At 42.6% G+C, this 70,759-nt stretch overlaps 5 protein-coding genes across 5 annotated transcripts in view; 1 reads left to right on the top strand and 4 right to left on the bottom strand.

The window, feature by feature from the left end:
- Positions 1–2,666, bottom strand: part of rnf152 (ring finger protein 152) — a 30,042-nt gene extending 27,376 nt beyond the window's left edge. The window contains exon 1 of the mRNA XM_020927598.2: positions 2,437–2,666. The gene's annotated coding sequence lies outside the window, so the exon portion shown is untranslated. The remainder of the gene's footprint in view (positions 1–2,436) is intronic.
- An 11,991-nt stretch (positions 2,667–14,657) lies between these two features.
- Positions 14,658–20,887, bottom strand: LOC129408058 (uncharacterized). The gene is made up of 4 exons (XM_055150723.1): positions 20,518–20,887; positions 16,778–18,673; positions 16,150–16,257; positions 14,658–14,819 (listed from the first exon to the last, which is right to left on the bottom strand). Exons 1-4 carry the CDS (start codon positions 20,789–20,791, stop codon positions 14,791–14,793), a joined length of 2,307 nt encoding a protein of 768 aa, XP_055006698.1. The 5' UTR covers positions 20,792–20,887; the 3' UTR covers positions 14,658–14,790.
- Positions 20,888–22,298: 1,411 nt separating this feature from the next.
- On the bottom strand, positions 22,299–31,384 carry buc (bucky ball). Its single transcript, XM_055150726.1, has 8 exons — positions 31,171–31,384; positions 28,941–29,105; positions 26,724–27,876; positions 25,142–25,353; positions 24,555–24,647; positions 24,339–24,419; positions 23,036–23,092; positions 22,299–22,509 (listed from the first exon to the last, which is right to left on the bottom strand). The coding sequence occupies exons 1-7, from the start codon at positions 31,175–31,177 to the stop codon at positions 23,064–23,066; spliced, it is 1,740 nt and encodes a 579-aa protein (XP_055006701.1). The 5' UTR covers positions 31,178–31,384; the 3' UTR covers positions 22,299–22,509; positions 23,036–23,063.
- Positions 31,385–32,713: 1,329 nt separating this feature from the next.
- kbtbd2 (kelch repeat and BTB (POZ) domain containing 2) lies at positions 32,714–48,633 on the top strand. Its single transcript, XM_020927591.2, has 4 exons — positions 32,714–32,856; positions 38,624–39,148; positions 42,790–42,955; positions 44,479–48,633. Exons 2-4 carry the CDS (start codon positions 38,976–38,978, stop codon positions 46,042–46,044), a joined length of 1,905 nt encoding a protein of 634 aa, XP_020783250.1. The 5' UTR covers positions 32,714–32,856; positions 38,624–38,975; the 3' UTR covers positions 46,045–48,633.
- Positions 48,634–54,458: 5,825 nt separating this feature from the next.
- The window catches only part of avl9 (AVL9 homolog (S. cerevisiase)), a 35,394-nt gene continuing 19,093 nt past the window's right edge, over positions 54,459–70,759 (bottom strand). The window contains exons 10-17 of the mRNA XM_055150725.1: positions 70,149–70,409; positions 69,033–69,292; positions 67,099–67,233; positions 65,774–65,993; positions 64,370–64,487; positions 62,017–62,070; positions 59,046–59,134; positions 54,459–57,883 (exon numbers count right to left, since the gene is read on the bottom strand). Of these exons, the coding sequence (XP_055006700.1) occupies positions 57,741–57,883; positions 59,046–59,134; positions 62,017–62,070; positions 64,370–64,487; positions 65,774–65,993; positions 67,099–67,233; positions 69,033–69,292; positions 70,149–70,409 (1,280 nt within the window). The 3' untranslated portion in view covers positions 54,459–57,740. The remainder of the gene's footprint in view (positions 57,884–59,045; positions 59,135–62,016; positions 62,071–64,369; positions 64,488–65,773; positions 65,994–67,098; positions 67,234–69,032; positions 69,293–70,148; positions 70,410–70,759) is intronic.

Here is a 70,759-nt window from a genome sequence, read left to right as displayed (position 1 = left end):
GGACTATATAAATGGACTGAACCAGGACTAAAGTAGACCTAAAACTCGACCAAACCAGGACTAAAAGCAAAGATACACTGGCACTAAACCAGGATTAATTATGACTAAACCAGGACTAAACCAGAACTAAACCAGGTCTAAACCATGACTAAAAGAGGTCTAAACCCGTACTAAACCATAACTATACAAGGACTAAACTAGGACTAAACCAGGACTAAACCGGGACTATGTACATGGATTGAACCAGGACTAAAGCAGGACTAAACTAGAACTAAACCAGGATTAATTACGACAAAAATGGGACTAAACTAGAACTAATCCAGGTCTAAACAAAGACTAAAACAGGTCTAAACCAAGGACTAAACCAGGACTATGTACTTGGATTGAACCAGGACTAAACCTGGACCAAACCAGGACTATAAACAAAGATACACTGGGACACAACCAGCACTAAATCAGGACTAAACTGGGACTAAACCAGGGCTAAACCAAGACTAAAACTGGTCTAAACCCGTACTAAACCAGAACTATACAAGGACTAAATCAGGTCTATATCAGGACTGAACCAGAATTAAATCATGTCAAAACCAAGACCAAACTAGGAGTGCACCAGGACTAAACCAGAACTAAACCATGAATCAATCAGGGCTAAATCAGGACTAGACCAAACCATCAATCAGGGCTAAATCAGGACTAGACCAGGACTAAACCAGAACTAAACCATGAATCAATCAGGGCTAAATCAGGACTAGACCAGGACTAAACCATGAATCAATCAGGGCTAAATCAGGACTAGACCAGGACTAAACCATGAATCAATCAGGGCTAAATCAGGACTAGACCAGGACTAAACCATGAATCAATCAGGGCTAAATCAGGACTAGACCAGGACTAAACCAGAACTAAACAATGAATCAATCAGGGCTAAATCAGGACTAGACCAGGACTAAACCATGAATCAATCAGGGCTAAATCAGGACCAGACCAGGACTAAACCAGGACACACTTGACTGCAAAGGGGTTAAATGAGGATGAAAATAACAAAGGACTAAACTATGGCACTAAAATCAATTTTAATTAGAACAGGACAGAAACCAGGACTAAGACTATAGCAGGACTAAACCAGAACTAAACCAAGACTAAACCAGGTCTAAACTGGGACTAAACCAGGACAAGAATCAGGACCTGAAGAGACGTTTGTTCAACCACAAAACAGAAGAAAATCTCTGCACCCGACAGAACCAGGATGTAAACAAGAACGAGAGAAATGATAACAAAACAAACAGACTAAATATTAGTAGTAGTAGTAGTAGTAGTAGTAGTAGTAGTAGTAGTAGTAGTAGTAGTAGTAGTAGTAGTAGTATTAAGACTAAACCAAGACTATACCCAAACTAAAGCAGGACTTAATCAGACCAAAAACGGGGACAAAACCAGGACTAAACTATGATTAACCCAGTTCTAAACCAGGACTAAACCAGGACTATATGAGGACTTAACCAGGTCTAAACTGGGTATAAACTAGGACTAAACCCAAACTAAAGCATGACTGAAGCAGGACTGAACCAGGACTAATCACGACTAATCAAGACTAATCAGGTCAAAACACTGAAAACACTAAACCAGGTCTAAACCAGGTCTAAACCAGGTCTAAACCAGGTCTAAACCAGGACTGCTCTAGGATTACCCCAGTTCTAAATCCTTACTAAACCAAGACTAAACCAGGACTGAACCAGGACTAAACCAAGATTAAACCAGGACTAAACCAGGACTGAACCAGGACTAAACCAAAACTAATCAAGACTAATCAGGTCAAAAACAGGACTAAACTATGATTAACCCAGTTCTAAACCTGTACTAAACCTGGACTAAACCAGGACTGAACCAGGACTAAGCAAGGACTATATGAGGAGTAAACCAGGTCTAAACCAGGACTAAACCAGGACTGAATCAGGACTAAACCAAGACTAATCAAGACTAATCAGGTCAAAAACAGGACTAAACTATGATTAACCCAGTTCTAAACCTGTACTAAACCAAGACTAAACCAGGACTAAACCAGAACTGAACCAGAACTGAACCAGGACTGAAGCAGAACTAAACCAGGACTAAACCAGGTCTAATCAGGTCAAAACCAGCAGTGAACTAGGACTTCAACCTGAACTACAAACCAGAACGAAACCACCACGACTGTACCAAGTCTACGGCAGATCTAAACCAGGTCTAAACCGGGTCTAAACCGGGTCTAAACGAGGTCTACAGCAGAACTAAACCCGGTCTTGAGCGTGCCAGCGTCTGCACGATGCTTTAAAAGTGAACACAGCGAACCCAAACAAGAGCGGAGCGCGTGTGGGCTGCGTCTGTGCGCGGACCAGACAAAGAAATCCGACACGGTTCTGCAAGTTTGACGCAAAAACCCCGAGCGGCGGACGTGTTTACCTGGATCCGAGTCCGATTCTCCCCTTTTCTGGAAACAAAGAGTCCGTGTGAGAGCTGGATCCGGGTCGGTTCCGAGGTCTGTTTACGGCTCTGACAGCGGCGCCGCGGTGACGCCCTCCTCCTCCGCGCCCCGGGGATGGAGCGGGAGCGGCGGGGGCAGAGTCGCGCTGCGGCCGGGGGAGAGAGCGAGGGCAGAGCGGGCACACGGCGGGGGGCAGAGCGGCGGGCAGAGCGGCGGGCAGAGCGGGGGCGGGGACGCGGAGATGTGGACGCTCCGGTGGGTCCGTGCGCGCTGGACGCCGCTGCTCGGTACAGAGGAGGAAGAGGAGGAGGAGGAGGAGGAGGAGGAGGAGGAGCTGACCTGACAGGAACCGAGAGGAGCAGGATAATGACCATAAACCAGAGGTCTAAACCAGGTCTAAACCAGGACTAAACCAGGACTAAACCAGGTCTAAACCAGGGACTAAACCAGGACTAAACCAGGTCTAAACTAAGGCCAATCATGGACTAAACCAGGACTAAACCAGGTCTAAACCAGGACTAAACCAGGTCTAAACTAAGGCCAATCATGGACTAAACCAGGACTAAACCAGGTCTAAACCAGGACTAAACCAGGACTAAACCAGGTCTAAACTAAGGCCAATCATGGACTAAACCAGGACTAAACCAGGACTAAACCAGGTCTAAACCAGGACTAAACCAGGTCTAAACCAGGACTAAACCAGGTCTAAACTAAGGCCAATCATGGACTAAACCAGGACTAAACCAGGTCTAAACCAGGACTAAACCAGGTCTAAACCAGGTCTAAATTAGGTTTAAACAAGGATTAAACCAGGTCTATATTAGGACTAAACTAGGTCTAAACCAGGTCTAAACTAAGGCCAATCATGGACTAAACCAGAGCTACACTAAGACTAAAACAGGATAAGAATCAGGAAGAAGAAACGTTTGTTCCGCTGTGTCTGGTGATTTATTTATGTTCATATTTAAAGAGCTCAGGTGACACAGTTGTAGGATTTTCTCTCTGATCTAATGTGGTTTCCTCATCACAAACAGAACTGGAGCTGTGTTCTGTTCTGTTGTGTTTTGTTCTGTTGTGTTTGTGTTTTGTTGTGTTGTGTTTTGTTTCTTTCACACATGTTTAACACACAAACCATTTGCACATTTAGGGTAAGTTCTTCCCATAAACTGGAAACACTCTGTCCTACTTTGTGACGTCATGATGTCAGCAGGGATCTCCAGCCTTGTATTTTCCCCCAGTGAGCTCCTTTATAAAAAGAAAATGCCAAAGAGCAGCCACAGACGGTCACAAGAAACTGAGCACATAAAGCCTGAGATGGGAACAGTTAGATGCCCATAAAAAACAAACCTTTATCCATGTATTAGTGCACAAAGAGGAAGCTGAGCTCAAAGACAAAGATCTCGATTTACCAAGTCTCTGTTCCTCCTCTCACCTCTGGTCATGAGCTCTGGTCATGATCCAAAGGACCAGATCCACGATACAAGTGACACAAATGAGTTTCCTCCACAGAGTGTCTGGGCGTCTCCCTTAGAGACAGAGTGAGGAGCTCAGTCACACGGGAGGAGCTCGGAGTAGAGCCGCTGCTCCTCCACGTGGAGAGGAGCAGCTGAGGGGAGGACGTCTGTTCTGATGTCTCCTGGACGTCTCCCTCAGGAGGAAGTCCCGGGGAAGACCCAGGACACACTGGAGGGAGTCTGTCTCTGGACTGGGAACACCTTGGACTTCTGGAACAGGTGAAGGAAATTCAGAAATGATTTGACGAGCTGTTTGGAAGGAGGTGGAGCCACTGGAAGATCCAGAGCTACAGGTTGGAGATCACTGATGATGGGGGGGGTAAAAAACTGTTGTGTCCTTAGGCAAGACACTTCACTCACATTGCCTAGTATGAAAGTGGAGTGTGTTTGAGTCAAACTCAAACTCACAGAGGCCGAAATAAAAAACTAAAAATATGGATATACTATATATATATATATATATATATATATATATATAAATATATACGTATATATATGTGATATATATATATATGTATATATATATATATATATATATATATATATATATATATATATATATTAGGCAAGGCAAGTTTATTTGTACAGCACAATTCGTACACAAAGTAATTCAAAGTGCTTTACAGAATAAGAAATACATTAAAATCATATTAAAAACAACAAATCTACAATATAATCTAATATATAATATAAACAAATATAATTATATCATGGGCCAAATTTGGCCCCCGGGCCTGAGTTTGACGTGTCTGGCGTGAGTGTTGGTGTTGGTGGGAGGGACACTTCTGTCAGTCTGCCCCAGGGCAGCTGTGGCTACAATAGTAGTTTACACCACAGAGTGAATGAACAATGAACTGTCAAGTGCTGTGGGCGTCTTGAAAGGAGCTGTATTAATGCAATGATTAATGAATTGATTAATGAATTGATAAACGGTTGCTCAAGTCAAAGTCAAAGTGAACTTTATTTTCAATCAAACCATGTAACAGACTTTACACGGGAGGATTGAAATTATATTTCAAACTTCAAATGTGCAAATTAAAAACTAAAACACACACATCAGTACACGGAACGTGAAATATACACAGACCTCAATAATAAATGAAATAAACATTAAAATATACAGACAGACAAAAAATATTTATATTTTCAACCAGAAGAGAAATTAGGCAAATATTTTTTAAGTAATTAAGGTGCAATATGTAAAGTACAGAGAGCTGAAATAGCAGCAGTTAAACATGTGTGAATGAAAACACAACACAAAACACAAAACACAAAACTCCAGGTCTGTTTTTGAGGAGGTAACAACATTATAACACGACTTCACAAGAGTCAGTTTTGTGTGATATAGGACCTTTAGAAACACGGAAGAGCAGCACCTCATGACATCAGCAGGTGGAAGCAGGAAGAAACCAAACTGTTACAGTAACAGTGACACGTGTTGTGGTTTCAGACGATAACAAACGTCTAATGACCTGAAGTCGTCTCCCGTCTCTTTCTCCATCACCTCTCCGTCTCGCTCCGAGCAGATCCAGCCACATGTTCCTCATTCCTGGGTGTTTTCCCGACTTTCCCACAGAGAGGCCGTGTCCTGATCGGAGTTACGTCAAACATTTCCCACACAGTAATTAGCCTGTGTTTACTGGGGAACGGCAACTTTCCAGCAAAAACTTTCTCCCTCCTCCACGGAGTAAACAAACAATCAAACAATCAAACCAAAACTCATCTCTGCTTCACATTTAAACATTTAAAGATACAACAGGGAATATTTCCAAACAAAGACATGACTGAACCAGGACTGTATCAGGTCTAAACCAGGTCTAAACCAGGTCTAAACCAGGTCTAAACCAGGTCTAAACAGGGTCTAAACCAGGTCTAAACCAGGTCTAAACCAGGTCTAAACCAGGTCTAAACAGGGACTGAAACCAGGACTGAACCAGGACTGAACCAGGTCTAAAACCAGGTCTAAACAGGGACTGAACCAGGACTGTATCAGGTCTAAACCAGGTCTAAACCAGGAAACCAGGTCTAAACCAGGTCTTAACCAGGACTGAGGACTGACAGGGGAACAGGACTGAACCAGGACTGTATCAGGTCTAAACCAGGTCTAAACCAGGGCTTAACCAGGACTGAGACAGGACTGAACCAGGACTGTATCAGGTCTAAACCAGGACTAGATCAGGTGTATTGTGACCTCTGCACATACAAGGACTGGATGGAATATTTAAAAGTGTCTCCACACGTCTCCAACTCTCTGGACCACGAGGAAATGAGGTTCTATGTCCAAAATTCCAGACTGTCCCTTTAAGGCCAGGATCAGTCTCCATAGAAATGAATGAAAGTCAATGTAACGTCTCCAAGAAGCACGGAAATGTCTGTGTGTGTGTGTGTGTGTGTGTGTGTGTGTGTGTGTGTGTGTGTGTGTGTGTGTGTGTGTTGTGTGTGTGTGTGTGTGTGTGTGTGTGTGTGTGTGTGTGTGTGTGTGTGTGTGTGTGTGTGTGTGTTGTGTGTGTGTGTGTGTGTGTGTGTGTGTGTGTGTGTGTGTGTGTGTGTGTGTGTGTGTGTGTGTGTGTGTGTGTGTGTGTGTGTGTGTGTGTGTGTGTGTGTGTGTGTGTGTGTGTGTGTGTGTGTGTGTGTGTGTGTGTGTGTGTGTGTGTGTGTGTGTGTGTGTAGTGTGTGTGTGTGTGTGTGTGTGTGTGTGTGTGTGTGTGTGTGTGTGTGTGTGTGTGTGTGTGTGTGTGTGTGTGTGTGTGTGTGTGTGTGTGTGTGTGTGTGTGTGTGTGTGTGTGTGTGTGTGTGTGTGTGTGTGTGTGTGTGTGTGTGTGTGTGTGTGTGTGTGTGTGTGTGTGTGTGTGTGTGTGTGTGTGTGTGTGTGTGTGTGTGTGTGTGTGTGTGTGTGTGTGTGTGTGTGTGTGTGTGTGTGTAGTGTGTGTGTGTGTGTGTGTGTGTGTGTGTGTGTGTGTGTGTGTGTGTGTGTGTGTGTGTGTGTGTGTGTGTGTGTGTGTGTGTGTGTGTGTGTGTGTGTGTGTGTGTGTGTGTGTGTGTGTGAAGATCATCTCTCTGTTATAGAAAAGGTCTTGGGTTTAAAGTGGATTTGAGCTCCATTTTCTCCCCACAGACGAGAATCTGATCGAGTTACACACACACACACACACACACACACACACACACACACACACACACACACACACACACACACACACACACACACAGATCTGCAGCACAGGGACAGGGGCGGCAGGTGCGGCAGGGGCGGCAGGTGCAGCTGGGTCTGGACGGACGGGTTTATATTAGAAACACAGAGATTCTCAAACTGCGGAACGTTTGAAGATCGTCTGAAAACTTGAGAAAAAAACAGACCTGGAGCTGTGTTTTCTGTTTTGTTTTCATTCACAAATGTTTGAGTAACTCTTTATTATTCGTCTGTCTACATCTCCAAAGCTCAAAACACTCTGCTGCACCTCGTGATGTCATGAAGTGGTAGTTTTCAAGTCCACAGCTCATTTTTTTTTTACCTTTAGTTGAGTAGAGATCGGCAATTCCAGGTCTGAAAAGATCCAAATGATTCTAGTGAAGGTGTGTGGAGTTTAAAAACGCAAAGGAGCACTTTATGTATCACCACATGACATCACAAGGTGGAACAGCGTGTTTTGAGTTTGAGAGAAGAATTCTGAACCCTAAATGTGCAGGTCTGTGAGTTAAATATGTGTGAATGAAACAAAAAAAAACACAACTCCAGGTCTGTTTGTGATGTTTGTTTGTGGGACTTTAATTTAAACTTTAACCTGTTTTAATCCAGATCTGCAAAACAAAAAACAAAATCTAGTCAAGTTAAAATGACTTGAATTAAGAAAGTTTTATCATTATTTAAGTAAAATTCTCACTCACTCTGCCAATGTAACAAGACTTTTTGTACTTAAAATATGAAAATACAACTTCAAATAAGAAAAACAACAAATTTTTGCATTTAAAATAAGAAAGAAAATCGAATGTTGCTTGAATTAAGAAAAACAAACTTGTTCCATTGGTCGATCATTCCACTGTCAAGTTGAATCGACGCAAATAAAGTCAAATGTTCTTAATTTAAATCATTTTTAACTTACCTAGATCTTGTTTTTTTCCAGTGTGAACTTCAAACTACATTGTTGATCCAATATTTTAAAGGTGTATTGTGTAACTTTTCTGGTGGAGGGTTCGTCAAACACTTTTCTGCTTTGTCTGGGATGTTTCACAGTTTGACATTAAAACTTTCTATCTTGATAAATGGTCAATTTTTTTATTTTTTTTTTTTTATTTAATAAGACAGAGACAGTGCAGAGTCTACATGAACCAGTCCCAATCTGGTCCCGGTCTGGTCCCGGTCTCAGTCCTGGTCTCATTCCCGGTCTCAGGCCCAGTTTCAATCACGGTCTGGTCCTGGTCTGATCCCGGCCTCAGTCCCAGTCTCAGTCCTGGTCCCGGACTCAATCCTGGTCTGGTCCTGGTCTAAGTCCTGGTCTCAGTTCTGGTCTGGTCCCAGTCCTGGTTCAGTCCGTGTGCGGCGCAAAAGTCCAGCGTCACAGTTGAAGTCACGTAAACGGGAAACGGTCGTTATCCGTTTTTTTTTTTTTTTTCCATTTTTCATCTAAACACAAAACCAGAAATTGAAAAAATAAATCATTATCTGCTTTTTCATTTCGGTTTTGGAGACAAATAATGAAGAAAATAGTTTTTTCGTTTTCTTATTTTTGGTTTTATTTTGAAAAACGGATGGAACAAATTGTCAGAATGTTTGTTTTTCTTGTTATTTTTGAGCTATAAAACCAGCTGTAATTGAATAAATGTAAAGTCGAGCTGTTTAATGTCACACTGTGGAACATTCCAGGCAGATCAACGACGTATCCATAGAAACGAGTAGGTGAAGGACGAAAAGTTACACAGTGCAGCTTTGTAAAATCTGACATGAGGCTGTGTTTTTTGTTTCGGTGTGTGCAGACCTCAGTCCCCGCGCGGTGACAAACACCCGCCGGCCCACACACAAATGAGTTTAGAGACGGAACGTTCCGGAAAATCTAATCTGCAGCGGAGGATTGTGGGTAGGCGCGGCACCTGTAATGGCCCCTCGCAGCAAAACAGAATTAACTTAAAGATGCAGTGTGTAACTTTCCCGGGGCCGGCGGAGGGGTCGGACACGGACACGGACACGGACACGGACACGGACACGGACACGGACACGGACACGGACGGACACGGACACGGACACGGACACGGACACGGACATGGAGACGCTCTCGTCTCCGGGACAAGAAGAAGAAAAAAGAAAAAAGGAAAAAAAAATCAAGTGAAGTCGTTTCACAGCTCGTCTCCATGGAGATGTTATTGCTTTGCCTGGAATGTTCCACAGTACGGCATTAAACTTACCCATCTCGCTTTTATACAGCGTGTCCCAGAAAATCTGACAGTCTTAGTTTAGTCCTGGTTTAGTTCTGGTTTAGTCTTAGTTTAGTCCTGGTTTAGTCCTGGCTTAGTCTTGGTTTAGTCTTAGTTTAGTCCTGGTTTAGTCCTGGTTTAGTCTTAGTTTAGTCCTGGTTTAGTCCTAGTTTAGTCCTGGTTTAGTCTTAGTTTAGTCCTGGTTTAGTCCTAGTTTAGTCTTAGTTTAGTTCTGGTTTAGTCTTAGTTTAGTCCTGGTTTAGTCTTAGTTTAGTCCTGGTTTAGTCCTGGTTTAGTCTTAGTTTAGTCCTGGTTTAGTCTTAGTTTAGTCCTGGTTTTGTCTTAGTTCAGTCTTAGTTTAGTCCTGGTTTAGTCTTAGTTTAGTCCTGGTTTAGTCTTAGTTTAGTCCTGGTTTAGTCCTGGTTTAGTCTTAGTTTAGTCCTGGTTTAGTCCTGGTTTAGTCCTACAAATCGTGCATTAGTGAGCGGCTCGCCTCTCCACAGATCTGCTAAAGCCTCACTGGTCTCTGGTCGTGGATATGAAACATCAGCTGTGTGTAAATGAAACACATGAAAAGTGTTTCAGCAGAAGAAATGTGACTGATGCTGATGCTTTGTCATCATCATCATCATCATCAGAGCAAAAGGGAAACACTGGTCGCACTTTTTAGCTCCTAAAACTTGTTTTACGTTTACGTCTCTTTACAACAAACACGAGTCTCCGCTCTCGCTGCAGTTTTTAGAAAGATTCATTTTCAGAGGTGAGTTCACTGTTTGTGTGTAAAAGATGGAAGCAAAAAAAGGGAAATGTCTGTTTTTTAAAATATCCGTGTACGTGTAAATGGGGCCTTAAAGGTTGTATGGAGGATTTTTTTTTAGTTTCAAACTGTCAGTGAAACATTAAAATACCATTACAGAGACGAAGCAGCTTTGTAATTATGATGACCAAAAAAAAAGAACAAAAATCTATCAACTGTGGACGTAATGAGGCCAGATAAACATCAGCCAATAGAAAACGAGGCTCCCTCATTTTCTATTGGCTGTTAGGTTGTCAATCAAACTCCCTAGTATAACTGACTCGTCGGAGCGCGGAGATTACGTGGTTTACGCAACGGTTCTTTGAGGCTTTTTCGAACTGTCGCTTCCTCGCATTTCCCACAAAGTTTGTCGCGACGGCGCACGAGAATCCACGACCGGTTCGCCGCAAAAGAAAGTCCGTTTTTGAGGAAAGAAGAAGAGAAGAGGAAAAGGAGCAAAGTCAAACTGAGGTGATTCTTGGAGATCTCATCCAGCGATGGCGCGACCGAAGCAGACGAAGGGTCTAAAAAGTGACGCGTCGGTCGCTGAATTACTTCTAGACAGGAAACTTCAACAGTAATTCTGAATGCGCACAAGGACTGTCACTGTATTTCTCTTCCCTTAAAAAAATCCTCTATACAACCTTTAATGTTTTATTTTTGTTCTGTTTTCAGGTTGAGTCGTTCAATCCCAAACAGAATCATTTTGTGTGTTGGATTCTGCTGCACAAACTCACCCAAGACTGAGCAGCTTCAACGGAAACTCTGGAAAACCATCAGTCAATCAAATCAACTGGGAAACAAACTTGGACTTGGTAGCAGAAATATAAAGAGGAAGGATCTGGTTCCACCAAACCGTCGTTTCCAAACTCGTTCTCCTCGTTCGCTTCTTGGGGCTTCGCAAGAATTTTCACGAACTTGCTCGACCTCCTTTTCTGATTTTTATGATGGTGCCAGATCGTTCAGCTGAGAGAGCGTGAGAGCCTGGAGTTTCTCACGTGTTTTGAGAAACAGAAGAAAAAAAAGATTATCACAGAAAAAAAAAAGTAAATCAGAGAAAAAGAACGAGCAGAAGAGGATGTCAAATTTTCTCTTTAAAATGTCTGATTTTCTCTGTGTCACTCCACTCCATCCTTTTGTAAGTCTCAAGTAAATCTCAAGTCTTTGACCTCAAGTCCCTGGTCAAATACATAAAGTCCAAGTCGAGTCTCGAGTCACTGGCCCATAAGTCCAAGTCAGGTCCAAGTCGTCTGCTTTGAGCTTCAAGTCATTTCAAGTCTTTAAACCAAAATACCAAATAGAGTTTAGATTAAAATTCGGATAAATTGCAAAAATCTAAACTGTACTTAAAAAGTCACGGTTTATGTAAATAAGAGTTGTAGAAATGCAATTTTTTTCCTTTTTAAATGTTTTGACAAGATCATAGAGTGAATCATTACGGTCAGAATAGAACGAATTAAGATTTAAAAGTGCTTCTCAAGTTCAAGTCAAGTTCCAGGTCATATTTGCAGACATTCTGCTCCGTGGGCTCGGCGTTCTCTCGCTCAAGTTCAAGACTAGTCCTGGTTTAGTCCTGGTTTAGACCTGGTTTAGTCCTGGGTTAGACCTGGTTTAGTCTTGGTTTAGTCCTGGTTTAGTCCTGGTTTAGTCCTGGTTTAGTCCTGGTTTAGTCCTGGTTTTAGTCCTGGTTTAGTCCTGGGTTAGACCTGGTTTTAGTCCAGGTTTAAGTCCTGTTTTTTAGTCCTGGTTTTTAGTCCTGGTTTTAGTCCTGGTTTAGTCCTTTTAGTTTAGTCCTGGTTTAGTCCTGGTTTTAGTCCTGGTTTAGTCCTGGTTTAGTCCTGGTTTAGTCCTGGTTTTAGTCCTGGTTTAGTCCTGGGTTAGACCTGGTTTTAGTCCAGGTTTAAGTCCTGTTTTTTAGTCCTGTTTTTAGTCCTGTTTTTTAGTCCTGGTTTTTAGTCCTGTTTTAGACCTGGTTTTAGTCCTGGTTTAGTCCTGGTTTAGTCCTGGTTTAGTCCTGGGTTTAGTCCTGGTTTTAGTCTGGTTTAGTCCTGGTTTAGTCCTGGTTTAGTCCTGGTTTAGTCCTGGTTTAGTCCTGGGTTAGACCTGGTTTTAGTCCAGGTTTAAGTCCTGTTTTTTAGTCCTGTTTTTTAGTCCTGGTTTTTAGTCCTCTTTTAGACCTGGTTTTAGTCCTGGTTTTAGACCTGGTTTTAGTCCTGGTTTTAGTCCTGGTTTAGTCCTGGTTTAGTCCTGGGTTTAGACCTGGTTTTAGTCCTGGTTTTAGTCCTGGTTTTAGTCCTGGTTTAGTCCTGGTTTAGTCCTGGTTTAGTCCTGGGTTAGACCTGGTTTTAGTCCAGGTTTAAGTCCTGTTTTTTTAGTCCTGTTTTTTAGTCCTCTTTTAGACCTGGTTTTAGTCCTGGTTTTAGTCCTGGTTTAGTCCTGGGTTTAGACCTGGGTTTAGTCCTGGTTTTAGTCCTGGTTTTAGTCCAGGGTTTAGTCCTGGTTTAGTCCTGGTTTAGACCTGGTTTGGACCTGTTTAGACCTGGTTTTAATCCTGGTTTAGTCCTGACCCACCTGTAAAATTCCAAAACATTAAAACCTGCCCGTTTCAGCGACTGTTGGCCTGTGCTGGACTCTGTGCTGGACTCTGTGCTGGACTCTGTGCTGGACCCTGTGCTGGACCCTGTGCTGGACTCTGTGCTGGACCCTGTGCTGGACCCTGTGCTGGACCCTGTGCTGGACTCTGTGCTGGACCCTGTGCTGGACCCTGTGCTGGACCCTGTGCTGGACTCTGTGCTGGACCCTGTGCTGGACCCTGTGCTGGACCCTGTGCTGGACTCTGTGCTGGACCTGTGCTGGACCCTGTGCTGGACTCTGTGCTGGACTCTGTGCTGGACCCTGTGCTGGACTCTGTGCTGGACTCTGTGCTGGACCCTGTGCTGGACTCTGTGCTGGACTCTGTGCTGGACCCTGTGCTGGACCTCTGTGCTGGACCCTGTGCTGGACTCTGTGCTGGACCCTGTGCTGGACTCTGTCACAGCCTCGTAACTTCTCTGCCTCCGTCTTTTGGGTGCGGCGCAGGAATCTGTCGGTGCAGAAAGTTTCGTCGACATTGTGGGTTTTGTCGGGCAGAAAACTCACAAACACACAGCACTTCAGAATCACACTGACACAGATCCAACATTTATGTACATTTATCAAACTGAACACATTCTGTACTGAACAGGAGACGCAGCAAGGAGGAGATTGATTGACAACGATCTACAGTCTGTCAGCCAATCAGGACGCAGCAGGAGGGACACAACGCACATTCATACACTGTAAAAAAAAAAAAAAAAAAAACTACATGCAAAATTTCACACAAACAAATCCGTGAAACAGCGAGACCGCAAAAGGTGACCCGTGATATCTTAGGAATAATGACCATATTTCCATTTGTGAAAACACAGACATTTTACCGGGGGTGGGGGGGTGGGGCCTGTACACATGGCCTCACACTTGTACAAGAAATTCTTTGTTTTCTGTTCCAGTCAGGACAAGTCATCGTTAAATGCACATTTGCACTTCGGCTCGTTGCAGACTAACCAACTGTTTGCGTCTGCTCGGTCCTTCTGAGTTACAGAGCTACGAGAGACACTCTGTTTAATGCCTTCAGTGAATGGGAATGAAAACCCGGACATTTGCATAACTTTATGAAAAAAAATCCAGAAGCTCGGGACAGGACGTAAAAACACGGACATGTCCAGGGAAAAAACACCCTAAAATCTTTTCCTCCCCATTATTTGTTCCAGTCTTTCGAGCCACAACACTAAAAGTCCTAAAAACAGAACGAGTTCATTTAAAACAGTTTGCTGTGGTCCAAAGTTCCTCCTCACTTCCCTTCTGCATTCAGAGCAAACTAACTATTCACCATGATGAATTTTGAAGAACTTTCCACAACTTTCAGAGACCAGAGCAGAGTTTTGCACACGTCGTCACAGTAATGCCAAAAAACAGCATGCTAATATGCACTTCCTGCTTATCCGACAATAAAATGCTTCACAAATAAGGTGAAGACAGAACACAGACGACTTATTTTGACCTCAGGATCTGCTCATCCAACATCTGTACTGAGGTAAGACATGTTTTACTCAAATACATGGGGAAAATTCTGTACAAATTGAACACAGATTTGATTTAAAATACACAAAACCTGAAATTTTCTTACAGAATCGCACTGTGTATTGAAATGTCACAAGATCTTCAAACGAAATTGTGATGAATTATGAGTTTTTTTTACATTTAAATTATCCTCACTCAAGCAATCTCCTCAAATATAAGACAGGACCTTTTTCAATACAAATCTTTGCACCATTTTTCATTTAGCAGATGTTTTAACAGCTCCTTATTCTCAGTACATGATTTTCATATTGAAGCTGGTGAAACGTCTCCCTCTGGTGGGCAAACACATGTACTGCACTCGACATTAGAAAGAAAGAGCCTGGTCTGGTAGAAAGTTGTGTTTATTCTCTGGTAATAAATAGTGAACGTTGTGAGTTTGTACACAGTGGACATAAATTAAGTAAGGTGCATGTTGGTTAAAAAGTGCGCTGTTCACTTGAGTTGTGTTCTGTGCAAAATCAGCACCGCGTGTCTTTCCTGTGTGTCCCTGGAACAGAAACAAAACAAACACACAATCAATCAAACGGACAGAATTATAATATGATAAATATGTTTAATTCATTGTTTGTTTGTTTTTATTAGGGACGCACTGATCCAGTGATATTTTGGTAGAAGTTGTGGTAGTGATCTTTTACCAGTGTTGGGGAAGTTACTTTAAGAAAGTCGTGTTTGCTCGTTGCTTCTTTAAAAAGTAATCCCATACTTTAGTTACCCTCTATGGAAAGTAACTTTTTGGTGGTAAACTCCATCTAAGGCTAAATACGGCACGAGACTGACAGTCAACCAGAACCGTAAGAGAAAGATGAAAAGATCTCTGAAGAGAGTTCAAGACGACTGTTCAGAGGTAAATGGGTCAGCGCCTCTGCCCGGGGGATTTAACTGTGTGGGCGAGGATCCTCTTGAGGGACCTGTCCCCGGGTGTCGCCGGGCCCCTGCTTCCTCTGCTGTGCCATGACCGGCTCTGGGCGGCCAGTAAAGTCTCAAGGTAAAAGGTGGGACAACGCTCCAGCTGCTTTACAGCTCCTCCCGTCTGGACCTCGACACTTCCCGAGGGCGTAGGTGCCTGCTGCACCTTCTCGCCCTCTCCACCTGGACGAGGACAGGTCCTCCTTCCAACTGAGTCACGCCGCCAGGGCAGCGACCGACCCGTGTACACAGAAAAGTAACGTTGCACCGAATTGAAAAAGGAACTACGTTTTGTTACCAAATTATCAGTAGAAGCATGTTACATTATTTTTATTCCCCCAAAAAGTAGTTGCATTACTGTAACATGCGTAATATAGAATGTGTCGCACCCAACACAGTCTCTTACCCCGCGGGAGGAGCGCTCTCTCGCCCCGCGGGAGGAGCGGTCTCTTACCCTGTGGGAGTGTGGTCTCTTACCCTGTGGGAGTGTGGGTCTCTTACCCTGTGGGAGTGTGGTCTCTTACCCTGTGGGAGTGTGTCTCTTACCCTGCGGGAGGAGCGGTCTCTTACCCTGTGGGAGTGGTCTCTTACCCTGTGGGAGTGTGGTCTCTTACCCTGTGGGAGTGGTCTCTTACCCTGTGGGAGTGTGGTCTCTTACCCTGTGGGAGTGTGTCTCTTACCCTGTGGGAGTGGTCTCTTACCCTGTGGAGGAGTGGTCTCTTACCCTGTGGGAGGAGTGGTCTCTTACCCTGTGGGAGGAGTGGTCTCTTACCCTGTGGAGGAGTGGTCTCTTACCCCGCGGGAGGAGTGGTCTCTTACCCCGCGGGAGGAGCGGTCTCTTACCCTGTGGGAGTGTGGTCTCTTACCCTGTGGGAGTGGTCTCTTACCCTGTGGGAGGAGTGGTCTCTTACCCTGTGGGAGTGGTAGTGATCTCTTGTGCAGATTCAGGTGTTGTGCTCGAATTAAATCATTTTTTAAACTTTCCGTGTTGTATCCGTGAGCAGATTTCCAGGGTTTTTCTGTGGGACGAGAGAAAGAGTTCAGTTATAGAAACTTTAATCCCGAAACATTTCTAATGATGGAGCAGCTGACAAAGTGATTTGATTTGACATTGAGAAAAGATGTAAATAGTAAATTTTAAATCTAAAGATGCACTATGCGACTTTTCTTCAAACAGGAAAACATCCACCTCAGAGCACATGACTTCACTTGACTTTTTATTGAACCAAATCAAATTGATTGGAATTATATATTGTATTGAATCGTATCGAATCAAAAGTGCACTGTATCGAGATATGTATCGTTTCTTGGCCTATGTATCAAGGTATGTTTTGTATCTGCAACTTTTTAATGATAACCTGGAAATTACAGTTAATGAAAAAAGGGAAACTGGAAAAACTAAGGAAGGTTTTCAGTAATAACGAACTATAACTACAGTGAAATGAGTCGAACGGTTCATCTGCACCTTCAGAATCAAATCTGTGATTCAAACTTCTGTATAAGTATTTACATTTCTGTCCTTTTTGCTTTCAGACTCACCCGTCTGCCACCTGTGAGCGAGGTACACCGGCTCCGCGCCCGTCGCCGTCGCGCTGTTCTCGTCCGCTTCTCTGATGGCGTTTCCGTGGCAACAGTGATAAACCCTGCGCCACTGGTCGTGCTGGGGCTCGCCGTACGCACAGCCCCTCTCCCTCGTTTTCCAATAACATTTCTCCACATTCTGCGGTTTCAAAGCCAGCGGCCTCTTCGTCTCTTTCCTCGTCTCCTCCGATCTCCACTTGCAGCCGTTTTGACTCACCTCCCCGTCTCTGTCCACTCGGATCTCAGGGATCGAACCTTTCCGCGCAAACTGCTTCGTCGTATGCCCTTTGCACGCGTCGCACGTCAAAACGTCGTCATTCCACGGTTGAAACGGCGTCACTCTGCGCTGCGAAACTTGCTGCTGCGCTGGACTCGTTGACGTTTTGTAGATTTTCTGCTTGCTCATACATCTCGTGCACAAGCGTTGTCCCTTCGTCGCGTAAGAGACAAACGCATTTTCGTTGTAGCTTCGACTAACGCAACATTCGTGATCGGACACGCTCCCCCGGTCCGCGTTCCCTTTTGATTTGTACCTTTCTTTTGGTTTTCGAATCGCAGTTACGTCTTTGAATTCCGCATCTAGTTTCCTTCGTCTTCCTGGAACGATCAAACTTCTGCTTTCCATTTGCTTGTTTGCTTTTTGAGGAGTCGGGGGCATCTTGGCATAGATGGTGTTTTCGAAATCGGCCAACCAGTTTGTCGACGGTAAATACGCCGGGAGAGACTCGAACGAAGTGTCGGGCTGTTCTTGAAGGTTTCCATCGAGTGGCGAATCATCGGAGAGCAGATTTTGCGAGCATTTCAGATCGATTTTGCTGTAAACGCAAGATTGTTTCTGGATTTCTTTGTCCGGTAAATCCACAATAGAGTTTTCGAAAGTCGGGATCGCATTTTCCAACTCTTCGTTCATCGTTTTTGGTAAATAAACGAAGGGTACGACGTCGTCTTGTCCAGTTTTGTCTCTTGTAATTCGTTTTTCAGCTTCACTAAGAAAGGTTTCGTTGCAAGAATCCATGATGAACTCCGAAGACGGCGTCAAAGTCTCCTCCGCCGACCAAACCGAAGACTCAATTTTACGCAGTTCCGCCAAATATCTCGGGTTGAAAGGAAGACGCACAACTTTGAGATTTTTCTCGTTGCGGATTGCTTCAACATCGGCGGATATTTTGAGCTTTGAATTATTCGTAACCGCGGTTTCCACTTCTATGTTTTTATCGTTAGTGTTTGGATTTGCTACTAGAAGAATATCGGGGCACGGTTGCGGCGAACGGACGTTTTTGATTTCCGTATTCACGATTTGCGCATTATCGTCAGGTCGAACGCCATTTTGCACGATGGAACTGCAGTGCACGACGTCTTGTGCGAATCTTCTGGACATCTCCGAGGTTTCGTGCGAATGCAGAACTTGTAAACCGGCCGGCGACGCGCAACATTCAATCCTCACCTCTTCGGTCTCGATAACGAAACTGCCTTTTTGCGGAGTAGCGTTCGCGGTTAAAGGCGCCAAGTCGTTCAGCGCCAACGTACGATCGTCTTTTTGCGCGGACGAAGCTGTGGACAGATTTGAGGATTCCTTCTGGGCGTCGGTTTGGTTTAGGCTCGGCGTGCTCGTGCTCGTGCGCTGGGACACGGGCAGAGGTTCGGTTTGGACTTCAGAGCTGGTGACGTCTCGGGTGGGGAGGTTTTGTTGGTAGCGCAGGCGTCGGGCGTGGTAGGCCATGGACTGGTAGTACTGCGGGTTGAGCAGGCGTCTGTAGTCCATGAGGTGGTGGTGGGTGTGGGGCAGAACGAAGCCCGGAGACGCTTCCATGTACGGAGCGGGCGGGAAGTGCGGCAGCAGAGGGAGTCCGTAACCTGGAGAAGAAAAGGAAAGCATTTGAAAATATTCAGGAACAAAAAGACTAGACATTTGCATTTTGACATGAGGTTGGATAGAAAAATATACAGTGTGTCCCAAAAGACCTGACATGATTTCACAGGCCAATAATTTTGTCAATTCTTGTTGAAATAACATAAAAACACACAAGAACTACAGAAACAGATCAAGATTTTATATTTAGGTTACGTTTACACTGAAACGAATCACCGTATTGGAAATGATTTGCATCCAGACACGTCGTTTCTGTGTCTGCAATCAAAGCCGTTTACTATCCACACAGTTACACGAAACCACCTGAAACGCTGGTCACGTGACTACGCTGGCGTCACGATGGCGGTAAATACAAGGAAGTGGAGCACTGTGTCTGAAGTCGCAACAGACGATTTTGAGCTGAGGAAGATGGCAAGAGTTAAAGTAATAAGTTCTGTTTCCCATTTGTCTCTGGTTTTCTGCAACAGCGTCACATGACCGATGTCACGAACCCAGAGAAGCAAGAAGGAGCGAGTCACAGTGAAGTGGTGAAATAAGGACGAGACATTTTCGGGCGTCCACATGGTGCCGGATCAGATCTGTACGAACATGAATTCGTGGAGCTGGAGGCACCAGATCGTTCCGTCTCTGGAGCTGTTTTCCATCAGATTAGTGTGAACGAACACTGCATCCACAACGAAAACAACTCAAATAGTGTGGACGGGGCCTTAATGTTTTATTTTGTTTTCATGTTGAGCCGTTCACTCCCAAACAGAAGTTATTTTGTGTCTTGGAATCTGCTGCACAAACTCACCCAACACTGTGCTGCTTCAACGCAACATTTGGAAAAACTTCACCAACTGGGAAACAAATTTGGACTTGGTACCAAAACTGTAAAAAAAGAAAGGATGTGGTTACGCCAAACTTTCATTCAAAGCATCTGGGTTTCCAGACTTGTTCTCCTTAGACGTCTTGAGGCTTTGCAAAGAGTTTTTGTTTTGCCAGTTGGTGAAGTTTGTTGCGTTGAAGCTGCACAGTGTTGGGTGAGTTTGTGCAGCAGATTCAAGATGCAAAATAACTTCTGTTTGGGAGTGAACGGCTCAACCTGAAAACAGAACAAAAATAAAACATTACATATAAAATCTTGATTCGTTTCTGTACTCTGAAAATTTGAGGTTATTTCAACAAAAACTGCCAAAACTACTGTGAAATGAATTTCCGTTTTGCAGGTTTGCAAAACTGAACTGTATATGTCTAAGAAAAATAACTTTTTAACTCACGCTCTCCTCGGGGTCACATTGACCAAAAGATGTTTTTATTTTTTTTCCCCAAATAAATTCTCACCAGGCAAGGGTCTGATTGACCCGCCCCAAGAGAGCGGGAAGGAGAAAACAAAATGTCTTTGTGTCTATGTGACCCAGAGGAGAGCGTGAGTTAAAACGGTGCAGGATCCAGCCACCTGTTTGTCTCCAAGCTGTATGTTACTTTTTATAGATGTTTTAAGACATTTCTGAGTAATAAATACACATGTAATTAAATAAATGCAAGATGTAAACACTTACAACCATAACATGACCATCACCACAGAGTCTTAAATAAATACTGCCTGAGATCCAGAACACACATCATCATATCATTGTAGAAAACCAAGAAAATACATGGAAACAAACCACGGCAATTTGGAAATTCAGAGGTTTTGTTTGAGCTTTTAATTGGAAGTAATTTAAACCATAATTTAACAAAACGGTTAATTGAGCACATAGTCTTGCCTGTACTTGAGTGAGCAATGTCAGTATTTGGGCTGGACACTAAAGAAACGTGACTTGACTCAGACTCGCGCAGTTCTCACCGAGTCCGGGCAGTGCTCCGTAGTACGGGCTGTAGTTGAAGGGCAGCGCCACGGGCAGCGGCCACTGGACGCTCTGCACCGGGACGAACGGATGCGACGGCTGCACGTAGAAGAACGGCTTATGATGCGTCTGCTCCTCGGACACGCCCGGACCTGCGCCCGGACCCGAGGCGTGCCCGGGACCTACGCCCGGACCTGCGCCCGGACCTACGCCCGGACCCGCGCTCTGACCCGCGGCGAACGGAGGGTTTACGCTCGAGGTCCCCGCGTCCATCACGAAGAGACGAAGAGAATCGTGCAGTTTCAGTCTGAAAAAAGTTTCGTTGTGTCTGAATTTCCGCTGGGAAACAGACGTGAGCGGAGCGCGTGCGTGGAGTCTGATTAAGGACGGAGCTGCAGCCTCGTGCGGCCCTAAAACCGCTCTGATTGGCTGTGGTTCGTGACGCACGTGAGTATGCGTCAAGTTAACGTCAGGTAAAGTCCGATACAAAGATTTGAATGATTTTTGGCCAGTTCAGTTCATTCACTGCTTTTTCTATTGTCCCAAAATGATATAGAGCATCTTTTTATATCTCTGTAGTGTGTCAGATGCCCTCCCGTCCAACTGTGTCTCTGTAGATGGGGAGATGGGGGCACGTCAGATGGGTGGGATATATTCTAAAAAAAAACACAAGTTTACTAAAAGTGAACAAATTATTGATTAATATGTGTTTTGGTTTTTTTTTGTTTTTGTTTTCAAGCATGAGTAAAACAGAAGCTCATAGTTTTTCCATTAAAAGTTCACATGCATCAGGTAAGGAAAGTTGAACACGAACGCCAGGTTTAAATCGTCGCCCCCTAGTGTTGTGGCGGTGAATTACTTGGCAGCGCATAGACCTTGACATAGATCCATAAAAATAAAAAAAACGACCACGACAAGGCGACGGCGGCAGAGCGTGTTGAGTCACCGCAGAATTAAACTTCGCAAATAAAGCTGCCTCTCGCTACACGTTCTACTTGTACTTGTACTAAATGCTCTTCATGTACTTTTTCATATTGCTTATTTATTACCGTTTTTATCTCTTAATCGTTGGACCTCGAGGAACACGTCTCGTTCTGTCGTGTTTCTCTCACATGAATGACAAAGAACTTTGACCTTGTTCTGTTCTTGTTTTTTTTTATTTTGTTTTCATGTACAGTTGGCAATATCGCCTTATAATTATACGGTTTGATAATAGGGATGTAACGATATCCAAATCTCTCAGTACGATATTATCACGATATCCATCACGATATTTTGAAGAGGCTGATATAATTGTAGATGGGACACTTTTCTGCTTTTAAAACACCTTGACAAGATTTTGGTGTGAATTATTTCCATCATAGTTCCAAGAATTCAAGTAAAAAACATATTTCTTCATGTTGTCTGCACTGAAATGAATCATGGGAAATGTAGTTCCTGATGTTTATAAACTGTTGCTACTATAAAATCATTCATTTAAGCAAAGAAACTTGTAATTCGATATATTGTGAGACTTTTTACAATATATCACGATAATTTGGTTATTGTTACATCCCTAATTGATATTGTACAAAAAAAACTAAATAAAAACATGTTATATGTTGGTTAGACAAATACAGCTGGATTATTAATAGAAATTATCAGGGGAAAAAACATTAGTGGGATTTGATTTTTGGAGATTTCTTATGAACCATGATCAAAATACTGACTCCTAATTACTTTCAGAGCTAATTAATATTATAGTTTATTGAAAACACACAAAAATCGGACACAAAGCAAATGTTAAATAAAGTTTTATTGACCGGCCCCAGCGGCTCCGTCCTCCTCGGTCGTCGTCGTTTTTGTGAGTTCATGTGAATCGTGCTCGGCCAGTGTCTCTGTACAAATCCATTTTATATTTATTCACGTTCAAACCTAAATACTCCTCGTGTTCTGTGCTTCACCTCGTGCCCCAAACAGAACCTCCAAAACCTCCAAAGCCTCTGGGGAACCTGCACGAGAACAGTTCTGTTTTAAATACGTTTTTCTTGGTCATAATCAGTGGTGGATGAAGTACTCCATTTTGTTGATAATGGAGAATAAGATCACCCGAAAAAATCTACGTAGTGGTGTAAAAATGTACTCTAGAAATCAAAAGTATCTTGCACATTTTTAGAACAATTAAAGGGTTAAATGTAGTGATTTTGATGAATAACTTTAAAATCTGCTAAATTCTTTATTTGATTTAATTTTTTCTAGTTGTTTGTTGAATTTTGGTTTGCTCAGAGTTGGGATGGAAACTCAAATGTGCTAATACAAATACATTTCAGCCATTTCAGCAGATCTCAAACCATAAAGAAAGTAGTTTTTAATTTTAAGTCCAGATCTAAAATGGAATAAAAGTAAAAAGTAAAGAAACCTAATAACTGTACTTAAATATTGTACTGTACTTTATGACCAGTGGTGGAATGTAACAATTAAAACCCAATTCAATTTTTTTTTTTTTTTTTTTTTTTTGTAGTGAATAAAACCACTCACAGTTTCAGTTTCACTTTTATTCTGGACGTCAACACGGAGGATCCCTCAGGGCAGAACCTGTGACACGATTCAAAGAGTTAGAAACTTAAAAAAAAAAAAAAAAATGCTGCACTGTGTAACATTTTTAGTCAAGGGTCCTCCACGTGTTGTCTCCATGGAAACGTTATTGCTTTGTCTAGAATGTTCCACAGTTTAGTTTAAATGCAAGACAAGTAATCTGAACATCTGTAGCATTCGAACAGCACTAATTTCTCTGTCTCTGGTAATATCTACATCATGAAATCTTTTTTTTTTTTTTTTTAATTGTAGAATCAGTCTGAGTGAGCAAGTTCCTTTTGTTTTAGTCATGATCATAATGTTAGTTTTGCTCAGTTGCCTTGTTGTTTCCTTTAAGTTTTCGATCTTTCTTCTCTTGATATTTGTGGATAAATTGTTCATGTTAGAATGTTTATCGTTTGTGGAGTTTGTTGGTTGAAGATTTGGTGATGGAGCAGATTTATGAAACTGCTGGAGAAAACGACACATTTAGACACACATTTAGACACATTTAGACACAGAAAACCTTTAACCGGAAGCAGTGGCAGAGTTCGCAGTTTGGGGGCCCTAAGCGAACTTGAGTTTGGGGCCCTCACTATAATGCACTGTTTGTTTTTTTATATATATATATTTACTGTCTGTTTTTCCCCATTGTTCTTGAGACATGCACATCTCCATTTATTTAAATTATGTTGGATTGGAAACTTGTCTTACTAGTTCGGTTCTATTTTTTCGAGTAGAATTTTGACATTTTTTTTTTAACATCCATTACATATGATTAATTTTCTTATGATTAATGTTTAAAAGTTAAACTACTGTCATTTAATGTCATATTGAGACAAAATCAAATTGCTGTGAGGCCTCGGTCATTGGTTGTGGGGGGGGGGGGGGCCTCCAGGTTTGGGGGCCCCAAGCAGCCACCTACTTTTGCCTAATGGTAGCGCCACCTCTGACCACAAGTTCCACAAACCTGATGTTGTGAAAAAGTTCTATTGTGCTGTAAAAATAAACTTGCTTTGCCTACATTACAGGTCAGATCTGTGGAGAGGCGTCCCCATTCACAAAAGGAATCAGTGTATTTTTGAGCAACAGAAACAACCGTAATGAATAAATAAAATACTAGATGGAAATGTTAAGTTAAACCATGGAACGTTCCAAAAAGCAAAGCAGTAAAATCTCCATGGAGACAGCAGGTTACAGACTCTTCATCAGAAAAGTTACACAGTGCACCTTTAAACGATGTAAGAGTTCAGAGTGAGTGTCAGACCTCTGTCCCAGTGCAGCGGAGGAGGCGGCTCCTCTTCGTCGTCTCTGAGCCTGTGGTGCAGCAGCTTCCTCTGCGGCAGCTCTGAACAAACCAAACAATAAAGTCACATGAAGAAAAATCACCAGAAATCAAGGTTTAAAATGTAAAAGTGATTTATGTCGCGACTCGGTTTAACTCTTGGAGGAGTGATGTCGATGTTCTGAGGTTCTGACTCGCCTTGTCTTTGCAGTGGAGTTGTGGTCTTCCTCCTCACTGCAGCTTCAGTCCATCTGCTCGACTCCAACACAGACTCCTCCCTGCACAGACGCTCTGGAGAGAAGACGAGAAGGTCAGAAGAACAGAGGGAAGAAGAAGAGGGTCAGAGGAGCAGAGCAGAGGAGAGCATCTGAGAAGAAGGTCAGACGGAGCAGAAGAGGAGAAGGTCAGATGGAGGAGAAGAGAAGAGGGGCAGAAGAGCAGAGGAGAAGGTCAGAGGAGAAATTCCAGAGAAGGGGAAAGAAGAAGAGGAAAGAAGAAGAGGGTTAGATGGAGCAAAGGAGATGGAGCAGAGGAGAAGGTGGTCAAGATGGAGCAGAGGAGAGCGTCAGAGGAGCAGTTTCAGCAGAGGAAAAGAGGAAAGAAGAAGAGGGTTAGATGGAGCAAAGGAGAGGGTCAGAGGAGCCTTAGGTCAGATGGAGCAGAGGAGAAGGTCAGAGGAACAAAAGAGGAGAGGAGAGGAGCAGAGGAGGCAAGGGCCAGATGATGAGATCAGATGGAGCAGAGGATTATGTCAGGAGGAGAGGGTCAGAGGAGGAGAAGATTACCCTGGCAGACCCTGTGGCGCTCCTTCCCCTCCGCTCCGTCCTCCTCTTGGGCGTCTCTCCTCTCTTGGCCCTGGTCCGGTTCGGTCTGGTCTCTGGTCGGTCCTCGTCTGGTCCAGGTCTTGGTGAGTCTGCGGGGGAGGGGCTGGGTCTTTCTGGGTCCGGAGTGTTTTCGGACGACCACCCGGATCGGCTGCTCACACGAACGCACGTATCTGACACAAACAAGCACGCAATTAAGAAGTGAACAAGACTGAAAATCTGATCTAGCGAGGACAAGATGAGGGTGAAAAAATTAGGGCTGCACAATTTTGGAAAAAAAAGATACATCGCAAAATATCACAAACGAGGGCAGAAGCGAGAATGAAAATTAAAATTTTTGCGGACGTGGGCAGGAGCGCGATTGAAAATTCTGTTCTGCGCAGACCTCTGTTTCATGACGAGAAGAACGTTTGTGTATATTTATGAGCCATGGTTGTGGATTTCTTCCAGTCTTCAGTGCAGAATAGTGACGTTTGTGTCTTGTTGATAACGTGTAGGTGGATGAATGTGACCTGACCGTTCAGACTGAAGTCACATGTCAAAAGATCAGATATGTATCAGTTTCAGGAGCACATATCCAAGTGTCCTGGGTCACATTTGAAAAAAAATCGGATCTGTGTGGTTCAGACTGTCAATAAAAGATCAGATACAGGAACATAGAGGCCAAAAAAAAAAAAAAAAAAAAATCATATTTGGGTCACTTCAGGCTGCAGCTGAACGTAGCCCAAGTCAGCTCTTTATGATCAGGTTGTGTTAAAAATAAAGCTCAGATTAGGCCAAGTTTATATGATGATGGTCTGAACAGAAGATGTAAAAGTGGCGTCGCGTTTTCACTTTATATTTCGCATTTAGACGAGTGTTTTCAGGAGTAAATCTGCGTTCATACGGTGACGCAAAAGTGTGTGGAATTGGATTGTGTGTTTGTACTTAAAGCAACAAGAGCGTCTTTGGACGTACAGAAGTTTTCACATCACACATTTTCAAGTCGTCCCACCATCGACTGGTTCTCCAGGTCTCGTCCAGATCCGTCTGACTCGACTCAGACGACCTGGTGCGTCCAGAATCTGACAGGTGATTGCAAATCCTTCTCTGGTCACTAATAGTGTCTCTGCAGATTCTCCACATTTGTTGGGAGACTCGTGTAAGTTTATTACGACGCCTGGAAATGATCCGACATGTTTGTTTTTGTGTCCTGTATGTATGTGACGTAAACGTGTACACGACCTGAGCACATCTGACCAGAGTTTTGTGTCTTGGGCAACGTAGATGGAAACACTACGGTGGAGCCTATTCAACTTTTCCACTCTGGAGGCTGGTTTCAGATTTTTGCGTTTTTTAGCACCAAAAACGCCGTCACCGTCTAAACGAAAGACACTTCCCATAAAATATTTTCTCGTTTTTACCCGCAAGTATTCTCGTGTAAACAGACCTTTAAACTCTAACAGAGCTTCAGACAGAGCAGTGCCTACAGTTAGCTTCACACAGAACATTGATGACATCAGCAGCAGATTGCAATGACCGACTGACCGACGACCGCGCTCACCTCCCGTCCTCCTCGGACTCGCCCTCGTCCAGGTACATCTTGGTGCAGTGCACTTTGCTCCTGGTCGCCGCTCCTCTGGGCAGGCTCCTCCCGCAGCACGCGCACACGAAACGCTTCGACCCCAACGCCAAGATCTCGTCCACCTCGTCCCCGCCGCCGCCGCCGCACACCACCTCCCCCAGCCGCCTGCCCGCCGCCAACACCGGCCTCTGCACCAGCTCCACCTCCTCCAGGTCCGTGGAGAACATCTCGTCCCTGGAGGAGAGCTCGTCCAGGGAGGGGCTCAGGACGCTCATGCGCTCGTGCGTCGACGGCATCGAGAGGTAGTTGTAGTAATACGGCGATTGGGAAAGTCGGCCGATCCCTTTGGCTTCCGACTCCAGCTCAAACGGTAACTTCAGGATCTGGAAACTTGCATCGACTTGGAGATTTTGGACGATGTTTTCCTCTAGATCTGCTTCGTCTGGCTTGGTTTGCTCTTCGCATGTCGGGACGTTCTGATCCGTCGCGATCGTATCTGGTTGAATACTCGCGACGTCTTGTCCGTTTTCCATCGGCACGACTTGTTCTTTCGCTTTTTCGTCGTTTTCTTCTTGCACGGACGAACTATCGAGAGGCAATTCTTCTTCTTCTACGCCTCTTGCCCAACATTCTTGAGGACTCAGTGTGTCGAGACTCCTGTGGCTGGAATCGCCGTCGTAAACCGCGATCGTCGAGAACGTGGAAGTCGGCGTCTCCAAGCAGCTCTCGTTTTTGTTCACTTCGCGGCCGACGGTTTGTTCCTTCTTCTTCGTCTTCTCGTCCGTCGGCGTGAACATGGCGGACGACTGCGAGGCCACGCCCGAGTCCAGCTCCCGGTCGGTGCCCTGGGCGTCGCCGGCTTGCATTTTGTCCAGACATTCTATGAGTTTGGCGATGGCGTCGCTGGGGTCGGTCTGGGCCTCGGAGCTGGCGGTTTCTCGGTGTCCCGGCGGGTGTGGAGGTGGAGGTGGAGGAGGCTGGTGGCGGGCGGAGTTGTCCCAGTGAGGAGACGGGAAGCGGGGCTCGAACATGCGGCGGTAGTCGACGGGGTAGAGCGGCGCGTGCGGGAAAACGAAGCCTGGATACTGAACGTACTGGTACGGGTTCAGACACGGACGACTCAGGTTAAAACCTGCGGAGAAAATAAAGAAACGTTAATGCAGTGTCGTCCAGAAAAGTCAATTCTCTGCTCCACCTGACACTCTCCTCTTCACCCTCAACTCCTTTCCTCCTCTCCTGACCACTCCCCTCCCCTCTTCACCCTTGCCTCCTCTCCTCTTCACCTTTCCTCATCCTGACTCTCTTCCTTTCCTCCACCTTTCCTCCACCTTTCCTCCACCTTTCCTCCACCTTTCCTCCACCTTTCCTCCTCTGCTCCTTCACTCCTTTCTCCTCTCCTGACCCTCCTCCTCTTCACCCTTGCCTCCTCTCCTCTCCACCTTTCCTCCTCTGCTCCTTCAACTCCTTTCCTCACTCTGCGCCTCTTCACCCTGGCCTCCTTTCTCCCCTCCCCTTCTCTCCTTCATGCTCCTCTCCTCCTCTTCCACACCCTCGCCTCCTCTCCTCCTCTTCCACACCCTCGCCTCCTTTCCTCCTCTTCCACACCCTCGCCTCCTTTCCTCCTCTCCTCCCTCACCCTCGCCTCCTTTCCTCCTCTCCTCCACACCTCGCCTCCTTTCCTCCTCCCACTCCTCTTCACCCTCGCCTCCTTTCCTCCTCCCTCCCTCTACACCTCGCCTCCTTTTCCTCCTCTACACCCTCGCCTCCTTTCCTCCTCTACACCCTCGCCTCCTTTCCTCCTCCTCTACACCCTCGCCTCCTTTCCTCCTCCTCTACACCCTCGCCTCCTTCCTCCTCCTCCTCTACACCCTCGCCTCCTTTCCTCCTCCTCTACACCCTCGCCTCCTTTCCTCCTCCTCTACACCCTCGCCTCCTTTCCTCCTCCTCTACACCCTCCTTTCCCTCCTCCTCTTCACCCTCGCCTCTTTCTCCTCCTCTTCCCTCACCTCCTTTCCTCCTCCTCTACACCCTCACCTCCTTTCCTCCTCCTCTACACCCTCACCTCCTTTCCTCCTCCTCTCACACCCTTCACCTCCTTTCCTCCTCCTCTACACCCTCGCCTCCTTTCCTCCTCCTCTACACCCTCACCTCCTTTCCTCCTCCTTTCTCCCTCTTCTCCCTCTTCTCCCTCCTCACCTGTGGGCAGAGCGTAGTGTCCGTAGGGGTGGTTCATCTGCCAGTGCTGGTACATGTAGTAGGGCTGAGATGGAGGCTGGACGTAGAAGAAGGGTCTGTGGTGTGTCCTCTGCCCCCCGCCGCCGCCGCTGCCGCCGTCCATCGAGTGTGGAGCTTTACCGCCATCTGCAGGACACACCGGGAATTACACCGAGACACACAAAGATCTGGATCTAGAATCATCTGTAACACTTCTCCAGTCCATTTGAAGATGCTCTAGTTCACTTTAACAGTTTATTCTTGTCGTTCTGCTCAGAATGTTCCCCAGCATGGCATTAAATTTAAACCTGCATAGACACAAGCACCAGCCCAAGTTACATGTCAGATTTGCGGAGAGGCGAGGAAGTTCACAGTAATATGAACTGCCTCGTACAAGTGGATTTATTTTGGCAGTAAAAACACGTGGAACTGAACTAATTAATAGAATAAAATTGAATGCCATACTACGGAACATTTCAGGTGAGACGACAACAACCCGATGATGAAACTACTACCAGAAAACGGAGCAACTTTAAGGCTGGAATTTTCCACAGTTTTATTCACTTTACTGTAAACAACAAGATCTTTGAATGGTGGTACAACAATATCAGTGATGTGAAGGTGACTTTACAAATGTAATCCCCTACAGATTACAGATTACACACCCCAAAATGTAGTTTGTAACGTAATCCATTAAATTACTTAAAGTGAGTAATGTAATCTGAATACTTTGGATTACTTGATTTGCTGTAGAGAAGCAAAGACGAGGAAATCTTCACATAAGAAGTTTTGTCTGATAAAAGAAAATAAAAAGCCCAGATTTTACTGAACCAAATTAAAAATATTATTGATAGAAGAAGAAGAGACACGTCCACACAGCAGGTTTTAGTCCTGGTTTTAGTCCTGGTTTTAGTCCTGGTTTTAGTCCTGGTTTTAGTCCTGGTTTTAGTCCTGGTTTTAGTCCTGGTTTTAGTCCTGGTTTTAGTCCTGGTTTAGTCCTGGTTTAGTCCTGGTTTTAGTCCTGGTTTTAGTCCTGGTTTTAGTCCTGGTTTTAGTCCTGGTTTTAGACCTGGTTTTAGACCTGGTTTTAGACCTGGTTTTAGACCTGGTTTTAGACCTGGTTTTAGTCCTGGTTTTAGTCCTGGTTTAGTGTCTGGCAATGAGTGGAATTACGAGAAAAAAAAAAAGGAAAAAAAAGGGGATATAGCCCAAAATGTGAAAACAGGTAAATCTCGCCGTGTAATCCATTTATTTTAACAAAGTAACTGTAATCCAATTACCACTCACTGAAACAGTAACTGTAACTGAATACATTTACTCATAATTTGTACTCTGATTACGTAACTCCAGCACATGTAATCTGTTACTCCCCAACACTGAACAATATCAACAAAATAAATAAACAAACATGGATATGCACATGTACAGATTTGGGACCTGGTGCTCAAAAAAAGGAGGATGAAGCTTAAAAAAAACTTGGTGTCCTACCCCAATCACATGGTTCACACTTGATCATTTTATAAGTTTATTGTTTATGATCGTACAAAATAAACAACACTCAGAATGAAAAATGTAGGACTTTTTTCCCCCTATGTTTATGCACTGCAAAAAAACTAAATCTAGTCATGTTCAGATGACTTGAGTAAATTTAATTTGACAAGTAAAATGATCTGCCAGTAGAACAGGACTTTTTGTACTTAAAATATGAAAATACAACTTGCTGCACTTAAAATAAGAAACAAAATCTAGTGTTGCTTGAATTAAGAAAAACACATTTATTCTGTTGGTCGATAATTTTACTTTTCAAGTTGAATCAACTCAAATAAAGTCAAATGTTCTTAATTTAAGTCATTCTAACTTACCTAAATATTGTTTATTGTTTATCGTTTATGATCGTACAATGAGAATGAAACAAAGAAAGGATGATTTTTTTTTTTCCCTTCGTTTATGGTCATACAAACTAATAATGATAAAGAAGGCACAAAGTTTCTGACAGTTTGGAACCAGCCAATCAACAAGAGAACTTATTTCACCTGTGATAAAGGATCACAATTATCACATATTTACTTTTAACACAGTGTCATCTTAAATAAGAGAAGTGTACAAATACTTTCAATATCCTAAGTCATTTAAATTGTGTAGATAAAAGTAACAGCAGGCCTTTTTGAGTACATGTAAAAATAAAACAAAACAAAAAAAGTCACAGTCCTACCTTCCATTTTTGTCTTGTGTTTTTCTTTATTTTGGTGGTTAAAACTCCTGTGTCCACGGCCTCAGAATCCTCCACGAAAATAAACCCAGAGAAACGTGTCTGTGTGCTGCTCGAGTTCAGACGTTTCTCCCCAAAAACCTGCAAACATGAAGAAAATCAGTGAAATCCAAGTCACCTGCTGCACCTGAGGACGAGGCTGAGGCTGTGGGGGGTTCAGGGACCAGAGGAGATGAGAGTGACAAGAGCAAAACACAAGAGTAAAATGTAAGTAAAATATCTGTCTATTGGCTATTTCTGAATTTTTAATTATGGGAAATGTTTGACTTTTTTTTTTTTTTCAAACTTTATAATATAATAATATTATTTTATTTATTAGACACAGACTTTGACTTGTACATTTACATTTATATATTTATGACTTATTTTACACCAGTCTCTTGTTCTTTTTTACTACTTATTTAGAATGTATTATTACCGTTTATATTTTTTTCTCTTTGTTATTCTATTATATAATTTCCCTTGTGGATCAGTAAAGTTTGTCTAAGTCTTTGGAATAACCTGCCTGAAGAGATAAGGCTTAAATAACTTCTTTATTTATTTTTTTGTTTTATTTAACAGAGACAGTGTATATTAATCAACATTTCTGTAAATGTACCAGAATTAGCCAGCGAGGTTATTTTTCATCTGTAGTTAAGACTAATGTTTATCGGTTGACTTTCCTTTAACTGGTTTTAGCTTGATTTTATTCTTTATTTATTTTTATTCCATTACTTTTTATTTATTTATTATAATGAATTGAAGTGTTTGCATCATTGTCTGTTTTGTATGCCTTCTGTATGCCTTTTTTATTCTTTTTGTATTGTTCTTTGCTGCTTGTACAGAACTTTGTAAACCATTTTTTAAAAGTGCTTTGTAAACAGTGGCAGAGTTTGAAATTTGGGGGACCTAGGTGAACTTTTGTTTGTTTGTTTGTTTTTAGTTTAGTTTAGTTTATATATATATATATATATATATATATATATATATATATATATATATATATATATATATGTGTGTGTGTGTGTGTGTGTGTGTGTGTGTGTGTGTATTTATTTATTTATTTATTTTCTGTTTTTCCCCATTGTTCTTGAGACATGCACATCTCTATTTATTTGAACTGTGGTGATTGTAAACTTGACTTATTAGTTCTGTCACCTACTAGACAACCAGAGCTCAAAGTAGTTAGATTTTTTTGCAAGTACAATTACATTTTATTATTATTATTATTATTATTATTATTATTATTATTATTATTTTATTATTATTATTTGTTTGTTTGTGTATTTATTTATTTATCTTTTTTTTTTTAAGACCTGACTTAACCTTGACTAAATTCCCGTGAATACCATCAGTAAGAATATCTCTGTCCGTGAGCCTCGTAAATCTCTCTCATTCATAAAAAAACTGGATGTTTTTGTAGTACACGCTTCTGTCCAGCAGGGGGCCGCGTTCTCTGCCCCATATCAACGCGTGCGCAGTGTCCTTTGTTTGACGCATGCGCACTCTCACTCCTCGGCCTGTAGTCTTTCAGGCGCTGGAAGGTTGTCCGCTGCTCTTCTCTTCCAACAACCCGATTTACGCCCGAAAAAACCCTGCGGAGCGACGCGTTTCGCACTTTATCCGCGTAAAGAAAAGCCCCCGCGACACGTAAGTACGCTTTTAGTCCTCAGAGTTACCTCAAAACGCCCGGATTGGAGCTTATTTTAACGCTGAAGTCGCGTTTTACCACTTAGCCTTTAGCTTAGCCTCCGAGCTAGCAGCATGACCGCTCTGTTTTACGCTCAGCTTTGATTTTCTGACCTTTTCGCTTATTTTTACGGTCTAATTTTTATTTTCCACACCTAAAGTAGCTGCCAACTTACACTGACGCGCATCGGAGTGTTTTTTGCGGATGAAATGAACGAAACGCCGGATCTGTTTTGAGCTAAAGGTGCTAAAGTTGCGGCTAAACCCATCGTCTCCCCGCTGAGTAACATTACATCAGGCGAAGAAGCGGCTGTTTATGTTGTTTATCGAGCAAAATCCGGCTAATTACGACATTTTCCAAACTAAATATTGTTCTGTCATCTTCACAAGAGCGTATTTAAGCTCAAGATTATTGCCAGATTCGTGTAAAAAATTTTAATAATAGTTAAAAAAAAAAAAAAAGAGAGAGACAATTGGAGCTGTGAGATGAAGCCCGGGTCCGTCCAACACACGGTGACACTGGTGTTTTGTTGATGCCGAACGTCAGAACAGAAAAATGTCCCGACTTTCAGAACAAACACACCTGCGTATGTACACGTTTTTTCTGTTTTAATGATTCTGGATGACGCGTGTTTTCTGAAATCTGTGAGAAGTGCGTGAATTTTTAGGCGTAAAGGAAAACAGGTTTAAATTGTCAGTTGACTTTTTAAAGATTTCAACTATTTCTGGAGGTTTTTTTTTTAATCGAGAGAATAATAAATAATTTGAACATCCAGCTGTGTGTCTGTCAGGATGAAACGAATGACAAGAATAAACTGTTTGATTATGGAAAAAAAAAAAAACATTACAATTGTTTTGGTCAATATTGAAATCAGGATTATTCAAACGATTTTTTAGTTACACGATGCATTTATTCAGCATTTCTCTCTCTAAAAACACTTTGCTATTGATAATTTGCGCAAAACTTGGAAAATTTAGAATAAATATCAGCTACAAATCTGAACCTTAGAGCAGTTTTGTGATGAATAAAATATAAAATTAGTAAAATATGCTTAATGAGATGTAGAAAAACATAAATGCATCCAAAATAAACTATATATCCAGCTGTTCCACAATCTCTATACTTAAAAATAAATATACTTATTTATGTTAAAAAATATCCCAAAATAAACTTTGTTCAATTTTGTTTCAACTCGATTATATGAGTTTGGAGATCATTTGACACACAAATCGAAATTGCGACCAAAATTTAATTGCACAGACTTACTCCTTCCTATTTATTTAGACTTTATTTATATTTTAAACTTAACTCAAAATGTTGGTATTTAGTTGGTAATGTTGGTATTTTAAATAACTATAACATAAATTTGTGGTATTTATCAGACATTAGGAGTTCGTTGAAATGTTGGATCATTGTCTTTTCTTCAACATTGTTTGGCTTTTGTAGTTTTTGTACCAATTGTATTTATCTGTTATTATAGTCTATGTAAATTTGTGAAATTATGCCCCACATTAGGGCTGGGGATCATTCAGAAGTGGCCGATACGACACATACCTCGATACAGTTCACATTTGATTTGATACGATTCAATAAAAAATCTAGTCTGTGATATCAAGTCTTTGTTAAACCACGTCTTGTGAAAAGTTCATATGAAACACAAATATTTAAATCATCAAAACAGTGAAAATATCAAATGTGTCGCATAAACGAGTTTCCTTCCACTAAACAAACAACAAAACTGCAGCTGTGTGACAAAATGGGCGTTTGTCTCATTTTAAATTCACCTTAGTTTATGTTAAACATTTTGATTTTGAAACGACATCTTTGCTTTAAAAAATTACCTGGAACCAACACTCACCTGGGGGAGGCACTTCCTGCTGGGCGGAGTTTAAAGGCAAACAGGTGTCATCAGTTAAGAGAGAGACTTCTGTGCAGGTTGTGTGGTGTTTTTTTTAATTTTATTTGAGTTACTTATTTTCAGTTTATTTGTACTTTTGTTGGGGTTAAATCCAGAAGTCTGTTTTAAAATAAATTTTGTCTGGGTAAACATGCTTTTTTTGTTGTCATCTGCCTCCTACTTTGGCCACTTTGGCCAGCTTCCCCTCAAACTGTAACAAAATCATTTATTAAGATTTATCTAAAAATACTCTTGGTGATATATCGATACAGCAGCCCATGATATCGATACTGTATCATCACATTAAATTATATGATATTTCAGTATTTTTGCACAGCCCTAGCCCACATGGTTTACATTTTTATAGTTCAGCATCTTTATTTTGTACTAAACTACAATTATTTAGATCTAAAAAAACAATCACCAGGGACGACAGGAGGAAATTAACTCTGACACTACAACCACAAAGCGTCTCTCCTGTTAAACGTTCATGTTTACTGTGCAAGTTTCATAAATAAAAATGGATAGATAATGGAATGACCTTTGCAAAGAACAAAATATTCTGTCTTTTTTTATAGAAATATATTGTTAATGCAGTGTGCCCTATTATTCATGTAATCACAATTTTAAAAATCCAATTTTTTTTTTTTTCTATAGTCATGCACATTAGGGGATTGCAAAAATATCAATGTATCGTATCGTTTAATGTGATGATACAGGATCGATATCATGGGCTGCTGTATCGATATATCACCAAGAGTACTTTTTTGGTATGTTTTAGTAAATTATTTTGTTACAGTTTTGTTGTTTGTTCAGAGGAAGGAAACTTTTTTTATGCGACACATTTGATATTTTCACTGTTTTGATTAAAATGTTTGTGTTTCATATGAACTTTGCACAAGAAGTGGTTTAACAAAGACTTTTAATATCACAGACATGACTTAGACTTTTTTGAAATTTTTTATTGAATCGTGTCGATTTCAAATATATCGTATTGAACAGAAAACTCACTGTATCGAGGTTTGTATCGTATCGGCAACTTCTTAATGATACCAGACCAAATACTCATTGATCTTTGTTTCACTCTGAGTTGAGTTCTACACATTTTTATTGCTCTTGCTGGAAAATCATGATGAATATTTGAATCTGTTTGGTCGAAATGTTAAACAACAGTGAAAAATCTTAAGTGAAATCCAGTTGAGAGAAAAGTTCAGACATCTTCCCTGTCCAAAAAAAGCACAAAGCTCCTCGTATTTTACAAACTAATTGACATTAAAACAGGCTGAAGTCCATCTGTCTGCGCCGCCACGTTTGTTTTGGTTCATTTGGGGCTTCGCCTTTGGCTTCTGCACAAACCCCAGTGCTGCTCTGTGATTGGTCCAAACGCTGAACCGTACAGCGGGAGTCTGTGAGTTCACAAACCGTCCGTCTTTCTGTGCAGTGGAGTTTATGCCTCTGTGCAGCCCCTTCGTAGAAACATAAACTCCACTCCTCTCCACTTGAGCAGGATCCCCCCTCGGCCAGTCCCTGTCAGACTGTCCCTGTCAGTCCCTGTCGGTGACTGATGCGACACCAGAGACGTGCTCTAGAGTTTCAGGTGGTCCTCGTCTCATTCAGAGCCGCGTAAAGCCCAGTGTAAAACAGTTTATAAATACGCTCGTGTTCAGGTATCGAGTGACGCTGCACAGAGGATTATCACACAGGAAGTGACACTGACACGGCCGAGAGGGACACGGGGCCCACGCCGCTGTGAGGGGGGAGAGAGAGACCCAGGCCGCCGTGAGGGGGGAGAGAGAGACCCAAGGGGGGAGAGAGAGACCCAGGCCGCCGTGAGGAAGGGGGAGAGAGACCCAGGCCGCCGTGAGGGGGGGGAGACCCAGGCCGCCGTGAGGGGGAGACACGTGAGGGGGGGGAGAGACCCAGGCGCCGTGAGGGGGAGAGAGGGATACAGGCCGCCGTGAGGGGGGAGAGGGAGACCCAGGCTGCTGTGAGGGGGGAGAGAGGGATACAGGTCTTGGTGACGGGGAGAGAGAGAGACCCAGGCCCTGTGAGGGGGAGAGAGGAACACAGGACCTGGGCTGTGAGGGGAGAGAGAGAGGGAGGCCGCTGTGAGAGAGGACCCAGGTCACCGTGAGGGGAGAGAGAGGAACCAGGCCGTGAGGGTGGAGAGAGAGAGGGACCCAGGTCACCGTGAGGGAGGAGAGAGGGGGACCCAGGCCCGTGAGGGGGAGAGAAGGATTCAGGCCGCCGTGAGGGGGGAGAGAGAGGGCCCAGGTCACCGTGAGGGGAGAGAGAGACACCCAGGCCGCTGTGAGGGGAGAGAGAGAGACACCCAGGCCGCTGTGGGGGGAGCGTGAGGGACTGAGTCAGGATGAACCTCCAGACTAAGTTTAGACAAAAATCATGTGATAATCTGTAAGCCTGGATTTGTAATTGGGTCGACATGACCTCTTCTACTTCCGTCCTCACACCTGCACGACTCTACAGCCCGTCTCACTCGCATTTGCGCTCACGGTTTCAACGAGGACCACGGACGGCGAGAAAAGATCTGCAAGCCCCGTCTCCGGCCGTCCCCACCCGCAGTGTCATCACTACATCCACAAACTAAAGGAGGAGTGAGCACCGCAGCAGGAGTCCACACCGGAGCCACACCGGAGCCACACCGGAGCCACCAGTCAATAGAAATCCCACGCCACTGGACGTCCTTTTCTGCCACAGCCATAGCTCTGCTGCGTCACATGTAAACAAACAGCACCACGTGACGATTAGTGCTGGGGATCATTAACAAGTTGCCAATATGATACACGCCTCGATACATAGGCCTCGATACTATACGAAAATAAAGGCTAAAAAATCATAGCTGTGATATTAAACGTCTTTGTTTAACCACTTCTTGTGCAAAGTTCATATAAATAAATACATATAAATATAAATGCATATAAATACAAACATTTAAATCATCAAAACAGTGAAAATGTCAAATGTGTCGCATACACGGTTTCCTTTCTCTAAACAAACAACAAAACTGTAGGTGTAAAAAAAAATAAGTAAAATATACAAAAAAAATACCTATGGCAATACATCGATACAGCAGCCCACGATACTGATACTGTATCATCACAGTAAATGATACGATATATTGATACTTCAGTATTTTTGCACATCTTTAGTGACGACACCAGCCGTGCAGGTGTGAGTCCGGCCGTAGAAAAGGTCACATCGACCTCATTACAAATCCTGGCCAACCGATTATCACATGATTTCTGTCTAATCTTAGTCTGCAGTTTCACTTTAAAAAAAATATTTATTTAAATTTAGAAAGAAACTCTGAGCAGATTCATGACTCAAGGGTCTGACTCGACACCAGCGTCATGCAGGAAAAGTACATCATAATTCTGTTTTTGTATAAAATTCAGTTATGTTAAGTATGTAAGTTACATTCAAAACGAAAAGCTACTTGTGCTCCTAACATTTTTTACTTTTTAACTTTAAAAAAAGTCAGCATAGAGCCCTGGCACTGGATGGCGTGAGGGAGAGAGTTACTGGTGCCACAGGGAAGACGTTGGACTTTCTGCCAGTTTTTATTTCATGTGGATAGGACCAGGAATTAGAGATGAACCATAAACCAGGTCAACAAATCTTCATCTGAGGATTCTGATCTGTCTCCAGCTCAGGTTCAACTTTAGAGACTCTACAGTGTTGTGTTCGGTCTTGTGAACTCAACTTGTTGTCTCGAGTCGAGTCAGTCCACTTCTATAAACGGCTCTATGGTTAAATCGTTTACCACAGTTCATCACTAACCCTCTTTCTTTCTCTTCTCTCTGTCACAGACTGTTGCAGATGTGTGGTCGGCCGAGCTCTTCGTCTCTACCTCCAGGTCTCCTCCGCCTCTGCGTCGCATGATCTCACCAGACCGCGGGCCCTCTGCCTCCCTCCCCTCCCCTCTCCACACCACCGCCGCCACCTCCACTGCTCATTTTAAACCCGCTCAAACCCCACCCACCCCCCTGCCTCCTCCCCTGGACACAGACACCTCCACCTTCGCCAGGGGAGGTGTTCGGACGCGACGCACGCCGTTCAGATCCTCACCTTTCTGAAGTTTCCTGGCCGTGTTCGCGTCCGGTTTTCGCGCCGGCGGAGGGATACGCATCGAAACTGGGGCGTGATTCGTGGGATGCGACGATGACGGAGGTGGTGGAGCCCCGGGCGGTGAACTCGGACTACGCTGTGTCACTCCTGGAGCAGCTGAAGTTCTTCTACGAGCAGAAGTTGCTCACAGATGTGGTCCTGCTGGTGGAGGACTCAGAGTTCCCCTGTCACAAGATGGTGCTGGCCACGTGCAGCTCCTACTTCAGGTGAGACTCTGGGAGCGGACGGAGGGAGGTCGTATCGAAGGGTAACAGACAGAAAAGGAAATTACTGTATTTTTTAGGGCTGTACATCATTAAGAAGCTACAGATACAATGAGTTTCCTTCCTCTGAACAAACAACAAAATTGTAGCTGTAACAAAATCATTTGGTAAAATAAACCAAAAAATACTCTTGGTGATATATCGATACAGCAGCCCACGATATCGATACTGTATCATCACATTAAACCGGTGTTTCCCAAACTTTTTTTCTGGGGACACACATTTTAAAAGTCACAAACCTTTGTGACCCAAGTCAATAGACATTATTTGTGAATCACAAAATAAAGTTGGATTTGAGCATTATTGAACATTAAGGAGGATATTTTATTGTTGACTGAGTGATCGTGGCTCTGAACTGTTAGTTTTACTCAAGTTTAAACAATGAAAAACAGTGAAGCAGCAATAAAAAAAATCCATAAGTCGACTATTTGGACATTAAATGTTTAACATTTCTTTTTCTTTTCAGCGTCAATTGAAGCAGCAATACTGGAACAAAATAGTCAAAGTAATGACAAAAAGATTAGAAATAATACAAAACATGTCTTAACATTTCTAATGAGACAGGTCCTGTGCGTTTTTGTAGCATGTTCCAGGAGGAGATTGCAACACACATGAGGCGCAGCACATGTCAGATCTCAATCTCATGTCAGAATTATATATCACAGACCGACATGCAGATCGTGACAAGGCGACCCAAAAAAATCTTTTACGAACTACCTGAGGGTCGCGACTCAGTCTTTAGAAATCAGTGCATTAAACGATATGATATATCGATATTTCTATATTTTTGCACACTCCTATAGGGTTCCCACGGTCATGGAAATCCTGGAAAAGTAAAGGAAATTAAAAATGTAATTTTCCAGGCCTGGAAAAGTCATGGAATTTCAGTATCTCTTTCACACAGCTCCAGTGTTCTGTTCAGTTCTCATGAGTCTGTTCTGATTATTTCTGAACGTCTGCGTCTTTTGTTTAAAAGAGACGACAATAAAAACACTGACAGGATTTTAAATGTTCAAAACTATAATCCCAAACCATAAGGTGAGTGGAAAGAGTTAACATTTCAGATTTATTTAAATCTGATCAGTTCTACACGTGTAGGTGCTGTAAAGTCATGGAAAATTCACTTTTCAGGTCATGGAAAAGTCATGGAAAAGTTTAGAAATTTTGTCAGTGAAAAAGAGTGGGAACCCTGCCTCTAGCATTTTTGTAGCATCTTCACGGCAAAAATCAGTTGACAGTTTTGAAAAACGATTAGAAATGTACTAAAATGGGCCTATAAATGAATGCAGGGGTGTCCAAACTATGGCCCAGGGACCAAATGTGGCCCTCTGAGCAATTTCTGTTGTCTTGCTGAAGTCGAGAAATAAGGTGATGTCACAGATTTAAAGGAACAGTGTCTAACTTTTTTCCTCACCTGAGGAAATGGAAAATTAAAACCATACTTCCCAACAATAGAGCTTTAATTCTGAATAAAAATGAATTCCGCTTTAAAAAGTCCACGTAAACACTTGATTCCTAATGAAAATAATTATTCTGAATTAAACTTAATTCTGAAGTAATTGGGTGTTTTATTCCAATTTTAAAGCCGAATTAATTTATCCCTCGATCATGTAAACATTTATTTTTCTTCCTTTCTCCACCCACACACGTTGAGCGGAATTAAATAAAGGCGATTTAACGTGTTTTCCGTGTAATCCTCAATTGAGAATTAGAGAATATTTTAATTTTGACCAATTCAGAATTGAGATTAGAGAATATTTTAATTTTGACCAATTCAGAATTGAGAGTCGGGTTTGAACACATTAATTTCTGTTTTTCAGTGCAAGAAAAACATCAAAAATGCATTTTAGTCTTGTTTATTTTGTCTAAAAAGTTACGTGGTAGAGCATTAATAATAAAAACTGCTCCACTGACTTTCTCTTTAAAACAGCAGAACAGATTAACGTTGATTTTATCGAATGTTTCTTTTTATTTTTAACAAAAGTGAAATTGCTCTTGTAGAACAGTATTTAATGATGTGATATTTTGGGTCTTTTGGGTAAAATGAGACAGACACACAAACCTGGTTCTTCTCATATAAAAGTCTTTAGCTGCTGCTTGTTCTTCTGATGTTATCTGCCCAAACGTTTGTTTCCTTATTTACAGTGTTTCATGTTTCACACTTAAGTTCTGAGCCGCTCCTGTTTCCATCAATAATTCAGCCTTTAATACAACAAGTGTCCCACATCCCCCACTTCAAACATTTAACGGTTTTATCTGCTCATTTCTGCTTCATTCTTTTAACTGTTTACCTCTGCGGAAAATATCGTCCGATTTGAAACTGCACGTCTGGAGGTACAAATACATTTTTGGACTTGGTAAAATTAAAGTGTTATGTGTTATGTGTGTGTAATTTGGAATTGGAAGTGATTCAGTTCAATTATGATTCTGTTATTTTCCTATCACATTCACTTTAAATTATAAACTAAATGTCATTTCCAAACTTTTTCCAATATTTTTTTGTACTCGTATAATTTCTTGGACCACTACTTTGTATTTTTGCTTGAGTAATATTATTTTGAAGTCACATTACCCTTACTTGAGTACAATTTTGATGGCTCTATCCTCTGATCTGTGGTAAAGGCTTTTTAACAGGTTTCTAACAACAAAATACAAGTGTTTTTTAGGGGTGTAACGATTCACAAAAATCACGGTTTGGTTGGAACAAAATGCTTAATCATTTGCATGTTTTATTTGTGTGCTTATGAAACCAAGAATTTGTTTTAACATCATACAAACGGGAAAATAAAATAAATGCAAAGTGCTGCTTGGTAAAACTAATAAGGAGGGGAGTGAAGGAGTGAGGACCAGGCTGCGACAACCGTAGTTTAGTGAGGATTCACGTGGTTCGGAGGGATGTAGTCAAGTCAGTGGGCAGTTGTTCTGAAGGCCGCCGCTCTAACTATAAAACGCTGCAGGAAACACTACACCGATCACAGACGAGTTCTCCGTGTAGCTGCACATGTAGTGGACGAATGTAAACTCAAACTCACAAACTGTGCGAACTCGCTCATGCACAGTCCTGCACCGAACCGAATGTCCCGTACAGAAACAGTTCATCACGAATACGCCCCTAATATTTACGTACATTCAAGTAAGAACATAAGACTGTGGAGCTCCGTCACAGCGTCACTGAAAGGCGTCAATTTAATTCAAGAGCAACACAAACAACCACAGAAAAAAGATGTCTGTATTAAACAGTACAGTAATATTACTTAAAAAGTCCTGGTAGAAATTTGAGTCATTCTGGGGAAGCTGACGAACCTACTGTATCTGAAACTTGAGTTCGCACATGCTCAGTACGGCCCCCGCGGTGAGAAATGAGGATACTGCATCTACAGGCCACAATATCCTGGACACTCTCAGGAAAGCTCAGTTAAAACCCAGATCCAGGAGACTAAAATCAGGATTCTACATGGACGCTCACATAACCAGGATACTGAATAAACCACACGCACTCATGGTTACGGCAGGGATCTTAACACACGTGTGGTTTATTACGACAGACAGTTAAACACATTTTGTATTTGTCTCTTTTGTTCCAGAGCGATGTTCATGAGCGGCCTGAGTGAGAGTAAACAGACTCACGTCCACCTGAGGAACGTGGACCCAGTGACTCTTCAGATCATCATCACGTACGCCTACACCGGGAACCTGGCCATAACCGACAGCACCGTGGAGCCGCTGTACGAGACCGCCTGCTTTCTACAGGTGAGACAGAGAGAGAGACGGGCTATACTAACACTAACCAGACTAAACCAGACTAACTTACACTTACACCGTGAACCTGGCCATAACAGACAGCACCGTGGAGCCTCTGAACGCATGATTACACCGATTGGCCGATCATGTTTGGCTCTGGTTTGAAACACGACTGAGGCAGCGGAGACCAGACTGATGTGCTCTGTATTAATTGAGAGATTGAAATAGAGAAAGAATTGGCTGTTAATAGTTTATTTCAGGTCCGTGTACCATTCATTCTTTTGAATCTTGGTGCCTGTTTTAGTTTTGATATTTTATTCCCTCTGGTTTATCTGAAGTTCTGCTGCTTAGCGCTGCGTGTGAATTCAGAGTCACCTGAACGAAGGAGAGTTTCTCTCTGTTTCCTGTTTCTCATCATGTAGTTCAACCATGACTTTTTAAGACACGAAAGTAAACACCTTGCTATAAAAGAAGACCACATGTTTGTCCACAAAATTGCAAATTGCTTATTCAGACTATAAGTCGCTCCGGAGTATAAGTCACACCAGCCATAGAAGAGAGAACAACAGACTGTTAACATCACATATTTCACAGTTCTTCAGATAAACTATAACATAAACAACAGAACAGAACAAGTTTAACAAACTCTCCATCTCACTCAATTCTTCATCCTCGGTGTCACTTCTGAACAACTCGACCTCCGGAGGTAAACGGAGCGCAGTTCCAGTTAGAATTATTCCGGCCTTTCTGAAGGCAGGATGGTTTCGGTGTCACTGAAGTCCAGACTTTGTCCATCCATCCAGTGACTTCAGAAAAGTTTCATGGTGCATCCTCCCGGTGTCACAAGTTTCTCTCTCACTCCAAACTTTTCTTTTTGCTGCTCGATTTCCGTTTTTCAGCTGCAGATTTCACGACTTGCAGTTTGTAAATCTGCAGAATCTGATTTTGTTTTCGGGGGCGTTTGTGTTCAGTCGTCTCAGTCTTTGTCTTTATAAGTTTAAAGTTTAAATGTTAAATTGTTCAGCGGTGCAGTGGTGCAGAAGTAACGGTGCGATCGACTGACATGATACAGACAGAACAGAGGCTCTTTCTGCAGGAGACATGCGCAGTAGAGCCAAGTGACAGTGGTGCAGGAGGAACAGGAGCAGCAGATCCTCACACACAAGACTAGAACCTCTAATATAGAAGTCACACCAGAAACACCCAAACCATGAAAAAAGTGCCACTTATAGTCTGAAAAATATGATATGTCCTTCTAGCAGCTGAACCTCAGGGGCAAATAAACCAGAGAGAATAAAACATCAAAATTAAAAAGGCACCGAGACAGTTTTTTGATTGGTTTTATTTGAAAGAAACTTTAAATTCAGTATTGGAAATGGAAGTCAAAATCAGTTTGTTTGTTTGACACTAAAACCAAATAATGAATTAATTTGTTTTCCCATTTTATTCTTTTTGAACAAACGGTACACGGACCATTTCATACGAATCTACGTTTGTAAATGTAACTTAGTCGCTGGTGTGTTCTGTTCCAGGTGGAGGACGTTCTGCTCCAGTGTCGCGATTACCTGGTGAAGAAAATCAACGCCGAGAACTGCGTGCGGATGCTGAGTTTCGGGGACCTCTTCAGCTGCAGCGAACTGAAACAGAGCGCCAAACGAATGGTCGAACACAAATTCCCCCTGGTTTACCGCCAAGACTCGTTTTTACAACTGTCCCACGAACTCCTCATCGACATCCTGAGCAGCGACAACCTCAACGTGGAGAAGGAGGAGACGGTTCGCGAGGCGGCCATGCTGTGGTTAGAGTACAACATGGACGCGCGGTCGCAGCACTTGTCGTCGGTTTTGAGTCAAATCCGCATCGACGCGTTGTCCGAGGTCACACAGAGAGCGTGGTTTCAAGGTTTACCGCCCAACGATAAATCCGTGGTGGTCCAAGGTTTGTACAAGTCGATGCCGAAGTTTTTCAAACCACGCCTGGGAATGACCAAAGAGGAAATGCTGATTTTCATGGAAGCTTTGTCCGAAACGCAAAGCGAAGCGATCGTCATGTCCAATCTGATCCCCACCACGGTCGTCTGCTACAGCCCGCAAGCAGAGAAGGTCTACAAGCTTTGCAACCCGCCTGGAAAACTACAGAAAGTCGGGACAGTAGTGACGCCGGATAACGACATTTTCATCGCCGGCGGTCAAATCCCGCTCAACAACTCCATCACGAATTACGGGAAAAGCGGGAAACTCCAAGCCGCTTTCCATTCGGTCAATAGCTTCTTCTGGTTCGACGCGCAGCAGAACGAATGGGCTCCCAAGACGCCGATGCTGTGCGCCAGAATAAAACCGTCGCTGGTGTACTGCGACGGCTGCATTTACGCGATCGGCGGCGACAACGTCAGCGGCGATCTGAACAAGCGGACCGTGGAGAGGTACGATTGCGAGAAAGACGACTGGACGATGGTGAGCCCGCTGCCCTTAGCGTGGAACTGGAGCACGTCCGTCGTCGCCAACGATTGCATCTACGTCATGACGCACGATTTGATGTACTGCTACTTCCCCAGAGCGGACACGTGGGTGGAGATGGCGATGAGGAAAACCAGCCGCTGTTTCGCCTCCGCCGCGGCTTTCGGCGACTTGATTTTCTACATCGGCGGGCTCCACGTCGTCAGCAACTCCGGTATCCGTTTGCCGACCAGCACCATTGACGGTTCGTCGGTCACCGTCGAGATCTACGACATCAACAAGAACGAGTGGAGGCTCGCCGCGAACATACCCGCGAAGCGCTACTCCGACCCGTGCGTCCGAGCTGTGGTTTTGCTAAATTCGCTTTGTATTTTCATGCGGGAGACTCACATGAACGAACGGGCGAAGTACGCGATCTACCAGTACGACGTGGAGCTGGACCGCTGGTTTCTACGGCAGCCCGTGTCCGAGCGCGTGCTGTGGGACTTGGGGAAGGACTTCCGTTGCGCGGTGGGAAAGCTGTACCCCTCGTGCTTGGCGGAATCGACCTGGAAACCGCCGACGTACCTGTTCTCACCGGACGGCGCCGAGGAGTTCGAAGTGGACGGGGAGTTGGTGTCTCTGCCTCAGTACAACTCGTAATTTCGCGTAAAAAAAAAACCAACAAAAAAACGACGGAAGATTTTTTTTGCTTCGGGGCGATATTTTTGGGACTTTTTCGGAAGCCAAACTAAACCAAGCAAGTTCGCGGTCCTTCCTTCGAGTATTTAGTGTCATCAGAACTGTTCAATCTGGACTTTTTGTGGTGGAGATGCACTTAAAAATGGTTGTATTGAAAAAAACTGTAAAAACTGAACCAAAACCTACGCCCGAAATGGAAAAAAAACAAACCCAAAATTCATCTGTAACTGTGGCTTCTCTCTTTAACTCATTCACCTGCTCTGCTCTTAAGACGTTGCATTAGTCTAGACGTAAATGGACCTATTTGAATGGTTTCCAATGCAAATAAACACGATATTGCTGCTGAAAATACGTTAGATTTTCAATAGATGTTTACGAAAAAAATCTAAATGTTTGAGCTTCTGTAGCATTTTAACATTTGACAGAAAACTGAAATACGAACTGCAAAAATAATCCAAGAATCCAACGCGTTTGTAGAGGTCAAAACTTCGGGGTTAGCAGCTTTTATTCTAAATATATGACGTAAAAATAAATAAAAATAAAACAAAATAGTTGAAGTGTTAAAAAGGGCCTGTACCAGATTTTTCTTCCGTGTATTTGCGCTAAACGTGCGTCGCCCCAGTACAAATATAACCTCGTGGGTCAGAATACGTCCGCTGTGTACTTGTACCGTCTGCATCTAAATTACGAAGCGTTTTTAATCGTCCGAGAAACGGGATGTGCGCCGTCAGCATGCTAGTCGTCGTCAGCAAACCTCCGCTTCGGTCTCCGAAAGTCGTGAAAAGCGCTTAAAATTTCATCGTGGTGAATATTTAAGATGTTCTGAACGCGTGAGGAAAGTGAGGAGGAACTGTTTTTCACGTTTTTTTTATGTTTTTTTTTTTTTAACACATTAAAAATCAGGTACAGCGCCTTTAATTACGGTCACTTGTCACGTTTACATGAGCTTTAATTCCAAATAAAAATAATGTAATTCTGCTTTAAAACGACCATGTAAACACTTAATTCCTAATGAAAATGATTGTTTCGGAATTCAACTTGATTCCGAAGTAAGTGGGTGGTTTATTTCGATTTTTAAAGCCGAATTAATTTATTCCTCGACGTAAACCAGGGGTGTCCAAACTTTTTTCATCAAGGGCCACAGATCTAAGGGCTGATATAGTGAATACCGTATTTTCCGCACTATTAGGCGCTCTGGATTTTAAGTCATTAAATGGTCTATTTTCGAACATTTTTCACAAATAAATCACACCGGACTTTAAACACAAACACAACAGTTAAATGGGTGAGTGGGACTTTGTTTGGCGTGTTCACGGTGACTCTGGGATTCGTTCAGTTGGGTCTAAAAGCGGCACATTGCACTCGCTTTTTTTTTTTTTCGGTTCGTTTCTCCGTTCCTTGTCGGTGTGGGTGTTTTTCTCTGCACTCTGGTCGTTTTATGTTGCGGTTGGAGGATTTTGAGTGCGTCCTATAGCGCGGAAAATACGGTAATTGAACTATGTGCATGTTTTAACACGTTAGAATGAGCCATCGTCTTTATTCGTGGTAAGATCCTTAAAACCGCACACTAAATATTAATTATTCGCTTTAACAAGGTAGATTTTCAAAAAACATTTTAATTGATGCAAGGTCGTTTGGGCCAATTCACCTGGAAGTCTGAGGGCCGAGAAAAATTCAGTTTGGACATGCCTGATGTAAACGTTTATTCTTTTTCAAAATAATTCCGGTCGTTCAGTTCGTGCTCGTTGGGTCGTCCTTCGATCCGGCTCCACCAGTCCCGTCTTCGGACTTTCCTCCACGTCTCTTTGGATTTATGAGCCACCGCTGCAGGAAAAGTTTGGGTCATGTTTGGAAGATAATTGTTCGTTCAGATTTTGAATTTTAAATACCGCTAAATTTTTCAGTTTGGAATTTTTAACTCTGAGAAAAAAAGTCTGAATTATTTTTATTCTGAATTTGAGTTGCTGAAATTTTAAGTGTACTTTTTCAACATTCAGAGTGTAAAATTTCACACAACAAAGATCCAAGAGGCAAAGCAGAAGAAGCGATCGATCCTGCGCGAGCGAGGAGTCCAGAGGCCGTTTCCTATTGGCCGCTCTCATTTGTGGGCGGGGCTTAAACTTGAGAAACCAAAGAGATAAGGTTTTGCTGAGGCGAATTCTGACCAATCAGATCGCTTCACTGCACCATTTCCTGCTTGTTACTACGTTAGATCGCATCATTTTGGATCGATTGCTTCTGAATTTATTTTTTTTAATTGCGAATTTTACGCTCTGAATTTTGACTGTTGAATTTGAGAAAATATTTGTGCTGAATATTTAAAAGGTGCCTTTTTAATTTTGAACACTTAAAATGTACACAGCAACTAAAATTCTGAATAAAAATAATTCAAGCATCTTTTTTCAGAGTTAAAAAATTCAACAGCATTTAAAACTCAAAATCTGATGAAATAAATTATTAAATAAATTATCTTCCATCATCGTGTTTGTGTTCATGGAGGAACGACAAACCGAGATAACGGAAAAGCCGGTAGCAGCTGGTAGAAGTTTGTGTGTTTGTGTTTTCTTCCGGTCGAGAACCCTTCGCCGAATTAAATAAAGACGATTTAACGTGTTATTTTAATTCAGAACAATTGATTCGGAATTAAAAACCATCATGTAAACGTGGTCGTTGAGCTTGTACTTTAAACCTGACAGTGTTGAGTTTCACATGGAGCTGTACGTTGCATTGGAGTCCATTCAAACCTGCCAACTAGAATCACTTTTGGTAGTTTCCGTGTCTCTTCGAACGGGGCCCGACCGAGACCCCGGACTTTCTCGGACCATCGGCCGCGGACGTGGAGATTTAAAAACCCGACGTCGGCGCAGAAGGAGCGGTCGGCGGCGGTCGTAAACGGCTGGCCCGGTTTACGCGTCTCGTCTCGCGGTTTTTGCCCGACGTCGCCTCATTTCGAGCTCCAGTCGTCCGCGGCGTCGTTTTTTACTCTTTAAGCCTTTTCTGCCACATGCACTTAGGTCTTCCACACAACCGGATAGTCAACCTCAGGACGGCCGTGTCGGAACTGCCACAACACGACGAACCAAACAGGGCTGTCAGAGGGGTGAGACCTGCTTTAGACCCGGTTTAGACCAACTTTAGACCTGGTTCTGTTGTGCCGTTGTCAGTTTATTTCAGAGCAGCTTTAGACCTGATTCGGTCTTGGTTTCATCCTGGTTTAAACCCGGTTTAGACCCCATTTAGACTTGGTTTAGACCCATTTTCTGTTGTGCAGTTGGCCGCACATGTCAGAGCGGCTTTAGACCTGATTCGGTTTTGGTTTTATCTGGGTTTAGTCCTGGGTTAGACCTTGTTCAGTCTTTTTAGTTTTTGTTTAGCTCTGGCTTAGACATTTTTAAGACCTTATTTAGACCCGGCTCAGTCCTGGTTTAGTCCCAGGATAGTGCTGGTTTAGACCCATTTTATTCCTGGTTCAGTTCTGTGTTTAGACCTTGGTTAAACCTGGTTCAGACCCAGTTTCTGTTGTGCCGTTGTCAGTATATGTCAGAGCGGCTTTACACCTGATTCAGTCTTTGGTTTATCCTGGTTTATTCATGGGTTTGACCTTGTTCAGTCCTTTAGTTTTTTGGTCCTGGCTCAGTCCTGGAATATTGCTGGTTTAAACCCATTTTATTCCTTTATTCCTGGTTTAGTCCTGGTTTAGTCCTGGTTTAGTCCTGGTTTAGTCCTGGGTTAGTCCTGGGTTAGACCATGTTCAGTCGTTTAGCTTTTAAGTCCTTAGTCTTTAGTCCTGATACAGAACTGTTTTAGTTCTGGCCTAGACTTGGTTAGGACCTTATTTAGATCTGGCTCAGTCCTTGTTTAGACCCATTTTAGACCTGGTTCAGACCTGTGTTTGGACCTGGTTTGGACCTGTGTTTAGACCTGATTCAGTCCCAGCTTATTCTTGGGTTAGACCTGATTCAGTCTTGGTTTCATGCTGGTTTAGTCCTGATTTAGATCTTGTTCAGTCCTTTTAGTTTTTGTTTCATCCTGTTACAGAACTGGTTTAGATCTAGTTTAGACCTGGTTCAGTCCTGGTTTAGACCTACTTTAGACCTGGTTCAGTCCTGGATTCTCTTGGCAGCTCTTTTCCAAAATTACTAAAACCCTTCTCAAGTCTCCGTGTCAAACAGACGATTGAAAACGAGCAGATAAACCGTCGTCACAGAGGTGGAAAATGTTACTGAATCGAGCTTTAACTCCTGAACTCTTGAACCGCAGTTTTGTGGTTGTGGCTTTTCCGACACGACGTCCGTTTGGTCCATGTCGTTTCTACAGAAAACCTCAACAGTCCACTCGCATGTTTGATTTCCCCCCATGCTGCTGACCGAGTTATTATGTAAGAACTAAGATATAAATATATTTTTCATATGTTTAAAATGTGTCTGACGCAGAGAATTAAGAATAACCAGGTCTATTTTGTAGCGGTTTTTATTTAATATTCAAGACTTTACTGTACTAGTCACTCATGGGTAGATTTCCATTTTAAAAAACACACAGGTAAACAGGTGGAAATTCTCGCCGCTGATTGGTCGGTTTGGCGAGAGTGGGCGGGCATATACAAAAAGGGGCGGGGCGTGTTGTACCTTAAAGGAACAGGAGCACAGGTGCTTCATGGCGGACATTTTGAGCATGTTTTTGGCTGCATTATATTCCTTTGGCACTGTATTTTGAATGAACGTTAATTTATTAAAAAATGTTTCGAACGTTCCTAAACCCGAGTCTGGTTTGGTTTGTTTTCTCTAATGTGTGATTTCAGTCTTTTCTTTTACACACATCTGTCTACATCAGGTTTGTCAAACTCATTTTGGTCCGGGGGCCGTATCCAACTGACTTTGATCCCAAAGGGGCCGGATCAGAAAACTCATGTCATATAAACCCCAAAAAAAACAAAGTTCAAATATTTGTGCAGAGAAACACAAATCTATTACAGAAATCTTTCTAAATTAACTCTCTTTTACAAAATATATTATTAAGAACCTGAAACTTGAAGAAAAACACAATTTCAACACGATGTTTTAACATGAACTTGTCTGCAAATAGGAATAAATCAATTTTTCTTGGAAAATCCTGCACTCAGCTCCACTTTTCTCACTTTTGACATTTTTCTGATGAGGGTGTCACGGTCAACAGTCAAAACGATCGTCCTTTAAGAGCGTTTGGAAAGAGACAAGTCTTCATTTGTGCTGCTCTGGTGGGAGGGGCCACGTACAGAGACGCTGGAGACGCTGCTGTGATAAACACCACAGAAAATTAACAAGATTTTAATAGAAAATATCATTAAAATATTTTAGTAGAAAATCAGCCGAGGGCCAGATTAAAGGTCTTGGAGGGCCGGATCTGGCCCCCGAGCCGTATGTTTGACACCTGTGGTCTACATCATCAGAGCTCCAAATGCGGTTTCATCTTGTGATGTCATGAAGTGGTAGTTTAACTTAACTATACCCAGGCCCATCAACATAAATTTGGGGGCCCGGACATAAAGTCACATGGGCGCCCCACTAATATGATGCTGGGTTTGTTTATCGGTCTCTGACTCGGCTCTCGGATATGAAGTCACGTCTGCGCTTCAACTGTTTTATGTTCTGTGTGTCCGACTTGGGAGAAAAACGTGGACACTAAACCAGAAAACTGTTGTTGCTTTAGTACTGGTCGAGTATCAGGCCCCATATTAAGTCTGTGCTTCAACTACACAACCTCCAGGAAGAATTCAGTATCAAGAGTTCAGTATTAGTGAAGTGAAAGTGTCGGTGTCGCGTGAGAGTCGGGCATTTTGGCACGTGAGCAGGAAATGGGCTAAAAACATGGACGACATCGACTACTGACCACTTAGACACAATAAGGTAAAGCCAACTCGGATTCGATCTGTCGGAATCCTTGCTCGGTCTCCTTTGTTCTTCCAAGTTCCGAGTGTCAGTGCGTGTCCTTGGACCTCCGACTCGTATGTATAAACGAACGCACCATTAATAAGGGCCCAGAATTCGAACCTTTGCCCTAAATATCCCTTTGTCCCCCATGTCCGTACCATAAAGGTAAAAAGTATAGAGATTAGAAAGTCCAGGGCTCAGATGATTTTAGTGAAGATGTAAAGTTTAAAAACACAGGAAACTACATTATACCGTATTTTCTGGACTATTGAGCGCACCTGAATATACACCGCATCAACTAAATTTTAACTAAATTAAAAACATTTTACATATATTGGCCGCACCTGAATATAAGCTGCAGGTGTCCATGTCTTCAAGAACCTTTTCAAGTTTGGCCGTCTGATTTCATCGCCTCTGAAAGTTTGTCTTTTTTTCCAGAAATTACGGTAGATCATAAAATAACAATATAAGTTGTTAAATAAATGTAAATATCAAATAAGGACGCTCTGTATCCAGTGTAAAGTTTCCTCTGCATTTGACCCATGATCCTTCAGTGTCTCTGGGTTAAACCTGGACTATTCTAGTGTAAATGAAACAAACAAAAAAATACAAAAACAAATACATTTCAAATTTTTAATACATCATTCTAATAGTATCACTTTTTCAATACATTAAAACTTCAAGAAAATATCTGTAGGATTCTTAATACATTCAAATAATTATTACAAAAATATCAGGGTAAAAAAGACCAACCGAAAGAAGCAGCTTCAAAACCATTTTCTAAAACTAAAAATCAAAAACACAAACTAAATGATGTAAAACTGGATCACGATGAAACGACGATGAAACGACGCTGGAGGGAAACAGCGGAAAAATACAGAAATATGGGACTTTATGGTTTTTATAATCTCACAAAACTGACTCTTATGAGATTTAAGTCGTGTTTTAATGTAGTTTACTTGTCAAAAACAGAGCTGGACTTGTGTTTTGTTTCATTCATGTTTGTCTGTTTACACCCTCAAAGCTCAAAACGAGTGCTCCTCCGTGTTTTTAAACTCCACACACCTTCATTCAAATAATTTCAGCCTTGGAATTTCTGATCTCAACTGAAGTCAAGGTAAAAGGAGCTGTTCATTTCAGTAGATCGTCAGTTCAAGAGCTGAAACCTGAAGGTGTCTGGAGTTTAAAAACACAGTGGAGCACTTTCTGTATCACCACATGACATCACAAGGTGGAATAGAGTGTTTTCTGGTTGAGAGAAGAACTCTAAAGCCTAAAAAACATGAAATTTGAAACCCAAAAACGTGTGAATGAAACAACAAAACCACAACTCCGGGTCCGTTTGTGACGAGGAAACGACATTAGAACAAAGAAATCAAAATAGACATTTTTCAAAATGACCCGAAGTTTCTCGCTTTAGGTTTTGGAGCTTCCGGTTAATGGTTTTCCAGCCGCTTCATAAATCTTCAACCAACAAACTCCACAAAGGAAAAACATTCTAACATGAATTTATCCACAACTATCAAGAGAAGAAAGATCGAAACTTAAAGGAAACAACAACGCAACTGAGCAAAACTAACATTATGATCATGACACAAATAAACTAATGCTATGATCATGAATAAAACAGAAGGAACTTGTTCACCCAAATTGATTCTACAATTAAAATTAAAATAGATTTAATGTCGTCGATATTCGCATAGACAGATTTGGCGGTTCAAATGCTCCACATCTCTAGGATCATAAAATTTGTAGTTTTTTGTAGTTGACGACGACGCATTAGTGACACTCGTTTTCCTTTAAGCTTTCGTCTTTCTTACCTTGACAGTTGTGGACGGGGCCAGAGTCCTGCACCCGCCCGCACCCGCGCAGTCCTGCACCCGCCCGCACCCGCGCAGTCCTGCACCCGCCCGCACCCGCGCAGTCCTGCACCCGCCCGCACCCGCGCAGTACAGCACCAAACCCGCCCGTTAACCCCTCATTTTAACAAAGTTAAGCCCGCACCCGCCCGGACCCAGGACTAACCTAGGACTGATTCCAGGACTGAGCCAGGAGGACTAAACCAGGACTTAACAAGGCCTAAACCAGGACTAAACAAGGCCTGAACTAGGACTAAACCAGGACTAAACAAGGCCTGAACTAGGACTAAACCAGGACTAACAAGGGCTGAACTAGGACTAAACCAGGACTAAACAAGGCCTGAACTAGGACTAAACCAGGACTAAACAAGGCCTGGCGTAGGACTAAAACAGGACTAAACTAGGACTAAAACGGAACTAAAACAGGCCTGAACTAGGACTAAACCAGGACTAACAAGGCCTACGTAGGACTAAAAAGGACTAAACTAGGACTAAAACGGAACTAAAACAGCCTGAACTAGGACTAAACCAGGACTAAACAAGGCTGACTAAGGACTAAACAGGACTAAACAAACTAAAAGGCCTGAACTAGGACTAAACCAGGATTAAACAAGGCTGAAGTAGGACTAAAACAGGACTAAACTAGGACTAAAACGGAACTAAAACAGGCCTGAACTAGGACTAAACCAGGACTAAACAAGGCCTGACGTAGGACTAAAACAGGACTAAACTAGGACTAAAACGGAACTAAAACAGGCCTGAACTAGGACTCACTATCGGGACGGACTCAGAGGTGCGCCCGTGTAGACCGTTGGGTGACTGTGAAAGGACGGGCTCAGAGCTTCATGCTCCATAGAGGTAAGTGCATCTGCTCCTTGGGCTTGGGATTCTCTCTCCTAAGTCCAAGATTAGTCCTGGTTTAGTCCTGGTTTAGTCCTGGTTTAGTCCTGACCCGCCCGTGTGTAATCACGACCCACCCATAAAATTCCAGAATGTTAAAACCCGCCCGTTTCAGCAACTATTAACTCGACCTGGTGCAGGACTCTGGACAAGGCTGTGCAAAAAAAAAAACAAAAAAAACATCGAAATATCGTATCGATATATCTCCAAGAAGATTTTTTTGGTTTATTTCAATCAATTATTTAGTTACAGAGCTACAGTTTTGTTGTTTGTTTAGAGGAAAGAAACTTGTTTATGTGACACATTTGACATTTTCACTGTTTTGATGATTAAAATGTTTGTGTTTCATATTCACTTTGTACAAGAAGAAGTGGTTTAACTTTTAGTATCACAGACATGACTTAGACTTTATTTTTTATTGATCCGTATCGAATCGATTTGAAATATATCGAATCAAAAGTGAAGAATGTTTATCCTTTGTGGAGTTTGTTGGTTGAAGATTTGGTGATGGGGCAGATTTATGAAGCTGCTGGAGAAAACGACACACATTTACACACACATTTACACATTTACACAGAAAACCTTTAACCGGAAGTTCCACAAACCTACATCGAGACACTTCCGACTGATGTGAAAAAAAATAAAAATAAATCAAAGGTGTAATATTTGTCATTTTAACGGTCGTTCTGTGCAAAGAAGGTGCATCGTTTCAGGTCGACTCCAGTGACTAAAACATGAAACAACGATTTCACGACAGTAACATGATTTCAACACCAAAAATTCTACATTTTCGATATATTTTTAGGTTCAGAAGGTCGACAATATCAACGTTAAAAGACGTTAAAACTAAACGGTCGTGGTTACGTTAGTGTTGAAAACCTCAGACATGGCGAGAAACGGCTTAAAGCTGCACTGCGTAACTTTTCTAGAGGAAGATCTCCTGCCTGCCACCTTCAGTTTCAACGTCCCTCTTTCAGTTTGCCTGGAATGTTCCACAGTGTGGCATTATTATCTAGCTCAGGTTACAGGGCAGATCTGCGGAGAGGCGAGCGCACTCACAGTAAGAACACGATTATCAAGAGCTGAGAAGAAGAAGAAAAACGTCGAGTAAAAAAGCAGGATCTGTCTGGTTCATCCGTGTGTCGTTCGTTCATTTGTTTTTCAAAATAAAACCAAATATAAGAAAATGAAAAAACAACAGTTTTGTTCATTATTTGTCTCCAAAACCAAAATGAAAAACAGATAATGATTAATTTTTTAAAGTTTTTGATTTTGGTTGATTTTTAGTTTTTTGAAAATGTAAAAAATGGATAATGGACAGAACCAGGACTAAACCAGTCCCGGTCTCAGTCCCGGTCTCAGTCCCGGTCTCACTTCCGGTCTCACTTCCGGTCTCACTTCCGGTCTCACTTCCGGTCTCACTTCCGGTCTTGTCCCAATATGATCCGGGTCTTAGTCCCCGTCTCAGTTTTGGTCATGGTCCCAGTCTCAGTTCTGGTCCCAGCCTGGTCCCAGTCTCAGTCCTGAACACCTGGAAGTTTATGCAGGCGTAACTCTGGGCCCAGTTTAGTCCTGGTTTAGTCCTGGTTTAGTCCTGGTTCAGTCCTGGTTCAGTCCTGGTTCAGTCCTGGTTCAGTCCGTTCTCCGTTTTTTCCATTTTTCATTTAAACACAAAATCAAAAACTGAAAAAAAAACCCGAATCATTATCTGTTTTTTCATTTTGGTTTTGGAGACAAATAATGAAAAGAAAATAGTTTTTTTTTTTCGTTTTCTTATTTTTGGTTTTATTTTGAAAAACGAATGAAAGAACGATACAGGGATTATGTTTAATGCCATACTGCGGAACATTCCAAGCAAAGCGGTAACGTCACCATGGAGACAAGCAGATTATACTACAAAGATCTGTGGAGAGGCGAGCCCACTCACAGTAATAACACATGTTTATCAAGAAATTAAAAAATATCCCGTAAAAAACTTGGATTTTTAAGTTTATTTCCATACTGTGGAACATTCCAGGCAAAGCGGTAAAGCCTCCATGGAGACAAGTAGATGACGCAACCCGAACCAAGTTACAGGACAGATCTGTGGAGAGGCGAGCCCACTCAAAGTAATAACACATGTTTATCAAGAGATTTAAGACAAATAAAAACATCTAGTAAAAAAGTTGAACTTATAAGTTTAATGCCGTACTGTGGAACATCCCAGGCAAAATAGTAACGTCACCATGGAGACAAGCGAACGGCAAACACTTCCACTGGAAAAGTTACGCAGTGAACCTTTTTAAAAACTGGCTGTATACTGTATGAGTTTTTTTTTTTTTTAATCACTTGGTAAATCGTAAACGTTTTTCGCTCGCTTTAGTTGGTCCTGATGTTTTATTACACGACGTACGAGTGACGTCGGCTTGTGGGCGGAGCCTCGTACTGAATCTCACAGCTAAAAAACGTAAAGAGGGTTTGAATAGAACGCTGGAGAGATCGCTAGATGACTCAAACGGAAATGGATAAGTCAAAAAGCTCTTCAGACGTGTTTTTGACGAGGGATTATTACTTTTAAAAATCGATTTTGCACAATACCCCCGCTTTAAAATTTAACTTCGACCTCCTGGAATCAAACCTGAGACCTCCTCGCTGCGGGGTGAGCGCGCCGACCTTTAACCATCCTCCACAAACAATTTTAACAAACAGAGGCAGTGTTTCGGTAAATATTCGCGTTTAAAAAGGTGCCACATGCTGCATAACGTTTATTTTTAAAATAATAATTTCATTTGTCAGTAAAATAGTCACTTTTTCTAAACAAACCTTGAAATCTGCAGCAGAATCGGGGTCTCGGTTCACAGTGGAAATGCATCGTCCCATCGTCGGAGAAATCGCTTAAAAACTAAATTCTGACTTGGTTCCTTCTCGTTCCTTCATGGAGTCCGTGCGCAGTGAGACTCTGGGATTGTCTGGGTAAAGTCGTAGTGGGTGATGCTGTGGTGATTTTTTTTGGTCACTGCGGGGCTTCCGTCGGCGCGTCTGTGGACGGGGCGGAGGGTTCTGATTGGTGCGTGATGGAGGAGGGCGTGGCCAACGTGGAAAACCAGGAAGACATGGCGGATTTGGCGCTGGTCAAAGCTCCTTCTAAAGACTGACCTGAAAACACAAAAAAAACAACAAGGTACAATAAAACTAAATTTAAACCAACAGTTGATTCTTGAGAAATTTTAAAACAATTATGTAGTAAAGAGCAAATATAACAGTAAAATCTGTAAATAATGACGATTGCAGCACAGTATTTTAAAAGTTGGCTTCGTAAAATCACTCAAACACTCAAAATTCTGACAAAATACTGTATTTTTTGGACTATAATTCTCACTTTTTTTCATGGTTTGGATGTTTCTTGCGACTTCTATTCTGGTGCGACTTATATTTTAAAGGGCCCACCTCATGCAAAATAACTCTTTTCACATTGTATCTTCAATTTGGGTTTTGGAACATCTATTACATTCTTGGAGATGGTCACAGACCAGGAACTGTGAAAGTCCGACTATTGCTCCTCCCCCGTCCTGAGAAAGCACAGGCTCCGCCCTCCAAACGTGACGTAGACTCTGAGTGAGCCGCCCTTCCTCCGCCGTCTCAGGGAGGGAGGGGGAGACAGACGTGACCCTGACAGTGGCAGGAATAAACTTTTAATCATTATGGAGATACAGCGTGTTCAGCCACATGTGTTGGACCCGGAATCGGACGAGGACTTTGAGGACCACGAAGCTCAAGCACCGAGTCCACATCAGCTGAACATTACTGATTGGTAAAGTATTAATAAACACTATTAGATAAACTGATTATATTGTGTTCACTGCAGCGTAGAACAATGAGCTTATGCTGTCGCTTTTGTTTAGGTTCATGTGGAATTGTCAGACGATGCGGGTGGAGGCGGAGGTGGTGGAGGTGGTGGAGGTGGTGGAGTGGGGGAGGGGGGCGGCTACGAAGCACTTTCTGCTACGTCAAACGCGTCATAGGTGTATTTGCCGCGTCATCGTTGTGGTGTGATTCCACCTCCCACAGATGAATGCTGTTGTTGTGTCCTTGGGCAAGACACTGAACCCCCTCATCCCCAGTGTCAGTGTACTGTGGTGTATGAGTGTGTGTATGTATGTGTGAGTGGTTCCTTGTTGTAAAAGCACTTTTAGAGTTTTGAAGGTGGAAATGTGCTGTGTAAAAATGTGACCGTGACCATCGATCACTTAAAAACTTTCGGTTTATAACCGACATAACAGACTTGAAGTAAAATGATCATGTTTGTGTAGTTTCTCACCGACGGCCTTCCCCGTCTGCACCATGCTGCGGCTCGTCGTCATCATGGCGTTTCCGAACTTCTTTCCTCTTTCACTGTTCTGCACCGAACTGAGACACAAACAAACACACACACACACACACAAACAAACACACACACAACACACACACACAAAACACAAACAAACAAACAAACAAACATGGGTTTAAAGAGACAGACTTTTAAAGGGTCCATATTACTCTATTTTCTGATCTCTGTTCTAATGTCGTTTCCTCTTCAGTGTAGTCACACATGTTTAACACACTCTGCACATTTAGGCTGAGCTCTTCTCTCAGACAGAAAACACAGGAACTGCTCCACTGTGTTTTTAAACTTCACACACCTTCACTAAAATCCATAACCATTCGTGGCCGTAACAGTTTGTCAAAGTCTGATTCCGTCAGATCTCAGAAGCTCAGAGTCTGGGCAGGACTTGGGTGAGAGACACTGGGAGAATCAGGAGCCACAGGAGGGCGCCAGTCGCAAAAAAACTGTTGTTGTGTCACTTCACTCATGTTGTTTAGTATGAAAGTGGAGTGTGTGGTCTGAGGGGCCGATGGCACAGTTTGGCCGCTGCTCTTCCGTCAGTCTGTCCCAGGGCAGCTGTGGCTACAATAGAAGTTTACCACCAGTGATCTGTAAGGCGTCTGAGTGTCCAGAAAAGCGTTACATAAAACTGATGCACTGATTATTATTATAATGTTTGTTACTGTTTGAGCGGTCAGATGGAGTGACCTACAGGTTGTCGGTGTGATTCCAGCTCCCACAGATGAAAGCCGTGGTTGTGTCCTCGGGCAAGACACTACAAACGCCTCAGCAGTGGTTCCTCCCTTTGCCAATCTGACGTGTTGATAATATTTTTAGCTGGTGTCTGTGGAGGAGCTCATTATTCATGATTCACACTGGACTCGATCGGGTTTCGTTTCCAGGAAGTGGCTGAAACGTGAGCGTGTTAGCGTGTTAGCGTGTTAGCGGCTAAAGCGGCGGGTGTAGAGTTTCCTCACTGTACACGCGGGACACTGTGTACATGTACTAACGCTAAAACTACAAGTTTATTCTGCAGCACAGGTGGAAGACGTGCTCTGTTTGATGTTTAAAGCTGCACTATGTGTACGGTGACCAGATTTTCACAATCAAAAACTGGGACATGTCTGGTTTTTGGTGGTTGGTAATAATAAAACGAGTGAAACGAGCACGGAATAAAAGGAAAACTGCTCTGCACTCGGCACTAATGTGAGTCACTACAGTCACATTTTTGTTTTTAGGCAGATTTTGGGTCAGTCCACCTCAATTCACCCAATGAATTAAACCAAACTTTGATGAATCTTGGTATAAAAGGTAAATCATCAGTAGAAAAGCCAAAATTTCTCATTTTAGTTTGATCAGACCAACAGTTTCTGAGATAACGCAATTTCATTTTTTCACTTTTTTGCGTGGTCGCAGAATTTCAAATCGCACTTACTCAGCAACTACTGGTCCAATATCAAAAACCAAAGTATCTCTGGAAAGGGGACAGTGTTGGGAAGGTGACTTTTAAAATGTAATCCCCTACAGATTACAGATTACACACACCAAAATGTAGTTTGTAACGGAATCCATTAAGTTACTTAAGGTGAGTAATGTAATCTGAATACTTTGGATTACTTGGTTTGCTGTAGAGAAGCAAAGACCAGGACATCGTAACATAAAATGTTTTGTCTGATAAAAGAAAATAAAAAGTCCAGACGTTACTGAACCAAATTAAAAATATTATTGATAAAGGAGGAGGAGACACGTCCGCACAGCAGGATTTAGTCCTGTTAAATCCTGTTTTAGTCCTGGTTTTTAGACCTGGTTTAGACCTGGTTTAGTTTCCAGCAATGAGTGGAATTACTGGAAAAAATAAAAAAATAAAAAGGGGGGGTTATATAGCCCAAAATGTGAAAACAGGAAAATACCGCTGTGTAATCGATTTATTTCAACAAAGTAACTGTAATCTAATTACCACTCACTGAAACAGTAACTGTAACTGAATACAGTTACTCATCATTTGTACTCTGATTACATAACTCCGGTACATGTAATCTGTTACTCCACAACACTGAAAAGGGGAAATCATAAGGAATCCAAATCTGTTTTAGCATGTGAGTATTTTTGAGATAAAATCACTTTTGACGTATATTTTGACCTTGAAATTGACATTAAGGGACAAAACCGACCTCAGTGACACCAACAGAAAAAAATTAGGCCTATATGTCGACTACAACATCAAGAAAACCCCTCCAGATTTGTTATATTTTCACACAAATTTACCTAGAAGACATGTCAAATATCCAAATGCAGTTTGAAATTCTGCGTCCACGTCTATTTTCACAAAAAAGTGATCAAATTAAATAGTGATATCTCAGCAGCAGCTACTCTGATCAGACTAAAATTTGAGATTTTGGCTTTCTTGGTTGTAACTTACATATAATTTACACCAATTTTCTTTGCAATTGGACAATGTGAGGGTTCAAACTGGAATTTTTTTTGGGGTGAATTGAGGTAGAATGACTCTTTTCTGTATTTTCAAATTGGTCAAAAATAGAGACACCTGGGACATTTCTTGTATAAAACTGGGACAAATCTGCTGGGACACGGGACACAGGCTCAAAACTGGTCTGGTCACTCTAGAACTGTGTAATTTTTCAGTTGGGGGTCCGTCACCTGCTTGTTTCCATGGCTACGTCACTGCTCTGTCTGGAATGTTCCACAGTGTGACATTAAACAGCTCGACTTTACATTTATTCAGTTACAAGTGGATTTAAAGCTCAAAAAACCCCAGAAAAACAGACGTTCTGACTGTGCACTGTAATACACTGTGGAACATGTAGGTAAAGCAGTAATACCTCCACGGCAACAACCCTCTACCAGAAAAGTGACATAATGCAGCTTTAAAAAGAAGCTTGTGTCTTTGTTTCAGACTCGTACTCACTGTGAGAGTCGCAGTTTGACGTCCGCCACGCTGTACTGTCCCTGGAACGGGTGTCTGCAACCACAACCACAACGACAAAGACTCAACCTCAAATCTGAAAATATTTGGTTTGTTTACAAAAGTTAGAATGTTGTTAGAAAGTTCAGTGTTTCACAAATTCAATGAGAAGACAAATCAGCAGTCGTCCAGCTGAACATTGGGATTACAGATATTGTTCTGTTCACAATTTAAAACTAATTCACCCTCCCTGTGTGTGTCAGATGCCCTCCCTCCGTCCCTTTGTCTCTGTGGGATCTTATTCTGTATAAAAGCTGCAAATTACGAGTCAGTCTGATGTCACTTAGTGTCTCGGCTCAATTTCATTTCTCTCCAGCGACTAGATCAGGAATCGGAACACACGTTTGTAGAGCGCAAACCAGGACTAAACCAGGACTGAACCAGGACTAAACCAGGACTAAACCAGGACTAAACCAGGACTGAACCAGGACTAAACCAGGACTAAACCAGGACTAAACCAGGACTAAACCAGGACTAAACCAGGACTAAACCAGGACTGAACCAGGACTAAACCAGGACTAAACCAGGACTAAACCAGCACTAAACCAGCACTAAACCAGGACTAAACCAGGACTAAACCAGGACTAAACCAGGACTAAACCAGGACTGAACCAGGACTGAACCAGGACTAAACCAGGACTAAACCAAGGACTAAACCAGGACTAAACCAGGACTAAACCAGGACTAAACCAGGACTAAACCAGGACTGAACCAGGACTAAACCAGCACTAAACCAGACTAAACCAGGACTAACCAGGACTAAAACCAGACTAAACCAGGACTGAACCAGGACTAAACCAGGACTAAACCAGACTAAACCAGACTAAACCAGGACTAAAAGGACTGAACCAGGACTGAACCAGGACTAACCAGGACTAAACCAGGACTAAACCAGGACTAAACCAGGACTAAACCAGGACTAACAAGGACTAACAAGGACTAAACCAGCACTAAACCAGGACTGAACCAGGACTAAACCAGGACTAAACCAGGACTAAACCAGGACTGAACCAGGACTGAACCAGGACTGAACCAGGACTAAACCAGGGCTGAACCAGAACTGAACCAGGACTAAACCAGAGAAAAACTAAGACTAAAACCAGGACTGAACCAGACAAAAACTAAGACTGAACCAGAGAAAAAACTAAGACTAAACCAGGACTGAACCAGCACTAAACCAGCACTAAACCAGCACTAACCAGCACTAAACCAGCACTGAACCAGGACTGAACCAGGACTAAACCAGGACTAAACCAGGACTGAACCAGGACTGAACCAGAGAAAAACTAGAACTAAAGTAGGACTAAACCTGGACTAAACCAGAGAAAAAACAGAAAAACCAGGACTGAACCAGAAAAATAACGGGACTAAACCAGGTCTAAACCAGGACTAAACCAGGACTAAACCAGAACTAAACCAGGTCTAAACCAGGACTAAACCACGTCTAAACTAGGACTAAAAACAGGTCTAAACCAGGACTAAAACCAGGACTAAACCAGGTCTTAACCAGGACTAAACCAGGTCTAAACCAGGACTAAATCAGGGACTGAACCAGGACTAAACCAGAACTAAACCAGGTCTAAACCAGGACTAAACCAGGTCTAAACCAGGTCTAAACTAGGACTGAACTAGGACTAAACCAGGACTAAACCAGGACTAAACCAGGTCTAAACCAGGTCTGAATTAGGACTGAACTAGGACTAAACCAGGTCTAAACCAGGTCTGAATTAGGACTGAACTAGGACTAAACCAGGTCTAAACTAGGACTGAACAAGGACTAAATCAGGACTAAACCAGAAAAATAACGGGACTAAACCAGGATTAAACCACGTCTAAACCAGGACTAAACCAAGTCTAAACTAGGACTAAATCAGGACTAAATCAGAACTAAACCAGGACTAAACCAGCACTAAACCAGGACTGAACCAGAATTAAAGCAGGACTAAACCAGAACTAAACTAGGACTAAACCAGAGAAAAAATAGAACTAAACCAGGACTAAACTAGGACTAAACCAGAGAAAAAATAGAACTAAACCAGGACTAAACCAGGACTAAACCAGAACTAAACCAGGACTAAACTAGGACTAAACCAGAGAAAAAATAGGACTAAACCAGGACTAAACCAGGACTAAACTAGGACTAAACCTGGACTGACAAATTCTCAGTTTGTGAAACCCACAAAAGTCTCGAGGTTTCATTTCGCTGACGAGATGAAACCGTTGCTGCTCGTGGAGTTTGTCAAACATATTTTAAACTGACGGTGAGTGTTTGTAAAGTCAGAGCGGAGTGTGTTACCCTGCAGTGATGTGCGTCATCCCCGGGTGTTTGTTGCTGATCCAGACTCGATAATTGTGTGTCATTTTCCAGGCGGTGATGAAGGGGGCGCCGTAGTCCGCTAAGAGACGCTCGTTATCTGCACACAAGAAGAAAACAAACAGGAAACGGACAATTGAATTATCTTTATTTTAATGTGATTTAAGACCAAACAGAGTCACAGCACAAAGACGCTGAGACGGACGAAGACGAGGAGAGAAAATATAAAACTATAAGAGAAATAAACATGTTTAATGTGCAAACCAGGACTAAACAGGACTAAACCAGGACTAAACCAGGACTAAACCAGGACTAAACCAGGACTAAACAAGGACTTAACTAGGACTAAACCAAGGAAAAAACAGGACTAAACCAGGTCTAAATCAAGTCGAAACCAGAACTAAACTAGAACTAAACCAGGACCAAACCTGGACTAAAATAAGACTAAACCAGCCCTAAACCTGGACTAAACTAGGACTAAACCCAGACCAAACACAGTCCAAACATAGACCAAACCTGGACTAAACCCGAACTAAACCCAGACTAAACCAGGACTAAACTAGGACTAAACCAGGACTAAACTAGGACTAGACTAGGAGTAAACAAACACTAAACCCGGAAACTAAACCAGGACAGAACCGGGACTGAACCGGGACTAAACAGGAACTAAACCAGAAAAAAAACAGAACTAAACCAGGACTAAACCAGGTCTAAACCAGGACTAAACTAGGATTAAACCAGGACTAAACCAGGTCTAAACCAGGTCTAAACCAGGTCTGAATTAGGACTGAACTAGGACTAAACCAGGTCTAAACCAGAAAAATAACGGGACTAAACCAGGATTAAACCACGTCTAAACCACGTCTAAACCAGGTCTAAACCAGGTCTAAACCAGGTCTAAACCAGGTCTAAACCAGGACTAAACCAGGTCTAAACCAGGTCTAAACTAGGACTGAACTAGGACTAAACTAGGACTAGACTAGGACTAAACAAACACTAAACTTACTGAACTTAGGACTAAACCAGAGAAAAACTAGAACTAAAGTAGGACTAAACCTGGACTAAACCAGAGAAAAAACAGAAAAACCTCGACTGAACCAGAAAAATAACGGGACTAAACCAGGTCTAAACCGGGACTGAACCAAGACTAAACCATAACTAAATCAGGACTGAACCAAGACTGAGCCAGGACTAAACCAGGACTAAAAAAGCACTAAAACCAGAGAAAAAATGAAGAGAGTTGTGACGATTTTTCAACGTAAACTCAGTTGGAGCCAGAGTCGATGGATCCAGAAGCGCGCCCGTGCTCACTCCCTGTCTGGATCTCGTCGTGTAGCGGGTCAGACATGTCCCTGTATCTAGACGGCGTGCGGTTTGAGTCCTCACCCTGGTGCAGCGCCGACGCCAGCAGAGAGTGCAGGTACAGAGTGAACTGAGCCCGGATCCACTCGTCTCCTCCCTCCCAGCCCGTCCCGTCCAGAAACACGTCGTCTCGGTTCTCCGTCACGTGTTTCACCAAATAATCCACGAATCTCAGGTCCGCCGTGGTCAGAGCCAAAGCCCGGCGCAGCTCCGGGTCCTGGGTCTGGATCCGGGCCTCGTCCACCTCAAAACAAACAGACGGAAAGAAGTTTAAGTCTGGGTTGAGTCCGATTTTTTCTCTGGTTCAGTCCCTGGTTCAGTCCCTGGTTCAGTCCCTGGTTCAGTCCCTGGTTCAGTCCCTGGTTTAGTCCCTGGTTTAGTCCCTGGTTTAGTCCCTGGTTTAGTCCCTGGCTTAGTCCCTGGCTTAGTCCCTGGTTCAGTCCCTGGTTCAGTCCCTGGCTCAGTTCTGGTTTAGTCTTCGTTTAGTCCCTGGTTTAGTCCCTGGCTCAGTTCTGGTTTAGTCTTCGTTTAGTCCCTGGTTTAGTCCCTGGCTCAGTTCTGGTTTAGTCTTCGTTTAGTCCCTGGTTTAGTCCTTGGTTCAGTCCTTGGTTCAGTCTTGGTTCAGTCTTGGTTCAGTCCTGGTTCAGTCCTGGTTCAGTCCTGGTTCAGTCCTGGTTCAGTCCTGGTTTAGAGTAGACCTAGTTTAGTCTACAGTGTGTGATCTGGTCGAGTCCTGGTCAAGTCCTGGTCGTGGTTCAGTTCTAATTTAGTCCTAACTCACTCTGGTCTAGTCCTAAACCAGTCCTGGTTTAATCCTGTACCCCAATATAGACTAAACCAGGACTGAACCAGGACTAAAACAGGACTAAAACAGGACTAAACTCACACTTTCAACTGGATTAAATCAATTTAGTCCAGATAGTCCTGTTTTAGTCCAGATGAAGATCTGCTTTAGTCCTGTTTTGGCCCAGAAGTAGACCTGCTTTAGTCCTTTTTTTTAGTCCAGACGAAGACCTGCTTTAGTCCTTTTTTAGTCCAGATGTAGACCTGCTTTAGTCCTTTTTTAGTCCAGATGTAGACCTGCTTTAGTCCAGATGTAGACCTGCTTTAGTCCAGATGTAGACCTGCTTTAGTCCAGATGTAGACCTGCTTTAGTCCAGATGTAGACCTGCTTTAGTCCTGGTTTAGTCCAGGATTAGTTACGAATTCTCAACGTTGATGTGGCCTATGTCCAAATGAGAAAGCGCTCTAGACCGGGACCAAACCAGGACCAAACCAGGACCAAACCAGGACCAAACCAGGACCAAACCAGGACTAAATCAGGACAAGACCATTATTTTAAGACTCACCTCTATGACCACATCGCTGAGGTGGCGCTGTTGTCTGAACAGGATGTTTGTTGCTCCGGCCACAAATCCTCTGATGGAGACGTCTGACAGGAGGTGGTGCTGCTGCAGAGCCATGTACGGCAGACACAGGTAACCCTGGAAAATAAACCCAGGACAAACAATAAAAACACTATAACCCTGGAAAATAAACCCAGGACAAACAATAAAAACACTATAACCCTGGAAATAAACCCAGGACAAACAATAAAAACACTATAACCTGGAAAATAACCCAGGACAAACAATAAAAACACTATAACCCTGGAAAATAAACCCAGGACAAACAATAAAAACACTATAACCCTGGAAAATAAACCCAGGACAAACAATAAAAACACTATAACCCTGGAAAATAAACCCAGGACAAACAAATAAAAACACTATAACCCTGGAAAATAAACCCAGGACAAACAATAAAAACACTATAACCCTGGAAAATAAACCCAGGACAAACAATAAAAACACTATAACCCTGAAAAATAAACCCAGGACAATAAATAAAAACACTATAACCCTGGAAAATAAACCCAGGACAAAAAATAAAAACACTATAACCCTGGAAAATAAACCCAGGACAAACAATAAAAACACTATAACCCTGAAAATAAACCCAGGACAAAAAATAAAAACACTATAACCCTGAAAAATAAACCCAGGACAAAAAATAAAAACACTATAACCCTGAAAAATAAACCCAGGACAAAAAATAAAAACACTATAACCCTGGAAAATAAACCCAGGACAAACAATAAAAACACTATAACCCTGGAAAATAAACCCAGGACAAAAAATAAAAACACTATAACCCTGAAAAATAAACCCAGGACAAAAAATAAAAACACTCTAACACTGGAGAAACAATGGCAACTTTTACATGATGTTTTTACTTCCAAATTAATTGTTTGCATGGAAATAATAATTCTGAAATGAGGTTTACATGGAAAACTCGTTAAATCGTTTTTATTTGATTCATTGGACTCGGCGTCTGGGGGTGGGGAAGGTTCTGATTGGACAGAGACACAAACAGATTTACGTCGGCTGCTCTACCTCAGCCCACTCCCACATCCCGCTCAAATATCCAAAGAGACGTGGATGAAAGTCCAAAGACAGGACTGGTGGAGCCGGATCATCCGGATCGCGTCAGAAGAGCGACACAACGAACATGAACTGAACCACTGGCATTATTTTTAACAAAAATAAACGAGAAACATGATCCAGGAAGAAATTCATTCAGCTTTAAAATCGGAATAAACCACCAGCTTACTTCAGAATTAAGTCCGAATAATCATTTTTATCAGGAATTAAGTGTTTACATGGACTTTTTAAATTGGAATTCATTTTTATTCAGACTTAAATAAAAAAAAAAATATTAATTTATTTTATTTTTATTTTATAATTTTATTATATTTTTATATGTTTAATAATAATAATAATAATAATAATTTTTTTTTGTTTTTTAATTGTATTTTTTTTTTATTATTATTTTATTATTTATTTATTTTAATTACATTTATTTAAATTAATTTAAATTAATTTTTTTATTTTATTTTAATTTCATTTCATTTCATGAAAATGATGAATGATCCCAGGACTAAAACAGGACTACACCAGGACTAAATAGGTCAGTCCCGGTCCTCAGTCCCGGTCCTCAGTCCCGGTCCTCAGTCCCGGTCCTCAGTCCCGGTCCTCAGTCCCGGTCCTCAGTCCCGGTCCTCAGTCCCGGTCCTCAGTCCCGGTCCCGGTGATTTAACGAGTTTTCCATATAAACATTAGTTCAGAATTATTATTTTAATGTAAACTCAAAAGGAGAATATTTTAATTCAGAATAAAAACCATCCTGTAAACCATGTCAGATGAGTTTATTCTGTGATAATAAAAATAAAGTCCAGTTGTACCTTGGTGAAAATGGCGAGTGGGAGTCCGTACTGATCCTCCTCCAGTCCGGACACCAGCCCCTGACTCACTCCTCCGGCGCCCCCCAGAGGCTGAGACGTGATGGGCGTCCCGGCCGGAGACTCAAAGGCGTCCGGGATCTGCTCGGTCTGGTCTGAGGTCTGGTCTTTGGTCTCGTCTAGAACACTGGGGTCCAGAGTCTCCCAGTCGCTCTCAGAGGAGTCGGGCGAGGTCCGGGACGGAGGCTTCAGGAACGAACTCTCTGGAAAAAAGAAATATTATCAATTTAAATACAGGATTTTATACAAGATGTGACTAGAACTTTGATTTTTGTAACTACTAGACCTGGTGTAGTCCTGGTCTAGCCTTGGTCTAGTCCTGGTTTGGACCTTCTGTAGACTTGGTTTAGGCTTGGCTTAGTCCTCGGTTGGTCTTGGTTAGTCCTAGATTAAACCTGGTGTAGTCCTGGTGTAGTCCTGTTCTTGATGTGGTCTTTGTTTGGCCCTGATTTAGTCTTGATTTAGTCTTGATTTAGTCTTGATTTAGTCTTGATTTAGTCTTGATTTAGTCTTGATTTAGTCTTGATTTAGTCTTGATTTAGTCCTAGATTAGACTTGGTTGGGTCCTGGTCGAGGCCTGGTTTGGGCCTGGTTTGGTTTTGGTTTAGTCCTGGTGTAGTCCTGATTTGGTCCCGGTGTAGTCCCGGTGTAGTCCCAGTCTTGGTTTGGCCTTGGTTTGGCCTTGGTTTGGCCTTGGTTTGGCCTTGGTTTGGCCTTGGTTTGGCCTTGGTTTGGCCTTGGTTTGGCCTTGGTTTGGCCTTGGTTTAGACCGGGTTTAGTTCTGGTTTAGGTCTTGGTATAGTCTTGGTTTAGGTCTTGATTTAGACCTGGTGTAGTCCTCGTCTTGGTTTAGTCCTGGTTTAGTCACTGCACATTTCAACCAAGTTTTTCTAATTAGAATAGTAAGAGTATTAGTAGTCAATGTAGTAGTAGCAGTAGTAGTATTAATAATAGTAGTAGTATTAATAGTAGCAGTAGTAGCAGTAGTAGTAGTAGTAGTAGTAGTAGTAGTAGTAGTAGTAGTAGTAGTAGTAGTAGTAATAGTAGTATTATTAGTACCTCCATTACTGTCTCCATTAGCTCCTGTATGTGTCGTCTGCCTCTGATTGGTCGCTGTGTCGGCCCCCTCCCGCCTCTCTGGCCTCTGATTGGTGGGCTTCCCCGTGGTCCCGCCCCCCTCATGCTCTGATAGGTCGGTGACGGAAACGGACACAAACTCTTCTGCCGCGGAGCCGCTTTCGGGCGTCACACCGGTGTCCTCAGAGATACTGCTCCTGGGTTTGTAGTGAGACGAGTCGACGAGGCCGTGCTCCACCAAACCTACACAAACGAGAACAAAAACTTAAATTTGATCGATAAATGGTTAATGGTTTATGTTTTTAAGCATCTAACTGTTCTAATCTAAGACTCGCCAAGACTAATATTTACTCAGTTTCTTTACGACTGCTGAAATCTGTAGCTCTCTGGCGTTTTTGTTTCATAAAGGAGCTGACGGGAGAAAAAAGGTTGGAGATGCTTCCTCTACCATGATGATAATAAAAAATAAATAAACTCTTTAGACAACAGAATGTGATTTTCAACTTTAAATGGTTGAATTTTCTTTTGTATTCCCATGTGGCCTTATTTATATCTGTGTAATCCCTCTGTGGTCCAGGTCTAAACCAGGACAA

This window comes from Boleophthalmus pectinirostris, unplaced genomic scaffold (genome assembly GCF_026225935.1).
Source record: "Boleophthalmus pectinirostris isolate CB_2022bp ecotype Guang Dong unplaced genomic scaffold, ASM2622593v1 HiC_scaffold_15, whole genome shotgun sequence".
NCBI classification, from domain to species: Eukaryota; Metazoa; Chordata; class Actinopteri; order Gobiiformes; family Gobiidae; genus Boleophthalmus; species Boleophthalmus pectinirostris.
This window is presented reverse-complemented; position numbering and strand designations above follow the sequence as displayed.

Bases quoted from the DNA above. Each gene is read 5' to 3' on its own strand.
- kbtbd2 (XM_020927591.2), top strand. From the start codon at position 38,976: ATGACGGAGGTGGTGGAGCCCCGGGCGGTGAACTCGGACTACGCTGTG. The intron at 39,149-42,789 runs GTGAGACTCTGG...CTTTTGTTCCAG, and splicing joins ACGTGCAGCTCCTACTTCAG to AGCGATGTTCATGAGCGGCC. The intron at 42,956-44,478 runs GTGAGACAGAGA...GTTCTGTTCCAG, and splicing joins AGACCGCCTGCTTTCTACAG to GTGGAGGACGTTCTGCTCCA.
- LOC129408058 (XM_055150723.1), bottom strand. From the start codon at position 20,791: ATGGACGCGGGGACCTCGAGCGTAAACCCTCCGTTCGCCGCGGGTCAG. The intron at 16,258-16,777 runs GTGAGTCTGAAA...CTCGTCCCACAG, and splicing joins CGCTCACAGGTGGCAGACGG to AAAAACCCTGGAAATCTGCT. The intron at 14,820-16,149 runs GTAAGAGACCAC...TTTCTGTTCCAG, and splicing joins ATCACTACCACTCCCACAGG to GGACACACAGGAAAGACACG.
- buc (XM_055150726.1), bottom strand. The intron at 25,354-26,723 runs GTGAGCGCGGTC...TGTTTGTGTCAG, and splicing joins GAGTCCGAGGAGGACGGGAG to ATACGTGCGTTCGTGTGAGC. The intron at 24,420-24,554 runs GCGAGTCAGAAC...TGGTTTGTTCAG, and splicing joins AACTCCACTGCAAAGACAAG to AGCTGCCGCAGAGGAAGCTG.